Genomic DNA, 72,089 nt, shown 5'->3' with positions numbered 1-72,089 from the left:
AATCAGAATCTTCTGAATCAGTGAGGATGAGAATAGTTTCTTCAGTCATCTCTTCTTGCTCTGAAAGAACAGATTCTGCATCTGCATCTAGTTCTTCATTCTGTAACTGTTGGGCAAGCTTTGCAGATTTTGTCCTGTTCATCGGGCATTGCTTTGCATAGTGGCCTTTTTTCTTGCAAATGAAACATCGAGGAGATTTTTCATGTCCTCGTCGGTTCTTCTTTTTAAAGAATCCGAACTTCTTTTTCTTTCTGTGATCTTTCTTGGAAAGTTTGTCAGAACCATAATCTTTGAAATGCTTCTTCTTTTTGGGACTACAGATGCAATCCTTTTCTTTGCATTTGATCTACAAGTAGGGCTTCTTGCATTGCTTTGTGAACTTATGATTCTGCTTGATCATCTTTGAAAATAGCTGATGAGTATCGTATAACTTTTCAAGAGCAGTAAGTGCTAGTTGATGAATTTCTCCTAACGAAATTTCTTTGAGTGGTCAGGAGAGAGAAGCAATCTTTCTCTGTAAGTCTGGCTGAATATCTTCTGGTAATGAATTAATGTAAACTTGTCTGAGATTATCATCATGAAATCCACCAAGAAGATAATACCGCTTGGACATCCTTTGATAATGAAAATCAAAATCCTTTCTTTTTAAAGAACAACATCTCATTTCAAAATATTTTTTCGAACAACATTGGCATGAATGTCTGGATCACCGACGAATTCTCTGTAGAGTGTTCCCAAAGAAAAGGAGGGAATCTGAGATTGAATGAACGTAACTTGTCTGAATTTACCAAGACTTTGAAACTAGTCTCTCAATGTTCCAGTAAATCTGGATGTGAATTCAACGAGAACTGATTGTAAAGTGTTCCCGGGCTTTGAGAGTTGGAGGTCAATCCATGCACCAAATTCACCAATTCGATCTCTCCACTTAGTTGGAGGTAATCCATCAAAAGAGAACCATGAATTATTGTTTGAATGATGGGGAACCGATTGAGGAGTAGCCGAAGTGGCTTCAGAAGGTTCTTCCACAATAGGAACTGTGGTATCGGTCTCTTCATGGAATTCTTGAGTTCTGGATGATCCTGGTTCTGTGGGAGATGTTATCATCATATTCGTGAGATCAGTAATTTCTTGATCTGAGGAAGAGGATGATGTTTCAATTTCAGTGGAAACATCACTATTGTCTTCAATGGGTATTTCAGGAACAGGGTCAGCAAGGAAAGATGGAGATTGATCAGGTGATGCAAATGGGCTTTTGAGTTTTTGATCAATAGGTTCAGGGGGCAAAGGTTTTGCTGGAATTGGAGATCTGCGAGTAATGGGAGCTGATGGAATAAGGGAATGCTTCTTAAGGATTTCAGCAGTGGATTTGAAATGTTTGGAATAGTCTGGTTGTTGGTAGGATGGAGCCGGTGGTGAATGAGGAATGAAAGAGTATGATGGAGTATATGGAAAGGCTTTAGGTATGTAGGTTGGTGAGGGAGTTGGACGATATTCTCGTTCAATTTGTGATACTTCATCTTTGAGCCTTCTGATTTCTGCTTCTTTTTCATTAAACATTGGTCCAAAGTATCCTACAGAAATGAATTGTCTGAGTTCAGTATCAAGACAATCAATCCTTCTTTTGAGATCAACATATAAGGCTTCAATTCTGGAATCAAGGGTATCAAAACGTTGGTTCATCTGAGCGCTATGATGGATGAGTTTGTCAACTTTGTGCTCAATGGCAGTCAACGTTGTATTCTGGGTTCGAGCATTCTGAGTTTGCCAATTCAGAACTTGTTCAGCTTGTGATGGAAGCTTTCTAGAACCGTCTGGTTGGATTTCAGAGGGTTGGATGAAGGGCCTGGTATGAAGGTTAGAGTCTGTGTATGATCTTGGTTCCAAGGGTGGAAACTGTTTGTCATAAGGAGAAGCCATGAAACAGGGAATTGGCTGAGATTGTGGTAGTTTGGAAGCTGGAGTTTGGTAGGGTTCTGGTTCAGGTTCTTCTGGAGGAAGGAGTCCTTCTTCGCGAAGAATTTCAAGGGCTCTATCGTAGATCCACAAAGGCTTTGGTTTTGGATCTGGGCGTCGGATGCCTATCGATGGGCTGGATGGGTCATCAGGTTTTCTGTGAGGAGAAAAAGGTTTACAAGATGGTTTAGTTTCTCTTTTTTGTGATTGGCGACAAGTGCAATCTGGATCGCACATAGCTGGATCAACATCCCATATAAAATGTCCTTCAATTTTGTCGGTATAGATGGGGGATCCGTCTGCTTCAACATAGTTCGATTTTAATCGAACTATAATTTATAAAATATATAATATATATATAATATAATATATATAATTTTAATTTATATAATATATAAAATTATTAATTATTAGTATATACTATTTGGTTAATTTGGTTAACCAAAACATTAGTTCCTAAAGATGAAAAAAAATCGAGAACTGAAAAGTAAAAATTGAACCGAACCAAATAAATTTTTAATCAAACCAAACCAACCAAATCTATTCGGTTAATTTGGTTTTGGTCAAATTATGCTCACCCCTACTGAGCAAGTTGTCTTCGAGTCATTTTAGCTTATTTGAGCTATCTGAACAGCAATCGAATCTCTTGAGTTGTTGAATTTTCAACCATGACGTTTTTGTCTCAATTGAGGCTCATTTGGCTCGTTCAATCTATTTGACCCTGAACTGAGTGGTTCTTGGATCTCCTACCGAGCCAAAAGAACAATTCGAAGCCATTTTTGACTCTTTGGTCGAGATTTGTTTGGCTTCAATCGAGCCATTCTTGACTCTTCTGTGAAGCCAACAAAACATTTTCCAAGCCATTTTTTACTATTTGGCAAAGTCAATATTTTGTCGTCTCATCCATGTTCAACTTCTATCGATTCAATCGTAGCTCTTTTGTGAAGCCGACACAATATCAACCAAGCTGAATTCATCTATTATTGAGCCGACCTTAACTTTGTTAGGCCTCATAGAACTCATCTTTGGACTTTTACAAGCATAGCTTATATGTTCATGTCTTATAAACATATCTTATCTTTTGGGTTTTCAATTAGTAGAGCTCATCTTTTGAGCTTTTGATAAGCAGAGTCTATATGTTCATGCCTCATGACCAGAGCTTATCTTTTGGGCTTTTATAAGCAGAGTCCATCTATTCATGTCTCATAAATAAAGCTCATCTTTTGGGCTCCTATAAGTAAGCTCATCTTTTGGGCTTCCTATAAGTAGAGCTCATATACTCGTGCCTTATTAGCAAAGCTCATCTTTTGAGCTTTTAAGAGTAGAGCTCGCTGTTTGTGCCTCATTAACAGAGCTCATCTTCTAAGTTTTTATAAGCAGAGCTCATTTTTCCATGCCTCATGAGTAGAGCTCATCTTTTGGACTTTTGATGAGTAGATCTCATTAGTTTGTGTCTCATAATCAAAGCTCATTTTTGGACTTTTATGAGTAGAGCTTATATGTTGTGATTATATAGGCATTAGCCACTTGCCTTTGGTTGTTTCAATAAGTGGGAATATCTTACCTTTTGAATTAGTTTTGCAGCCTTTTCTAGGCTACTTTTTGAAATATCTTTCCCTACATTCCAATATTACTTTAAAAAAAAAAAAAGAATATCTCATCATATTATCATCAACATACACTTGTCAATGATTTTTTGTATTCTCAAGTATGACCATGTTACCATGTCTATTCAATTTGTCCTACGTGGTCAAATTTAAAATATAAGTTCTATCTCTAGAATGCTAAAAAGAAATCATCCAATGTTGAGGTTTTTGATTGATTTCTTTGAAACTGAGATATTTCTGGCTGATTTAGGGTTGATCAAGTTGCCCTCTATTTTCTATAATACTTTTTTACCATCTCTAAGATCTTTGAGGTTTTTCCTTGAAGCATTGATGCTTTTTTTTTTTTTTTTTTTTGGTGATGTATCCAAAGGATGCATTTCCAAATTTTATTTTTAATGGTCGGTTTTTTTTTTTTTTTTTTTTTTGTGGTTGTAAAAGCACTCCAAACATCTCTTCTTTTCTTTTCTAGAAAGCCAGAAATTGCTCTATCAATACCATTTGTTCTCGTGATAAGACATCAAGTTGGGGTGAATGAATTGATAAAGATGAACTTTCGGAAGTATGACTGGAACCAAAATTATGAGTGGTCGTGATCAAAATCAATTAAAATTTTCAAATTCCCACAAGCGGTGTCAAATTATTTTCGTGAATGAAATTTGTTTGCTTGATCAAACCTCAACCACGTGGAAAAAGAAGAAAGAAAGGTTTGGAGGATCTAAGATGTACATCGAGGAATCACTCCAATGCCTAAGTCAAGAAAATGGAATGATATGAATTGAATGACAACAAAAAATGAAAATGGATTGTTGTAAGATACTTTACCTCTTTCAGGAATGTTTCTTTCATAATCACCCAAACCTTCTGTTAACTTTTTGAGTTTGATCCCTGTTTTGATGCTGACAAAGTACATGTTTCTTATGTGTGTATTTAGTTCATGAACAGGTTATGTTTCAACTCACACATAAGGACAAGGGACATGGAAGCCAGGAGGAACCTAAGGACTATACACTTGACGCATTCCATGAAAGATAGAAGAGCAAAAGAAGAAGAAGAAGAAGAAGACATATTTATGTTTATTGTATTGGCATTTAGTTTTCATATCTGGTCTGTAATAATGCATACATCTTGCATGATATGTTTTGAATGCTCAGACAGCATCATAGACTGACCATAGGGAATCAAAAGTCGTAGATAGACCCTAAGGACCAACACTTTTCATAGAAAAACTTTTTCTTAATTGGTTTGGGTAAAAAATTAGGGCTAAAATGAATTTGACAAAGACTTTGTTGACCTTATAGGTCACGCCCTGGTTTTGATAATGACAAATACTCTTGTATTTAATAAATATCTAGTTCATGTGCAGGTTCATATTAGTATATCATCAATGGTACATGAAAGCTTAAAAGCTTGAAGACAAACTCTTGATCTTAATTGTAATAATCTTAGTGAAATTTGTCTGTAATCGTAATTAGGGTATTCGGTTTGTAATAAGCACACACATCACATGCATGATTTATTTTGTAAGCTCAAATCAAAACATGAATGAGAAAGGACTTTAGAAAGACCTTAGGGTGTACCCTTCGGTCGACCGACACCGGACTTTCTCGGTATCTTCAATTTGGACCCCAAGTGCCCATAGGAAAGACACACTTACACATATATTTGTTAGGCACTTGAATAGGACTTGTTTGGTTCAATACGTGATCGAAATGCACACTTGGTGCACTTTCGGTCGACCAGCCAACACAGTTCACTTTGGCCTGGTTGACCGAACAGGCCCTAGGTCAACAGTTTGACCAAGTCCCAGTCGACCGAACTTCACAGTTCATTTCTTGCCGGTCGACCAAACCACCTGAGAGTCAACATTTTGACCTCCCGGTCGACCGACCACTTTTGTACTCCAACTACCTAGTCGACTGGAGGGTCCTTGGGAGAATTCCCAGCGGTCTGGTCGACCGAACCATGTAGTTCAAAAAGGTCCGATCGACCGAACCTCGGAAGTTTGGGAAATCTCCCTCCCCGGTCGACCGAGCCTTCAGTTCAAAAGTCCCCTGATCGATCGAGCCATTTGAGTCCTGGTCGACCGAACCTTTTCTGGTCGACCGGACCTCTCGGGTTGTTCCTATTTTTTTACCGCGGTTAAATATTTTAAACAGGGTTAAATTGATTTAAATGTCATTAATCTTTTCTAACAATCTCTAATAGGTTCCCAACGGTCAAAATTTTCAGTATGTCTATATATACTCTTTCATTTGGTGGATTAAGCATCGATTAGCAAAAAGGATTAAGAAAATCTCTCTCAAGAAAAAAAATACTTTCTTTTGATTCCCATTTACTCATACCTTTCCTAAAAACACTCTAGCTTACTTCTTCAAGTTTAAAATCATTTGTAAGTGCTTTAAGTGTATATTCTAATAGGTTTTGCTCTCATTGTTTGAAGTGGTTGAATCGATTTTTCTCCCTAGAGCATAACCTAAGTTCTCTTATGAGGGTTTGCTAATAAGCCTACCCTAAGAAGACTTGTGGTAAACTTCCGAGTGCTGCATTATCATTGCAATATCTTTGGAAGTTTATATTTGTTTTTGGTTTGCAAAAACATATTTCAAGCTTACTCAAATATCTTGTGGAATTTATTGAACTATTTGTGAAAAGATATTTGTGCTTGTTACACTAATCTTTGTGGTAAAATTTATAGAAGTATTTATATCATTTACCGAAAACAAAGATTATCTATTTTGCAATCCAAGCATATACACATTTGTGTGATTGAGATATTCTCTGATGGATATTCTTGAGGCTTGCTTGGTGGTATGTGTAAACATGTTTGATTGAATATTTTGAGATACACAGATTATTATTGATACTCTCACTTACTCACTACATTGATAGAAAACATCTTTGAGAGTTAAACTATTTAGACCACATTGAGCTTACATTATTAAATCATCTGTGGTGTATGTGTTTGTGCGCATTTATGGTACAAATCTGCTTTACGTGAAAGCACTCATATATTGTACCGTTTGATTGTATACCTGAGAGATTCCAAGCGTGGTCTGAGGGGGCGGTAATCCAGCCCTGTAAGGATTGGTGTAAAAGTTGAGGTCAGCCCTGTGGTAATTTGACCTGGTTTGTATAGGTGCCGCTCCACCCATTTAAGTGAGCAAGTTATTGTGATAATCCTTGTGCTGGTTAGCCAAGGCGGGGACGTAGGCAGTTGGCCGAACCTCGATAACATATATGCGTGTCATCCTTTCTTTACTGCTTTCTGGTGCTTGTGTGATTATCTAAACTGCTTTATTTAATTTCTGGTATATTTACATCATTTGCACTAGATTGATCATAGGCTTGTGAACATATTGTTGTTAGGAGGAATACCTAGGAGATAAATTTTAAAAATACCAATTCACCCCCCCTCTTGGGATCACGGTAAAGCTAACAGACTTGGTCGACCGACGTTAGATTTTTTGATTAATTAAATAGCCCCAGTCGACCGACCCATTGACGTTTAAATTACCACGGTCGACCAACCCCTCTGTAGGCCAGAAGTCAAACAGTTGACTAAAGCCTTGGCCGACCGACCTTGATTTGAACATAACTTCTATGATCGACCGACCAATGAAGTTTGACCTCTCTACTTGCCTTGGCCGACTATCCTTTAAGCTCAAAAGCGCCTTAGGCGACCTACCCTCAAGAACCAGTAGACCAGCCTTAAGACCGAGCGACCGAACCTACGAAGGTTTGGAAAATCACCTTACTCAACCGACCAGTCATTCCCACGGCCAACCGAATCTATTTCAATACTCATAATGGTTATGTGTGTGTTCGGTCGATCGACCCTAAAGGTCAACCAACTGAACCTCTCAGATTCTGAATACATTAAGGACTTAAACGTAATTAATTTTTAATTAAACAAATTCTAAAATTTCCTTCGTGTCCCTCAACGGTCAAAATTTCAGAAATTCTATAAATACCCCCTCCATAACTCAGATTAGCAACTTTGATTAATGTTAAAATCCTTTCAAAATATTTTGTTAATCAAAGTTCCCTTAAACTATTTTTATTGCAAGAATCATTTCTTTGGGGCAAAATATTTCAATCTCTCCAACTCTCTTTCACTCTTTCTTTGAAAATCCTTTTAAGAGAGTATTTAATTTGGGCATTTATTTTTATGGTTAAAGCACATACTCTCACCATTTCTTCAGTTCTTGAAAATCATTTTGTGAGAGTTAGTTTAGAGTTTCTCCACATATTTCTTCTTCATAAATGTTTTTGAAGAAACTTATTTTGTGGATATTTTTGCACACTATTTTCAAAACAAAAATCATACACACTCATTTGTCCAAAAAACCTTTTGAGCTTAACTCTTAGTTTCTCCACACATTTTTTATTATTGCAAGATTTTTATTGGAGAACATATGTATCACATTCAGATCTTTGAAAACACTTACTGTGTATTTTATTTTTGAAAACAAAGATCATATAAATTTTTATGTGCAAAATTGTTTTTAAGAAAAAAACCCTTACTCTCTGAGCATATTTCATATCATCTAAGAGTGCATTTTTTAGAGCATCATTGTGTACATCTCTGCACGTATTTAAAAGCATGTATTTTGTATAAAAATGGTTTTAATGTACTGTTTGGGTTCAGCCCGTTAATTGAACTGAGGAATCCTGCCACGTTAGGGAGATCGGTTGGGATCAGCCCGTAATTGAACTATGTAGTCTCCACCTCGTAAGGGAGACCAGTTCGGCTCAGCCTAGTAATTGAGTTGAGATATTCCTCACCCCATAAGGAGAGGTGTGTAGGTTGGGGTCAGCCCTGTAATGTGGCCTGAGGTATTCCTCGCCCAATAAGCAAAGGAGATTGTAAACAATTTCTGTTCTACCTGTAAGTGAGCAGGATTAGTAAAATCCTTAAGGGGTATGCTCAAGGCAAGGACGTAGACTGGTTTGGTCAAACCTCGATAACAAATCTTTATCTCTCTCTCTCTCTCTCTCTCTCTCTCTCTCTCTCTCTCTCTCTCTCTCTCATTTAAATTTTTGCACTTTAATTTTCGCGCATGTATGCAAACTCATATATATTGTCAAAACTATTTGCATACACCCATTTAATTTAAATAAGATACTGCAAACGTGTATGCTTATTTTCATTGCCTAAATTATGTTACATATACGCTTGTACTTTGAATAAGATATGATTTGTGGTGAATCGACGAAATGTTTAAATTAGCAAAAAAAAAAATTAACACCCAATTTACCCCCTTCTTGGAAATATACCAATTCCAACACCTTCCTCACATTAATTCCCTCTTTGTGTACGACATATGCTAAGTCTGGCCTAGTGATGGTCAAATATATCAGCTTCCCAACCAATCGTCGGTATGAAGATGGATCTGAAAGTGGTTCTCCTTTAGTCTCACTAAGAGCTAGATTTGATTCCATGGGTAGATTTCTTAGTTTAGCACCAAGAAATCCAGTTTCCTCAAGTATCTCTGAGGCATATTTCCTTTGTGATAAAAGGATGCCAATTTTTAAGCAGGTCACTTCTATACCTAGAAAATATTTTAGAATGTTGTAAGTAGGTAGGTGGCTGAATCTGACGTTTGAGATTGGTCAAAGAAGTAAATAAGGGTTGATTTGTTAAGATTGATATTATTGATTGATTTGACTTGATTGTAGGTAATTGATTAGGCTAAATTGGTGTAATTTATCTGTAGAAAATGTGTATAAATATGAGCATCTCTATAGTGTAATCTTCACACTAAGAAATATACAATTCTCAATTCACTGGAGTTATATATTAATGAGTTATGGACCTTTAATTCTCTAACATTTATTGGGGGTCTATGAATGTTTTAGTACCCCTTTAATTGTCATTAACTACGCTTTTAAAAATTTTTTAGTACCTTTTAAATGTCATTAGCTACACTTTTAATATTCATTAACCTCATGCAATGACTTTGTTATTGGACGAATATTTTGTACCTTATCAGTTGCCCCCACTCTTAAACTTTACTAATTACTTTTCTTGGCTTAAGAGTAATTGCAAGCTCTTTTTTTTCTTTTTTCCTTTTATAAAATTTTTTTAACAACTTCCTTAACTCTTCTTGGAATGTCTCTCCTATAAATGTCTCACCTTTCCTTTCCTTTAATTAGTTTCCCCATTAAAAGAGTAATTACAAGAAATTACGGGCTTTTATGTCAGAGGTTACATTGCTTTTAATTTGAGTTTTATTGGAAGGCTATTAGGACTATATTGCTCTCCTTCTATCGTCTTTTTATGCCCGATTGACATTGTACATTGTCCTGTAATTTAATTTAGGTTGTGCACAAGGTCAAGGGGTATTAAGAGCATAGTTAAGGACAATTAAAAGGGTTTTAAAACATGTGTAACCCCTCCAATAAAGGTCATAGAATTGAAGGCACATAACTCTTCTAACTCCTCCTTAGTGGGGGAATTAATGAGAGGAAGGTCCAAATAATCAAGGGACACTCTAAAAAAAGACATTTTACAACAAACCAATTTAATATTCTTTTGTCATTTCATACCCTTCAATTTTCTTGACTTAAACCTGTGAGTAATCCTGGCGTACACCTTAGGTCTTCCAAGTCTTTCTTCTTTTTTCAAGTGGTGAAGGTCCTAATTAAGCCAACAAATATCGATCCAAATTTTATTAACAATAGTTTAGTGCTATCTATGGGAAGATTGAAAGGGTTGGACTGATAATGATTATAGTCGCCTCTCATATCCAATCATCCTTCCTAAGATAACTCACTTTATCAATTCAATCACCACAACTCAATGTCTCGCCTGGGATCAAATAGTATCCATGGAGCAATTTTTGGCCTTCTAGAAAATGATGTAGAAATGTTTGAAGTGCTTTTAGAATTAAAAAAGGGATCATCCAAAATAGAATGCGGGAATGCTTCCTTTGGGTATATCAACCTATGGTAAAATACCAATGCATTAAATATTGACTTTAAAGATTTTAGACCCAATAAAGAAGAACTAGATCCTAAGGATGCCAATAGTGTTGGAATTTATGAAGAACGAAAAATTCAAAAAGATCAATTAGTATGAAAAAATGATGAAGTGAGGTTCGCAATCAATCTATATCGGCCTACAAAGGCTGGAAGACTAATTCAATAGGCCAACTAGGCCCACTTGTTGAAAATCTCAAAAATAAGCTCCGCTCATAAAAGCCCAAAGGTTGAGTTTTGCTCATGAGACATGTAAAAGCCTAAAGGATGAGCTTTACTCATAAAGAATATAAAAGCCTAAAAGATAAAAGCCTAAAAGATGAGCTCTGCTCATAAGGCATGTAAAAATTCAAAGATGAGTTCTACTCATAAGGCACAAACAAAGCAAAAATTCACTCCATCAAAAAGGAAGCAAGATCTACTCGGCCAAATCTAGAGCATGCTTGGCCAAAAAGGAGGCCAGATTTGCTTGGCCAAGAGTGCTCAAGACTTCACAACCAATGTCTCATACAAAGGGACACACACCTTCACACTCATATGTATACTTCATCAAGTGTAACTTGAAACTAGGTACACCCAATAAGGTTATGGATAAAAGCTTAACTTAATCTGACACATTGCAATAAGCAGTATTTATATAATAGAACAAATAAAGATATAAATTTCACTGGTCACTTGACTTATTTTTACCCATTAAACCTAGATCATGAGATATTTATTTATTCTCATAAGTTGAGCTTCTATAACAAGTGGGTCATTTAATTTACTCAAGTCATACTCCCCTCAATGTATTTTCTATTAGATGTCTAGCTAATCCCTTTGTAAGAGGGTTCCCATTTAACCAATTGCTTCATAATCACTTAATTTTCATTTATTCAACTATGTAAGTACTAAATACCGCAATATTTTTCTGGTCACTCTCCAGTAATGTTAAATTTGACTACTCAACTAGTTGGGTAGGCCATGAATACACTAACTGGTGTCAATACTATGTCTATGCTTTTTATTTGTTTAGATAATGCACCACAAATTTTATGCATTTATGTCTATATACAATTAACATGCTCCAATTGTTTCCACACCATTCTATGGCTCATAGAATTGGATACTCCATGATCACACCATTACTCCAAATCATTATGCGTCTTGCACTTGTTAATTTACTTCCTAAAAGATAACAAAAAATTATTAATAATTGTGAAAGCATATATGTTTATTCTTATATTTATTCACAAGTGCATATGTAACAATACCAAGAGATCACATTGAATAATCCCCATAATCAAAGATAATAGATTGGTGCGGCTTATGAAGAATCTCTTCAACAAAATTTATAGAGGCTGAGCAGTATAAATGAACCTCAATAATACTTAATTGGTGAATGCAAAGAAGTTTAAAATCCAACTAAGAGGGCACCCGCCAAATACCATGGACCAAACATCAAGTCTGCTTAGAAAACTTTGAAGTTAACTGCATTTCCAACTACTCCTAGCTTAAAACCATCAAACAGCTACATGCACTTAATCGAACAAAAGGCTTCCTTGAATTAAAATCCAAATACAGAATCCACATGTTAGCGAAAACTAGGCGACGCATTTATTCTTGGGGGAAAGGGGCTGAGTTACACACTCTAAACTAACATTAGCCAGCGCCTAAATAAATAAATAAATAAAAACAGAAGCAATACCGACTACGACAAGGAAAATAAACAAAAAAAGAGTTATCACATAGAGATGAAGGGAGAATAGCATCTGCTATGCATGCAGGGAAGCAATTGTGGAATAAATATGATTATCAGCTATAACAGTTAGAAAATAAATCCTGTAATTAAAATCAAGCTATTACAGTCTATTACATGTACGATAAATTACACAACTAAATTTTAGTAACAAAATCATAAAACCAAACTTTATATCAAAACAAGTTTTTCCCCAAAATTTTGAATCATACTGTTGCATTTGTATCGCCACAACAGACCCCTCACATTCATACACTCACAAAATAAAACAAAGTGCACACAAAGCAAGATGCTAGCTAGTTTCATGCTTGTATACATCGTGCATTTCTTGATCAATATTAGGGTGAAGGATTCAACAAAATCAATACTACAACACCTCAAGCAACCACAACAACAAAACATTATGTAAACACATACAGATTCACAAGCACACAAGTAAAGGTTATGTATGTATACGGAACAGACATGTTGCAATTCCTTCGCATTTTACTCTTTCCCTCTCGCTGATGTACAAGCTCACAAACTATTGTCATTCCCAATCTTTTGTTCATAAACCCATAAAACTTCTAGTAGCTCACAAATTCAACCTATATTCTCACTCTCATTGCATCTTTCTAATTTTTTTTTTCAATACACAAGTAATCTTGCTTTGACTGCCCACGACACTAAATACATCGCCAAGAGTAAAATCTATTAACCAAATACCATAAAAATTTTAGCGATACGAATTTTGCACTAAAAGATTATTCAATTTCAGGAATGAATTCAACTAGGCAATCAAATCTTCAATATTCAATTTTTTGTTTAGTATTCAAATTAAAATTTCTAAATTCAAATTCATGCCAGAATAAACTAGTTAATCAAATTTAGAAATGTTGAGTTCATTATAAAAATTTTCATAAAACATAATCGTAAGTAATTTCATAACTACAATAACTTGAACATTCTTTTTGTAGTATTTTGGTAAAATAAAATAAAATCAAAATTCTCCAGATTGACAGCCACCATTAGCCAGCTGAATCCTAAATTGCTATAGTGTTTTACAAATCAACCATCATAACAAATGAACAAGCACCTCTGGGGAAAGTATACAAACTTTGTTAATATAACTTTGCCGTAAAATCATCTCTTAAAAAATTAGAAGAACAAGAAGAAGAAGGAATAAAAAATATTCAGACATGTCCTCAATTAGAGATACAGATGCACTCCCTCAAGTCTTACTTACAGCCATATCATACTGGAAGACAATTTGGCTATATACAAATGAACGCAGATCTCAGGCAGTAACCATGAGGAATTAAAACAGCAGTTAGTTTCAAGCACCCTGCTCACCACTATAGGCATCATTTTCTGCACTGCTCGGGATAGATAGAAGTTCCATGAGTTCCATTCGATACTCAAAACCTCTAAGGTAGTGTCCCAACAACATGCACCTTACAAAATAAGAAGTATAAGGCAGACAGTATCAGCCACCAAAAAATATGTATTCCTACACAAGTGTGTAAGTAATGTGCATGAATGACAGGCCTCTGAGTCAGTTTATCTTAGAAGATTTGAAAATCTATTTGGCTGCAATCAAAATTAGATAAAATTGCATTTAAATCATAGGGGAAAACACACTTACACCCCTTAAAGTATGGATCCATCATCAATGCACCCCCAAACATCTAAAAGCATCACTTGCACCCCCTAAACTATTAAATAAGGGTAATAGATTAAAGAAGGTTAAATATCTGTTTACTAAGATAATTAGAAGACTTTAATACCCTTCTATATTTAATTAATTTTCCTATGCAAATAGAAAGTAAAGTTTTATTTCAATCTTGGCCACCGCCCCCTGGCCCCAATAACTAAGCAAATGCAGTACCTTTTCTTTGTTGGCTCAAGTGTACTCACTTCCTTGGTATCATGACACCTCATAACCAAACTCACCAGGACCTTGCTATTGAAACAATAGCCTTGGGAATATGATCTAAGTTTCCATGATGTTCACGCCTTTTTTAAATCCAGTATATTTTATTTTATTTTATTGATAATAAAAGAAGGTACATTAGGTTAAGAGAGAGAAGTTACAAATTAAGGGGACAAGAAGTCTAACTGAAAAAGAAAAAAAAAAAAAAAAACAACAGAGAAAGCAAAGAAGAATAAAAAGTAAAACAAAAAAACAAAAAAAAGAAGAAGAAGAGCAATTAACCAAGGAAACCCCTTTTTCCAATCCCTTCCCATCGTAATTCACCAAACACTTCAGATTTGCTAGCACCCTTTGAACTTAACCCCATCAGACTATTTATCTTTTTTTATTATTTAATTAATAAAGGTTCAAAAAAGTTTAAATTATCATGTATTCGACTCAAAAAATATGACATGCACTGTTGCACATGAATTTCTAACGCTTTTAAGCTTGGAGAAAGTCATGGTAAGAAAAATATGATTGAGGCATTTCTTAAATTAAAAATAAATATTTAAATTGCCGTAATCAAGAATTATGGACTTATGATACACTTTTTATCAAAAGCCTTAATTTTCTACCTTGCTTTATTCACAAATTTCAATAGCTACCATTGAATTCAAGTACAAACTTTTTTATTTAAGCTAAACTGATTCAAATCTTAGATTTAGTCTAATCCTATAAATGATCTCTTTAAAGTGATATTTCCCTCTAATTATTTGTTCCTAAAAATTTTAATCCCTTACGCCTATTCTCAACTGCATTTTATAATTTCTAGTGATTTTTTTCCTTTGGCCAATTTGGAGGCTTCCAATAAGCATTAGGCTACAACGGTAGGTAGAACATCTCCCAAAGTCATTTGATTTGCAAACCAAATTTTGCTTGTTTTGGAATCGTGCCTTCTTTAGGGAATCCAGTGCAACAAGATTAGGATTTCTTAAGCAGATTGAAAAGGATTTCATTTCCTTTACTAATTAATTCCTTTAATTCCTAAATTTCTATAATCATATACAATATACAAAAATATAATATATATATATCTATATATAATTAAAGAGCTAACATTCTTGGGAAAGGTTATAAATACGAGGAAACCTGATAACATTAAGACATTACTTTCCTAAAAGACAAAATCCTAGAATCTACTAATTTAAGACCTGATAAAATGCTACTGAAAAAAATATTGCTAAAATTGAAAAGATGAAAACTATAATATCCAAAACTTTCAAATGCTTTTTCATTTGAATCTCTGAATTTATTATTCATGTGCTTTCAAAAAATAATAATAGTAAAATTTCAGATATGCAGTGCTAAATTTGGCTGGCTTACGTCTTGTCCCTATAAAGTTGCAAACTAGAATAGTCTCTATAAAGATTTCTATTTTTAGGGCTTAAATATGATGCTTAAAAAAATTGAATTGTTTTTGCCCCCCTAAATTCTCAGACACCAAACAGTATGCACCCTCTACGTTGGGGAGAGAGAGAGAGAGAGCGCCCAAAACAAAACGCACTTCTGTTCCTCCAGCATCACTCATTTTCAAATCCAAATTACCCAATATCTCTTGGGCTTCTAAACCCTTTCTAGAAATCACCTCCTTTAGTGTAGGTAAAATACCATCATTGCACTGCATTTTTCTATCCAACCCTTTTTTATCAAAAATAGAAACCCCCTCCAGTCCTTCCAACAGTGCTGGAAGAACATATGAAAGGTCCCCAAAATCATCACAGTATTGAAAAACATATCCATATCGTTCCCGGGTCTCATCCAACAGCGAACCCCCATCACACTCAAACTCAGTTATGTCATCACTGTCATTATCTGAAAAATCTCCCCATTTTTCCTCATTCCTCTGCTAACTCCGTTACTTCCTAAATCCTTCATCTTAGCAAGTGCATCTTCCACGATACTCAATTCACCAGCAGAATCCCTCCTTAAAAACTTTGGCCTTATCTCACCAGAATGCTCTCTCTTCACCTCAAATAAATTCCTCATTTCTGCACCCATCTGAGCAGCCTTCCAACAAGCATACACCTTTGGGCCCTTCGATTTTTCACAGTTAAAGCCTGAGACATCAGATTTTGTACCCAAACCAGCTTCTTGTTTTCTATTATTCCTGGATACACCAGCCTCTAACCCTTCTGCAAAACCAAAATCAACAACCGATCTGACGCTTTTGTTAATATCATCATTTTCTTCCTGAACTGTTTTTGAAACCAAGCTAAAGTCATCCTGATAACACACTGAATGTTTATCAGCTCTATGTTTGTCTTGTATAACTGAAGAGAGGACTTGGACTTCATTAACAACTGTCTGAATACCCTCGTCCCCCTTTTCTGGCTTCTGTGAATTTCGGCCAAGGGAATGGACCTGTTCACTAGTGGGATCGGATATGGGAGGGGCCTGGTCGCCCATACCCTCACAATGGGCCTTCTTAGAAGCAAGACCCAACCGAGAAAACCCCAGTGGAGGATGAACCTCTTTTGAACCCATGGAAAGGCCCAAAGAATTAATATTTAGACCTTGGGCCTGTTCTACTAAACGACCCAAATATGTCAAAAAAGAAAGCACCCCTTTCTCACATACCTGGCCCAAATCCAAGACAAGAACCAGCCCTCCCGCCCAGTTTTCATGGCCTCGACTTCTCCGATAGCAACCCTAGCCTCCTCTGAGACACTCGCAGTGACCACCAGAGCACTAGGCACTTCAACCTTATGGATGTTCTCCTCCAGACGACTTGTTATGTTATCTGGAACTGTCACTCCAGATTCCTTTAATCTCAAATCTCCCCAACACCAAAGACAGAAATGTTTTGATTCCATACAACTTACATCGCCTTCACCTAATTTCCCTTCCAGCACTATCTTACTCCACGACCTGGGAACTGAAGAGCTTGCTGCCCCTGCTTCTTTAAGATCAAGGCAAAACTCCTTTGCGAACTCACAGAACTCATTCATGAATCTTCACCATCCATCTCCAGGAATAAAAACTGAAAAGCTTTTCCCTTTCTCCCCCAACCCTAGCTCCAAAAACTTCCCCACCATTGTCCACCTAATCACCATCCAGCATAGAAGACTTCCCTTATGAATATTTCTGGATCCCCTTCCCAGCTGAACAAAGGTTGATAATCCATCGGCAACCAAAGAAGCTACCTCCTCCAAGAGTTTAACCAACCTATTTCGAGAGATGAACATAAACATGCACAATAAAGGGGTCTCCACCTCCTCTAAACTTGGATCAGAAGATTTACCTTCAATTTGCACTGAGCACCTTAAGATGTACTGTTCGCACAGCCATCATCGATTTTGAGTGAGGGTGAGACAGTTGTTTTGCAAGAGACAGAGAGACCCATTGCCAATTATTTCACTGCTTCAGAAGTCATTTGTACTTGTCTTCTCTTTCTAGTATATGATATCCAGCAATGAAGGCTGGAACTGGGCGGGAGGTACAAAGGATGTGAGCAAGGGCTAGGGTTCAGTTAAGAAAACTATCCTTATAGTTCTAGTATATTTTATTAGTTTATTGAATATCAATGTTTTAAAAGGCGTAGGCATAAGACGAGGCGTTTTAACCCTCAAAAGGCAAGGCGTAAGCCTTAAGGCGTTGGCGCGTAAGCCTTTTGAGAATTTGTTTTTTAAGATAAAATTTGTTAAATAAATTATATATATTTAAAATAAAGTAAAAATTTTTAAAATCACAAATATAACGTAAAAAAGAAAAACTAGATGTACTTCGCAAAATACTTATTGGCCATTCAAAAATTGCTAATTTGAATACATGACATAAATCATGACAAAAGATAGCTATACCATTACCAAGCTCAAACTATTTTCATGACTTAAGATACAAGTCCAGTTATTTTGGAAAGGTGAGGTTCAAGAGTTTTTGAAATAAACTCATATTATGACATTACTTTTGTACAAATATGTAGTTAAAATTTTCTAACCAATTCTAACTTGAGAATCACACACCCAAAATGCGTAAGCCTTAACTAAAAAGGCGCAAAAGGCGTGCTTTTTGTATAAATGTGTAAGCCTCAGCATGTAATGCGTTAGCCTTTTTGGAATTTGGTATTTTAGATTGAGCCTCAAAGCGTTTTATGTATGCCCTGCCTTGAGGCGAGCCTTGATTGAGCCTTTTAAAACACTGTTGAATATAAAATAAGTGATTTTGAATTCATTATAAAATGAAGTTTAATACAAGAATGAAAATTTTGTTGCAATATTCCCATTATCATTTATATGCACTACATATAAGTCTAAATTTTCATAAGGTCACAACATTAAGATAGGTATTTTGTGTAGTGATTTTTCATAATCAATGGTATCACCAGGTTCATTTTGAGGCCTAACTAATCCATGGGATGGTGACGCCTTCACTTAATTCCTATACTCCTCAAAATAAGAAGGTACAAGTACAATTTTAATTGACTAATTTCCTTCACTCCTATTTGTTATATTTTTTAAAATGTTAGTAATCAACATTATTTCCCCAATATGGATTTACAAAACTACAGTCATTGAAAATGAGCCATTTGTTAAACTACCTGAGAACAGACAGTGACACAAACCTTAGGAAAATTTATTAATGATAATATTTCTTAAGTTTATAAAGGCAATTTTGTCTAAAACAAGTATTAATCATTGTTGTGCCATGTATATTACACTAATCCATTAAATTTAACTACCATTTATTAAAGGAAGGGATCTTTTGCATAAATAAATATAGTTTAGGGGGTATTAATGTCACTGTTAGAAGTTTAGGGAGGCATTTGTAATGGATGGTATAGTTTAGGAGGTCTAAGTGTATTTTCCCCTAAATTATTTTATGTTTTGTATAGTAATAATAGTGTGTGTAAAACATTTTGAAGATAAAAATTTCCCTATCTCATAAGACAAATATCCCTAAAAAGAATAAGTTTAGCCAAATTAGATAAAGTTGCATCATAAGTACTTATATTCAACCCAAACACAAACTACAAGATTTTTTTCCCCGATTTCATTAAGATGGTATATTAACAATCACATATTTAAAAACAAATTTTCATAATTGAAAATGAGCAAAAGAAATTTTATAGTAACAATAAATTGAATAATAATAATAATAATAATAATAATAATAATAAAAGAATGGACTAGGTGTGAATTTGGGGAGCTACACAACAGCAAGAGGAGCAGGATAACAATTATGAGCCAAGACAGACCCTCCACTGGGACACACATGCTAAGGTTTATTCTTAAAAGACACTGCATTATTTGGATCAAGAGAAGGAAGGGAAAGAAATAGAAGAAATGAGAACGAGAAATAGGGGGAAAAAAGAAAGAACACAAGTGGAGGAAAGAAGAGAGGAGAAAAATAAGAAAGGGATGTTGGACAGAGTGGGAGTGGGAGAAAATAAGAAACATCAATTAATTAACGTTTTTAATTAACTATTTTACAAACATTTTAAATACTTTTTAATTATTAAATTACGTTAACAGTTTATATTAATATTTTCTAATTGATGTTTGTAGTTAGAATTTTTAGTATTTTCAATTAAAAATTATTTAATATTTAAGTTAATTAAAATTTTTAATGCAAAATTTTAATATTACAGAATTTTAAAATTAATAAACATTTTTAACAAAAATTTCAAATATTTTATAATTAAAATTTTCTAACTAATATTTTTAAAGTTAAATTTAAGTTAATTGACATTTTTAATGAAAATTATAATATTATTTAATTAAAAATTAATAAAAAAATTTTATTAAGACATTTAATAAACATTTTAAATATCGTCTAATTTAAAAAAAATAATTAAACTTTTCTAATTAATATTTTTGATTACCATTTTAATGTTTTAATAATTAAAAAATGAATTAATATGTACGCTAATAAACATATTTTAGTTGACTTTTCTATATTGTCCAATTAACAAATTAATTAACATTTTTAATTAAAATTTTAATATTGTTTAATAAAAAATTAATTAACTTTTAAATTAAAATTTTATCATTAATATCTTTAATTAACATTTAAAGATTATCTAGTTAAAAAATTAATCAAAATTTATGTTTTAACATTTTTAATTGACATTTTTAAAATTTTCTGTTAAATAAAACAATGTATGATTATTATTTTCTAAATAAAACTAATAATATTATTAATTTATATTTATAATACAATTAATTCAATAATTTTTATTCTTATGATTTTTCATTAATTTTTAATTAATAAAATGGCCCATAAATCATTTAAATTTACAAGTTTTTCACTGCCTATGAATAGTGGTTACTAGAAGTAGCCAGAAGTAGTCCCTGATTACTTCTCAAAAGCTACTTATTTTTGCTCCAAAAAAGTAGTTTTGAAAAAGAATTTTTTGCAATCAGTGCTATCCAAGTGCAAGCCAAATTTAATAAGTACTTATTTATAAGTACTTTTTGTAATAAGTACTTATTTTTTAAGTAGGTCCAAACAGGGGCTTTAAACTTCTAGGATAGCCAAAATTTTTAAACAAAAATAATAATCCTAATTTCTAAATCTATAGCTACAATAAAAGCACCTAAAATTCTCCTTTGGTGGTCCTCCATCAAACTACCCCTGTTGGAGGAAACCCAACCTCAAGTTCTAAATTAGCACAATAGCAACCAACTATAAATTGTATCAAAGTTCAACATACAGTAAATTCTCAAATGCTGGTAAGTTGGAGCTGATAAATTCTGTAATTCAAGGAGTTGAATGTTTTTGGCTCACTATTTTCCCTATTCCTATCTCAGTGTTGGAGCAGGTAGTGAAACTATGTAGAAAATTTTTGTGGGGAGGTAGGAAAAAACCACTTGTGGCTTGGAAGGAGATATGTTTACCAAAAACAGGAGGAGGGCTTGGGGTGTTTGATTTAAAAATCTGGAATAAGGCTTTATTATCAAGGGCCTTGTGGAATATTCATGAGAAAATGGATTCCCTTTGGTCTAAATGGGTAAATCAATTCTATTTGAAGGATGCTAGCATTTGGGATGTGGTTTCAAAACAAGATGACTCTCCTCTGTTTAAAAAGATCGCTGACATTAAAAACCAGCTCTTACAAGTTTGTGGGGGTCAAGATGTAGCAGTGAGGGTGATTAACCAATGAGTAGTTGAGGGACATATCTCCTCCTCAGATATCTACAATTTCTGGAGAAATAAAGGTAGCAGAGTTGTGAGGCATAAGGAGATTTGGAAGTGCGGGAGTTTACCTAAACATGCATTTACACTGTGGTTGGGTATAAAAGGGAAGCTGTTCACTCTTGATAAACTGGAAGGGGATGGAATAGATAAAAACTGTGTTTTCTGCAGTGCTGAAATTGAAACTTTAGACCACCTATTCTTTAAACACAGGATAACCAAACAAGTGTGGGACTCAATCAGATCTTGGCAGGGGATAACAAGGAATATGACTACATTAAAAGCAGCTCTGAAATGGCTACACAAGGAAGCAAAAGGCAAAGGTATAAATTCTAATGGTAAAAAGATTTGTGTGGCGGCTACTGTCTACCTCCTATGGCATTTCAGAAACAAAAAGAAGTTTGAGGGCAAAGGAATAGAACCAGATAGCTTGGTGAAGATAATCCAGACACAAACATATAGAATTGTACATGACAAATATGATCTGTTCTCAGATTTATGAGCTCTACTAGGCCTGTAGATTTGAGAATATCTTATGATATATGTTTCTAGTAAAAGTTTTTGTTTGAGGAAGCCATGTTGGCTTGCCTTTTGATTGTAATGCTTTGCATCTTAGATAGGGACTTGGTTTCCCACTCTCCTGGGTATGCCCAGTGTATACTGTACATATCCATTTGATCAATATATTTACCATTTACTGATCTAAAAAAAAGAGGTGGTACCAACTGCATTGCATCCTCCAAACAAGAAATTGATTGATATCCAAATCTTTTGGCATCTAAGAAGATATGCACTCAATCCATGATCTACAACGATGAAAGACGTTTCCCTAGATTTGGTAAAGGAACATGTGGAGGGAGAGGATGCAAGGGGCAGAGGCACATATTTAGTGGATAAAGAAGAAATTATTTCAAGGGTATTCTCAGCAACAGCTTCCATGACAAGGAATTTTCAACAAACTCTAAAACAGCTGCTTGCTGCTTATTCCTTGGTTTAGGAGGGGAAATTGAGATTGAAGAACTAAGTCATTAATGAACATATTTGTACCGGTAGTTGGCATCTCTCAACAACCAAGGATGGTGACAAGTTAAAGTCCATCTCTAGCCTAGAAGCATCAACATTTTCCAAGTTCACTAAAAAGATAAGTCCGAGGCCCTCTCTTAATAAGAAGGTTCATGACCCAATGAAGCATCATAAATTGTGTGCTAACAATGTACAAATCTTTTATGTAGTCATGAGACTTGCAATAGTTTCCGTGAGCACTACTAGTAGTTGATTGTTTATCCTCAACAATTTTGAGTTTTTTTAATAATGGGTGGGGTTCTGTGTACCTCCTAACCACTTAGAAATTGGTCCAGGCTGATGAAACTCTTTTTAACATAAGAAGTCGTGTCATGGCTGGCTAGCTGGAGAATTTTTCAACTTCCAAGACCATGTGGTAGGCCTCAATAGAGTCGTGGGATGTTTTAAATTTCACAAAATAATCTGCTTTCTTTCATATCTCAAACCCTTTTTTGAACATAATCACCACTCTAGGATCTTCAATAAGACACAACTACACAGGTCTTTTAAATTCAAGGTAATAGTCAGACACTAGAAGAAAATTGCCAAACATTACATGGTTGCTCTAATAAGAATGAGAATCATATTTCTATCCAAAAATATTTTTCATTTGAGATCAAGTGGTAACATGCGGTTCTCCAACATATATTTTGTCTCTTTCAACTTTTTCTCAATATTGCTTTGTGAAGCCAAGGAATTGATTAAGCAAAATTGATGCTTTGGTGGTCAACAATCTATACCAACTAAAATAATTCTCCATGTCAATAAAACAATCCCAGAAATAATTAGGGCTTCAACAACCATCAAAATCAGAAGGGCACATAAATTTAATCAATTGTTGAGAGTTGCCAATTAGTTAGGAGTTAAGAGTGTGAAATTGACTCCTCTTTTTTATAATATGAGAGCAAATATAAAGAGCACTAACATAGTGGCCAAAGAAAATTCACACGCGTACCAATCAATGAGAAGCATTAAACCAATTTCTTGGAATTGATAGCAAAATTATCACCGGTTGGTGCAAATTTTTTTAGAGAAACATTCTTAAACAAAGGAGCACAATCACAGTTTTATCTTCTAGAAAAAAATTCCTAAACAAACCATTTGCCAAGGACTTCATTTTTTATGCAAGTCATTAGCATTGATTTTCTTAAGGATCACAGTCCACGTTAAAAAAAAAAAAATCTCTTCGAAGGAATTTTAGCTATCCAAATAAAAGAATCAAGAAAAAAAATATATTAGCCTCAAGAGGCATGAATGGAATGAGAAAAGGAAGACAAGCAAGATTAATCCCCAAAAAATATACGACCATAATATTCAATCACTCCCCAAGTGATTATGAAAAGAAACACAAATATTAACCGAAAAAAGCAAAATCATTCATCTCCATCATTTAAGTCCCATACAAAATAAAAATTCCAAGACTAACTACCCTCACATGAGAGAATAATAGCAAAAATAGGAGTATCATGAAGAGCAAAAAACTGAAAATGATGGAGCATACCTCCAAGCCAAAAGAGCTCCTCAATGCGATGATCCTCCCGAAAATGAATTTTGTCCCATTACCAACTCTACAATTATTTTGAGAAGAAAATATTCTGTGACACAAATTTTAAATGGACTCAAGAAACTGATGTTAGCTCCAACTTTAGCATCCCTCCATTCTATTGAAGTCCAAATTTACCATGAATTATCTTCTGTCAAAGAGCATAGTTTTGAAAACCGGACCAGACCAGCTCGGTCCAACCGAGTTGGACCAGAACCAGTCAACAGTCCGGCTATAGGGCTTGAACCGTCAATTTACTGAACATCAACCCAGTCAGACTCAGGTGACTCAGTGCAACCCGGTCAGACTCGATGAGTCAACTGGGTTGACCTAGTTTCCATTAAAAAAAAAATATTGCTGCAATTCCTGGACTAGAACCCAGAACCTACCCTCTGTGAAGCGCCCCGCTTGCCACAAGAACCAAATGAATTGTGTTAACACTAATGGTAATATATATATATATATATATATATATATATATATATATATATATATATAATTCTACCTTAACAATTGTTTGAAAGTTGAAAAAATTAAATAAAATTAAATTTTAAAATAGAAAAATGGAAAAAAAAAATGTTATAAATAAATTAACAAAATTTTGATTTTGTACATTATTAACATTTATTTTTAATTTTTTTTTAATCGTACTAGAATATATTTATTTTTAAATGATATTTAATATAGAAAGAAAATATAATAGAAGTAAGTTTTCTATTTATTTTCTTTTCATATTCTTTGTTTAAATAAAATTCCTACTCCAAACAAAACAAATAAATTTTAACTAAATAAAAGTCTATATGAATATTATTTAATATTTACTAATTTAATCAAAAAGTTTTACTCTTTTGAATAAATTCAATTTATTAATCCACTCTCACTACTATTTAATATTTATTTTATTATTAACGTAAAAATCATCATCCAACCCTCTTTGTAAAACATACACATACACATATACATACATACACACATAATATATCATATTTTATAAAATATAACATCACCCGTTCAACCACTGGTTCAACCTACCAGTTCGACCGGTCAAATAGACCCGGTGACCTAACCGGGTCTGGAGTCACTGGTCTGGGTTTTAAAACCATGCCTAAGAGTTATGTTCATAGGAAAAAGCCATAACCACTTCTTTATCAAGGAAATGTTTTTGAACACCAAATTACATAGACCCAAATCTCCCTCCTAGATCTGCTCAGTCTCCCAAGTCCACCCTACAAGGTGATCTCTACCCCTTTCACAAACTCCGAACCACGAGAATTCCCTCAATTTCTCTAATCGCTGCACGACCCTGACAAGAAGTTCAAAAAGGAACATATAATACAATGAAACAGAGGAGAAACAAGCTTGGATAAGAGTAATGCAACCACCTAAGGCAAAGACAGCCCCTTTCCACTCATCTAGTCTCCTATGGTCTCATAGAGGAGATCTAAAAAATAATCTATAGTGGGTACCACCTAAATAGGTAGTTGGACTTCTCAAAACATGACAATTTCATATCCTAGCAAAGGAATAAAAAGTACTCGACTCAATGCCAATTCCCACAATACCACTCTTGAAAAAATTAATTCTAAATTTCAACACCTTTTCAAACACTTGCAAGATGGTTAAAATATAATAGAAATTGCACACATCCTTCAATAGAAAGAGAATGGTATCATTTGCAAACTATAAATGTGAAACAAACAAATCCTCATATTCCACTTTGATCCCTCCACCAAATCTGTATCAACACTTCTTTTAATCATTCTACTCGACATTTCTACCACAATGGTAAATGAAAAGGGGATAGAGGATCACCCTGTCAAAGACTCCTAGAAGCTCTAAGCCATGATTTGGCCTTTCCTTTCACAAAAACACAAAAGAGAGACACCCTCCAATCATTTCCTCCATTTTTTAAAATCTAATCTCAAAACTAGACCCATTTTTCTTCTTTTAACAATGCCTTCAACCAGCTCATTCACCACTAAAGCTGCAAATAAAATATGATGATCATCAATAAAAGCACTCTAATTATGGGAAAGAGTTATTAGTCCCAAGGTTTCATCAATCTGGTTTCGATGGTAACAAACTATTTTATACGAGTGGCTTTGTGTTTTAGTTGTGTTTACGAGTTTAAGCCATCAGAGTTGAAGATTTGAGAGAAGAATTATTTCTCGTACATTTGTATTTATTTCTCTCAAATTGTATTGAGTTATAAATTGTATATCGCTAAGAATATGAAGGACACGGCACAAATGAACTTAAACTGAAAAATACACAAAACCGAGAGACTATTCAAAGTTATTTCCAAGGGTGGTCAACCGGCCAAAAGGGGCAGTTGATCAACCTAGGTAGAAATCTCAAACGGTCAAGACCAACTCAAGAGAGCAGTTGACCGGTCTTACTTTTCAGAGACTAATGGTCAATTTTTTACTCTAACAACTAGTACCCAATTGACCTGTCTAAGCAGCAGGCTAACTCTAACGGGCATAAAATAGCTAGTTGACACCAAATTCTATAAATACGCCCTCTAAAGCCCAAGATACACTAGAGAAGCTTTCTATAATGAATTTTCTAGTGCCCAAACTCTCTCCTCTCTCATTTAATCTTTTAGTTCTTAAACTAGCTCCTGAGAAAACTCTCCAAAAACTCTTGTGCCATCTCTTGCATAATTTTTTGAGAGTTAATTTTTGTGCCTTAACTAGTAAATCATTTATTGCGAGTAAAATCCATTTGTATTCAAACCTCTTGTAAATTGGTGTCCTTGTCCATGTCAAAGCAAGGGTGCAACTGGCATCCTTGTTGTCGTTAAAGTAAAGGGAGTATTGGAACCTCAAGGTGGTTGGCCTGGAGAGAGTGGACATAGGTGGGGGTAGCCCAACCACTATATAAGTGTTTGCATTTCTTTATCTCTACACTCTTTATTTTAATTGTTTAGTATTTATGTATTTTCTTGAGTTTATTTTATTTTCTTTAAATTTGAAACCAAGCATTTAATTTTTAAACCCCCCCCCCCCCCCCCTTCTCCTGGGTTGCCACTTGGGCCAACAAGAGTATCCATTAGAACTCCGGCAAGTGGCTTATAAGAATTTAGTCAAGATCTTATAAAAACTAGTCACCAAATGATAAGCTGAAAATCCCCGACTTTAATGGCATCATATTTCAATAAGAGCGGATAAAAGCATTTAGGAGGATGATTCCTCAAGTGTCTTTCTACTAATTTTCTTTATCTTAACCTCTTAAAAACTCCTTAAGTGTAAAAGCATGGAAATAATTGACCCAATGATTAGAATAAAAATTAATGTAAAATGCTTTCAAGAAACCAAGTGGGTAGGAGAGAAAGGAAGAGAATTTGAAAAATCAAGATTTGGGATCACTAGAAAAGAAAAATATAAGAATGAGGTAGGAATCATTATAGACAAAGACTTGAAAGATAGTGTTGTAGATGTGCAAAGAGTAGGGGATATAATCTTAAAAGTCAAGATGGTCTTAGGTCAAGGGATAATAAATTCCATTAATGCTTATGCTCCTAAAGTAAACTTAGCAAAAAATCTTAAAAGACAATTTTGGAAAGATATGGATATATACAAGGGATATCAGGGACTTAAAAATATATACATATAAGCTAATTTGATTGGACACATAGAAAGGACAATAAAGATTATAAGAGGATAAATGGAGGCCATGGATATGAGGATAAAAATGAGTCTAATGTGACTGTAGACTTCATCATGTCATCTTATTTCAATGAATACATTTTTTAAGAAGAGAGAAGAACACTTAATAACCTTAAAGAGTAGACAAAATAAAAGTGTTTTAAGAGACTGTCACTTTAAAAATTAGGTTGTGTTAATGGGGGTATTTCTGTCCTTTAAGGCTTTATTATTATTAACAATATATAAGAGGGCAGACCTGGAGCTGTACATAGACTCTAGGAAACTGACGTCCAGTTTTCCCTCTCTTTTTCTCTTTTTCTATTCTTCTCTTCTCTTCTCTCCTTCTCTTCTTCTCTCCTCCATCTCTAACTTCACAATATAGTATCAGAGCATTGATCTCCTTCAAATCTGATTTATCTGAAATGGTTTTGATACTCTATTTTTCGTTTTTCTCCTTATCCTTCCTAATCAATCCTCAAATTGGATTTTATGGTTGGTTTGAGTGTCATTTAAGGACACCTTCCCTCTGGGTTAGGTTGTGCAGCATCTTTGGCAGGAAGCTGAGTGCTTTTATGGTGATTTGCTGATGTGAACTCGGTTTATACAGTGTTTTTAGTATGCTCTGCTGCTGCTGTTCCTTGGTCACTTTGTCTGTGGTTTACTGATGATGCTGTTTTGATGATGTGTATTCGTGATTGTTTTCTGGCACTCTTTTACCAATTGATGGTCAGTTTCGATTGGTGTTCAAATATTTATTTCCTGTTCTTCTCTGCATTCGTTTCCAGTTGCTGCTAGCCGTAATGCCTAGAGCTGCTGCCCGGTTGTTTATTAAATGCCTGCAGTACTTTGCTGTGGTCTTCCCTGTTCTTGCTGGTTAAGTAATTCCTCCTATGATATTGTAAGCTCAGTTCTGTAGTCATATCTGCCTACTGAAATTCTGTATTTTGGAGAGTTTGAAGCGTTGAAGTTCTGGCTTTTTGTAGTCCTGAAAGTGCTGTTTGTGTTGTGTGCAACCCAACTTCTCAAGCTCTTTATTACGATAAGTCAGCCATGGAGACTACCTCTAACTGTAGTAGGGGAAGTTTTGGAGGACGAGGATGAGGTTCGGATTGTGGTTGTGGCAGTGGTTGTGTAATATGACGAGGAGTTCGTCATGGCAATTCTTACATTTGCACACATTGTGGCAAGGAAAAGCATACCATTAATCGTTGTTGGAATCTCCTTGGGAAACCAGCTTGGGCCAATAAGTCTCTTGCGAAGGGCGATTCTACTACTGACACTTCAAACGCACCTAATTAAGTACATCATCCACCATGTCCCGAGAGGAGTTTAACAATATTTTTGGCATGGTTCAACAACTCCAAGCTTGGTCTTTTAAATCTAGTGCTACTCTGGCCCATTCAGGTACAACCGGGCTTCTTGCCTCTTCATCCTCCTCGCTTTGGGTTATAGACTTTGGTGCCTCCTCGCATATGACAGGTAGTCCTAATTTGCTTGAGTCCTTGAATTCACACTTCTTTAGACTCAAAGGTTACTCTTGCTAATGGTTTGGTTATACCAGTTCCTGATTTTGGCAATATTCTCTCAATTCCTTCTATTCCTCTTTTGCCAGTGTTATATGTGTTACAGAGATAATTTAGGATAGTTAGGCTGTAAATAATTTAGTTGAAATATTTTAGTTTCTATTTAGATTGTACATAGCAGAAAATTAGGCTGCAAATAATGCTGAAAATCTGGCAGCATTTAAGCACTGAAAATGTGCTGAAAGCAGAAAGTTACGCTGTAAATAATGCTGAAAATCTGGCAGCATTTAAGCGCTGAAAATCGGTCAACAACTATGTAAATCTCTTCTATATATAACGAACGCAAACCCGATGGAAAGGGCATTCAGACCAAAATTAACATGGTATCAGAGCCTGTCTTCTAATTTCATCGTTTTGGTCTTAATCACTGGGTGCGATTCTCACAGCTGTTTTCAAAAAAAAAAAAAAAAACAATTTCTCACAGTTTCAGCAAGTTCTTTCTTGCTTTTTGTGGGCGTCGGCCTTCTCTGTGGTGTCCACTTTGGTGGTTTTGAGTTTTGTTGGGGGCTGCCGGAATTTATTTTTTTTTAGTTGCGCAAGCTGTCCTGGGTTGCGGGCTACTCATCCCGGTGTTTTTCTCATGGTGGCTGGGCATCTTTGTGGCTGTCGACGATTTCTGTGGTGGTCAGAAGCTTCAACTCCTCCTGGTGTGATCGACAAAGGTGCAGTGTTTCTTCCTCTGCTGTGTCGTTTTTCACACAGGGCAGGTTATTTCGAGTTAGGCATCCGTGTTTGATCTGGGTTTTTTATTTCTTCTGGGCTTTTGTAATTTGGTTATCCGTGGACCTCTTATTATTTGGATTTGGACCTGATTTGAGTTAGGCTTGCTGTTTATTTGGTTGACTTTTGCTTGGGAATTTTTTTTTTTTGTGCCTTTCATCATGTCTATTGAGAAGACTATTGTTCGATTTACTGGAAATAATTTCCCTACGTGGGAATTCCAATTTAAAATGTTCTTTAAAGGGAACAAATTATCAAATCATATTGATAGTTCTTCTCAAGTTCCCACTGATGAAAAGGAATTTGCACAATTTACTACGGCTTAGGCTATGTGGGATTATCTCCACCGTATTTGCCACCAAGATCACAGTGCTTGGAAGTTCCAAATTGGAGTTGAAAATTAGTAATTACAGTCAAGGTAATTTACCCATTGAACAATTTTATTCTGGTTTTATTAATCTTTGGAGTGAGTATTTTGCTATTGTTCATGTTAAGGTTCCCCTTACAACACTTGCAGCTCTTCAAGTGGTTCATGCTGAGAGTCAGTGCGATCAGTTTTTTATGAAACTTCAACCTGAATTTGAGCCTGTTCGGGCCTGTTTATTGAACCATAATCCGGTTCCTTTTTAGGATATATGTTTGGGAAATTTATTGCGTGAAGAATAGCGGTTTCCACTCGGATGGGTATGACTTCTGAGAAGGTATTTTTTGAGGCTATGAATGTAGCATATGCAGCACAAGGGAGAGGGAGGAACAAGTTGCAGTGTTTCAGTTGCAAGGAGTTTGGTCATATTGCTCGCAATTGTCCTAAGAAAGTTTGTAACTACTGCAAGAAAGAAGGCCATATCATCAAAGACTATCGAGTGTGGCCTCAAAATCGCCAATCCCAAACTTTTTAGGCTGCTGTTCAGTCTTCTTCTTCTTCTTCTTCTGCGCCACCCACTGTAAGCTCTGATTCATTTGTTCTCACACCAACAATGGCCCAACAAAAGATTGTGTCTGCTTTTATGGCCTTAGGCCTACAAGGTACAGCTACTAACTCAACTTCTTGGATTGTTGATTCGGGCGCTTCTAATCATATGACTCGTGGTCTCCATGATGTTCGTAAGTATAGAGGCACGCAAAATATTCAGATTGTTCATGACCGTACTCTTCCAATTACTGCTGTTGGCAATTTGGGCTCTTCATTTCGTGTTGTTTTTGTCTCTCCTAGATTGTCTACCAATTTGATTTCTGTTGGACAATTGGTAGAAAATAACTATGATGTTCATTTTTCTCGTGGTGGTTGTCTTGTGCAGGATCAGGTGTTGGGGACGGTCATCGCGAAGGGGCCTAAAGTGGGACTTTTATTTCCTTTACAGTTTTCTATTCCTAGTGTTGTTTCCCTTGCTTGTACAACTACTGCCAATAATAATGAAGTTTGGCATAAGAAATTGGGTCATCCTTATTCCGTTGTCTTGGCTCATCTTATGAAAAATGGCTTTTTGGGCAATAAAGATTCCTTTTCTTCTTCTCATGTATCTTTTGATTGTGCTACTTGTCGTCTTGGTAAAAGCAAAACTTTACCTTTTCCTGCGCATGGTAGTTGTGCTTCTAATTGCTTTGAGATTGTGCATACTAATGTTTGGGGTGTGTCTTGTTATTTTTCATGGTCAGTATCAATATTTTGTAATGTTTATTGATGATTATAGTCGATTCACTTGGATATATTTTCTCTACTCTAAAGTTGACGTGTTTTCTGTCTTTCAAAAATTTGTTGCGTTTGTTGAGACACAGTTCAGTACTTGTATCAAAACTTTACGCTCCAACTCAGGGGGTGAGTACATATTTTTATTCTTTTCATACTTTTATTCAGCAAAAGGGGATCATTTCCTAGCGTTTTTGTCCTTATACCCCTCAACAAAATGGAGTCGTTGAGCGTAAGAATCGTCATCTCTTAGATGTTGTTCGTACTTTGTTGATGATTCTTCTGTACCTTCTAAGTTATGGGTAGAAGTTTTATCTACTGCTATCTATTTGATCAATCGTTTGCCTACTGCCACTCTAAATTATGATTCTCCCTATTTTCAATTATTTGGCATATCTCCTAAGTATCAATCCTTTCATACTTTTGGGTGTGTTTGTTTTGTTCATCTACCACATGTTGAGCGTCACAAGCTTGCTGCCAATCTGTCGCGTGTGCCTTTATGGGATATAGTCCTACTCAGAAAGGATTTGTTTGTTATGATGCTCATGCAAACAAATTCTTGATCTCCCGGAATGTGATTTTCTTAGAAAATCAATATTTCTTTCAGTCTTAGGTTATTTCTGATACTCCTATTACTCTTCTTCCCGCTTTTGATGACATGTCTTCTTCTATTAAGCGATTTAAACCAAGTGTGGTGTATCATTGACGTCCTCCTCCTTCAACGCCCCATCCAGACACTGATTCATCATTTGATTCTGCAGTTCCTTGGTGCTCCACCCGAGTTACACATCCACCGGATAGGTATGGTTTTTCTCATACCTTGCTTACTGCCACTCTCGACACTGTTTCTGTTCCTCACTCATATACCCAGGCAGCCACCAAAGCATGTTGGTAGCATGCCATGCAAGAAGAAATCCAAGCTCTTCAAGATAATGACACTTGGGATCTTGTGACTTGTCCCTCTTGTGTCAAACCTATTGGTTGTAAATGGGTGTACTCAGGCAAGTTTCGGTCTAATGGGTCACTAGATAGATATAAGGCCCATCTCGTGGGTCTTGGGAACCGGCAAAAGTATGGTATTGATTATGAAGAGACCTTTGCACCTGTTGCCAAAATGACTACTATGCGGACTATATTGGCACTTGCAGCGTCGCACGGGTGGTCGCTCTCGCAGATGGATGTGAAGAATGCTTTTCTACAAGGAGATTTGAAGGAAGAAATCTATGTCTCCACCTCCCGGCATGTTTGCTACACCTTCCTCAAAGGTTTGTCAGCTACGCCGATCCTTGTATGGACTGCAACAAGCTCCACATGCATGGTTTGATAAATTTCGCTCTACCTTACTTGCTTTTCATTTTACTTAGAGTCAGTCTGATTCCTCTCTTTTTCTTCGCAAAACTTCTGGAGGGATTGTATTGCTTCTGGTATATGTTGATGACATTGCGATTACTGGCTCTAATACTGAGTTAATTAAGCAATTACAAAAGCATCTCAAGGCCTCTTTTCACAAGAAAGATCTTGGTCCCCTGCAGTACTTTCGTGGCCTTGAGGTGCAGCTTACTCCGACTGGTATGTTGTTACACCAGCACAAATACACGTAGGAAGTGATTTCATTGGCTGGTCTCCAATCGGGTAACTCTGTTCTTACTCCCTTGGAGGTAAATCTTAAGCTTCGTCAAGAGGAAGGCGAGCTTCTATCAGATCCATCCTTGTATCGGCAACTTGTTGGGAGTTTGAACTACTTAACGATTACTCATCCTGATATTTCCTTTTCTGTGCAGCAAGTCAGTCAATTTATGTAGGCTCCCCAACATCTTCATTTAGCCTCTGTCCCCCGCATTATCTGATATCTAAAGGGCACCTCTACACGCGGGTTATTCTTTCATAAGGAATCTTCCTTAGAGTTGGTGGGGTATAGTGATGTCGATTGGACCGGATGTGCGAATACTCATCGCTCTGTTACTGGCAGGTGCATGTTCTTAGGCAAAGCACTCATTTCTTGGAAGAGTAAGAAACAAGACAGAGTTTCCAAGTCCTCCACTAAGTCCGAGCATCGTGCTATGTCTTCCGCATGCTCTAAGATCACATGGCTTTGTTGGTTATTGGGTGAACTTGGTTTTTCTCAGCTTCATTCCACTCCTCTTCATGCTATCAATACCAGGGCTATTCAGATCGCCGCTAATCCTGTCTTCCATGAGCATACGAAACAAATCGAAGTCGATTGCCATTCCATAAGTGAATCCTTTGACAAACAAGCGATTACTCTTCCTCACATTTCCACTAAACGTCAAACTACAGACATATTTACTAAATCTCTTTCTCGGCACCAGCATCAGTTCTTGGTTGACAAATTAATGCTTCTTGATCTACCAGCATCAATATGAGGGGGTTGTTACGGAGATAATTTAGGATAATTAGGCTGTAAATAATGCTGAAAATCTAGCAGCATCAAGTGCTGAAAATGTGCTGAGAGCAGAAAATTAGGCTGTAAATAAAGTTGAAAATCTGGCAGCATTTAAGTGCTGAAAATGTGCTGAAAATCAGGCAACAACTATGTAAATCTCTTCTATATATAATGAAAGCAAACCCAATGGAAAGGGCATTCAGACCAAAATTAACAATATGTTCCAAAATTTCCCTTGAACCTACGATCAGTTAGTCAATTGACTAAGTCTCATAACTATGACCTTCTTTCCTTCTCATTGTCTCATTCAAGATCTTCGGCCGAAGAAAAGAATTGGAGGGCTTGAGAAGGATTGTCTGTACTATTTCGATAGCAGTTATGGTGGGTCTAATTCTTGTCATACGACTTCCTCAATTTCCTACTCAAATTGTTTTTCTTGATCAGTGACATGCTCATTTGGGTCATCCATCCCCTCAAAAACTACAAGAAGTTTTTCCTATGTTCACATTTGTTTCTCCTTTTGAGTGTTTTGCTTGTTAGTTGGGAAAGCATATTAGGACATCTTTTCGTCTAAAGTCGAGTCTCATAGTAAATCATTGTTTACTCTTATTCATTCAGATATTTGGGGTCCGTTCAGAGTCAAGAATTTCACTGGTCATCAATATATTGTGTCCTTTTTGGATTATTTTTCACGTATGACCTATATCTATTTGTTAAAAGATAAGTCTGTATTTTTTAATGTATTTACTCAATTCTACCAGGAAATAAAAACTAAGAGTGGCATTGGTACTCAAAATTTTCGATCTAATGATGCACTTGAATTTGTTCAAAATGAGCTTTAGTCTTTTTGCTTGGTCAAAGGAATTCTTCATCAAACATCATGTATGCATACCCCTTAACAGAATGGAGTAGCTGAACGAAAAAATAGACATTTACTTGACATAACACGGTCTCTACTCCTTCATATGCATGGCAAAGACCTTTTGGATCGATGCTCTTCAAACAGCCTATTTTCTACTCAACAGGATTCCCTTAAATGTTCTAGGGGGACAATTCCCCTTCTCAATCATGTACCTAGAAAAATTCGTGTCTTTGAGTGCACATGTTTTGTTCATGTTCCATATAGTGATCAAGACAAGTTCTCTCCTCAAGCTGTTAAATGTGTCATTGTTGGGTACTCGAGAAAAATCAAAAAGGATAGATATGTTATGATCCCCACGCTTGTAGGAAACATGTTAGTGTTGATGTCACCTTTTTTAAGGGGATGCCCTATTTTCCAATGTCGAGTCCTCGTTGGATGAATAGATTTTGATTCCATCAACGATTTATGGTCCCCCCCCTCTTGTGTTGATCCTCCTGTCCTTACCATTATCTCTCTCGAGAAATCTTCTACCCCTCTTCCAAATAAATTAGTTACTAATCCAAAGAAACAATTGAAGGTTTATGAATGATGCAAAGCAAGCATAAACATCACTAGCACCATGCAAGCGCCTCCTCTACCCATCACTATTTTGACTTCTAGTTCGAGAGATCCATCTCAATGTGACTTGGATTTGCCCATTGCTCACCGAAAAGGTACTCAAACATGTGATCAGCAATCCTTAGTTGCTTATCCTATAGCTCATTATGTTTTAGTTCTTCACTTTCCTAGTCCCATGCGTTCTTTTGCCTTGTCTTTTTCTTCAATTTCTGCCCTTTCCTCACATATTGAAGCATTGGCTAATCCTAGGTGGAAGCATGCAACGGATGTAGAAATGGATGCCTTAACCACTCAAAGGACATAGGACTTTGTGGATCTTCCTCTTGGTAAACAGTTGGTTAGGTGTCGTTCGGTCTACAACATCAAATATCTTCCCGATGGCTCAATTGAATGGCGTAAGGCTACGTTAGTTTCCAAGGGGTACACACAAACATATGGTATTGATTACTGATTAGTACATAATACTGCATATTTATGAACATTTATACGCCATCTTAGTGCACATAAATAAGTTAAATCATCTACGTAACATGCATATAGAACTTATTGTGTAATTTTTGTGATTTGAAGGTAAATTGCAATAAATAATTGATTAGCCCTTGTGTGGAGTATGGAATGGCTGCAAAGACTTTAAAGATTTAAAGTACTAATTTGTGAAGTGACGAAGGATGTTTGGAAGAATTGAATAACATCCAAGAGTGCTTTAATTCGGGCCAATTAAAGTAATGTAGCAGTTTTGCGCAGCTTTGGTAAATCAGTCATAACTTTTGACTCGGTTATCCAATTTATGCAAACTTGGTCTCATTTCAAAGAAGACTTCAAGCCCTACAAATTTACATTTCACGAGAAAGTCCAAATTACAATGTTTAGCCGGCCAAACTTGAGCTGGAAAAAAGGTGACGGGATTAAACAATAAATTTCAACAACACGAGGAATGCAACTACCATTTTGGTTGGTGAAGAAGTGCAACTACCATTTTGGTAGGTGGAGGTGTTTGTGGTAGGTATAGGAGTGTAACTAATAAATTTTGTTAGGTTTAGGAGTGGAGGTAGTAGTTTTTGTACCTATAAATAAGAGGCTTGTGTTAGCCTTAAAGGGTGTGGAAGAGCTACCTCATTTTCTTGTATTCTCTCTCGCATTTCCTTGTAAACATTCAGAAAGTATTTCTTCTTTTCATTCTAATGGCCAACTAAATTTCAAGTTAGGCTAAGGGTGGAGTCCTACATCCCATTATTGGTAATTCTCATCTTAGTCTTCAAGTATTTTATGTTTAAAATTGATTAATGTTCAATGATCTTTTTCTAAAAACTTTTGGTTTTGTAAACTTCCTGATTGATTGTAGACAAGTTAAATCTTGCCACAACCAATGCTTTTTGTTCTTACATTCTAAAAGTTTGCTAAAATATTTTCATTTGAAATTAATCAACAATTCTTGTCAAACCTATGCATTTCAAGCGATATATCTTCCGATCAAGTTCAATAGGTATATTGATGTTGGTTGAGTTATAAAGATGAGATTTGATTACCATTGATGAGATTAGGATGAAATCTAAAGCCTAGCCCTTTAATTAAATTGTTATAATCAAGTGATATTTGTATTCATTAAAATCATTCCCACACATCTCACTCTGAATTATTTTGTGATGTATGAACTCTTAAACTTCCCAATTGAATCCCTGTGGAAATGACCTTGGGACTCCAAGATTGACTATGCTTGACAATGGAATTTTCCTACGCTTGGGAATCGGACAATGATGAACAAAATAAAATGACAAGCAAGTCCTTTGAGACCTCTTCGGCTGCTCTATTAAATTATGTTTGTGCATGATATCATTGGTCGTTAATTTTGATTGACCCTTATATCAATTGGATGTGAAGAATGCCTTCTTTTTGGAGATTTGCATGAGGTATACATGAAGCAACCTCTTGGGCATGTTGCTTAGGGGGAGGATGCTAAAGTATGCAGGTTGCATAAAGCCATTTATGGTCTTAAACAATCTCCTCAAGCCTGGTTTGACAAATTTAGTGTGGTAGTTTCTATATTTGGCTTTATAGTGCTACTTTGATCACTCAGTTTTTGTTTGCAAAACAGAGACAAGTGTGGTACTTCTAGTAGTTTATGTTGATGACATCATCATCACTAGCAGCAACCATAGTGGGATTGCATATGTTAACTAGTGGTTTCAAACAAAGTTTCAAATCAAGGATTTGGGTATTTTGCGTTACTTTCTTGGTATTAAGATTGTACAACGTAGGAAAGACTTGTTTCAATCTCATCGAAAATATACATCAAACTTGCTAAGTGAGACTAGTTTGTTGGGAGCTAAACCAGTTGATACTCCTATGGATCAACATATGAAGTTGTCTAGGGCTGTTGGATCGGACTTTGAAGACAAATGTCAATATAGGCAATTGGTTGGCAAGTTAATCTAATTGATTGTCACTAGACATAACATATCTTTTGCAATGAGGGCGGTGAGTCAAGTATATGAAAAATCCCAAACAACCATATTGGGATGTTGTTTGTAGGATTTTGCACTATCTCAAAGGTGCTCCCGGCGAAGGCTTGATATATAAATATAATAGAAATTGTGAGATTGTGGGATACCCTAATTCAAATTGGGTTGGATCAATTGATGATCGAAGGTCTACTATTGGATATTGTACATTTGTCCCCGCGCCCCCCGGGGGGGGGGTAGGGGTAAATCTTGCTACTTGGCATAACCAGAAACAACCTGCTGTAGCAAGATCTAGTGCTGAAGCAGAATATCAAGCTATGGCTCATACTGTGAGTGAGCTTATATGGCTGAAATCTCTTATGCCAGAGATGGGATTCTTTGCAATGATGCCAATAGATGTGCTTTGTGATAATCAAGCTGCAATTTATATTGCTAGCAATCGAGTGTTTCATGAGAGGACAAAGCACTAAGAAGTTAGGCTATAATTTTTGTCAGGGATGCTTTGTTGAAGAATATCGTGCGGACTCCCCTTGTGAAATTTCGATCAATTAGGTGATGTTTTTTCTAAGCCTTTAGTCAAGCCCACCATGTCTAATGTTTGTTACAAGTTGGGGTTAGGTGATATTTATACACCTCTAGGTTGAGGGGGAGTGTCAGAAACTTAGAAGAGAATATGTTATGTAAATAATTAGGTTGTGTTAATGGGGATATTTTTTTCAATGTTTAAAAGGCTCAATCAAGGCTCGCCTTAAGGCTCACCTCAAGGCAAGGCAGGCCTAAAATGCCTCGAGTCTCAAACCAAAATGCCAAATCCCTAAAAGGCTAACACACTACACGCTAAAGCTTACGTATTAGTACAAAGGGCACGCTTTTTGCGCCTTTTTAGTTGAGGCTTACGCATTTTGGGTGTGTGAATCTCAAGTTAGATTTGGCTAGAAAATTTTAACTCCATGTATGTATAAAAGGAATATCATAAGATGAGTTGATTACTAAAACTTTTGAATCTTAACCATTCCAAAATAATAGAGTTGTATCTTAGATCTTGAAATAATTTGAAACTTTGTAATGTTATAAGTATCTCTTGTCATGATTTATGTAAATGAAATCAAGGTAGAAATTTTTAAATGCCCAACCAGGAGTTTGCAAATTATATTTTATCTTTTTTTTTAACATTATATTTGTGATTTTCTTAATTTTTCTTTTTTTCTAAAATATATATAATTTATTTACATATTTTTATTCAATTAAAATTCTCAGAAGGCTTATGCCCCAATGCTTTAAGGCATATGCCTCGCCTCTTAGGGCTTAGAATGCCTCACTTTATGCCTTCGCCTTTTAAAACATTGTTTTTGTCCTTAAGACTTCATTATCAATAATTATATAAAAGGGCAGCCTTGGAGATGTACGTAGACTCCAAGAAACTACCGCTTAGTTTTTTCTCTCTTTTTCTCTTCTCCTCCTCCTCTCTTCTCTCCTTCTCTTCTTCTCACCAACTTTACAACAAAAAGTCAAATAGATTTTTTTCTTAAATAGGAGGGTATCTCGTTTATCACAAGTGAAAGTTTAATTAACCAACATTGAGTTCTAGTGTTGGATGCATGTATTAAAAAATGGAACATAAATGGTAACAGAAGTTGATGCAAGAAAATTAGGTGGTGGAACATAAAGGGAGAAAATATAATAAATTTAAAGATATAATTATCCAAGAGGATAATTGGACAATAGGGGATAATGTAGACGCAAACACTCTTTGGAGTAGAATAACTAGCTTTATTAAAAAAAGATAACAAAAGAGATTTTAGGTGAATTTAGAGGAAAATTCTTAGATAGTAAGAAAGTTGTCGTGGGATCAAGATGTCCAAAAAGCAACAAATGGAATAAAAAATGAAAAACATTATAGAAACATAGAAAACTTTGAAAAGTATAAAGAAGCAAGAAAAGATGCAAAAATAAATAAATAAATAAATAAATAAATAATAAAACGCTATTACTAAAGCGAAACATAGAGCGTATAATAATTTATATTCTAGATTAGATACAAAAGACGGGGAAAAAGACACATTTAAACTTGCTAAAGCTAGAGAAAGAAAGAGCAAGAACTTCAATAAAGAGGGAGCAGTTCCTTTAATAAGCTATTTAATGAAAAACCAAGTAGATCACTTAAACTTAATTCATAAATGAGGAAAAAGCCAAAATTTTGAGATTTATTCACAAAATTAGAGTTAATAAAGTTAAGTTTGCATTAAAAAAGATGAAATATGGAAAAGTGACTAGATAACGTCCCAATTGAAGTTTGGAAATGCCTAAGTGATAACGGAATACATGGTTAACTAATTTATTTAACAAAATTATAAAAACTAAGAAAGTGGGAGTTAAGACTTTCTATTATTGTGGTATAAAAACTAAAAAAGTGCCAGATGAGTGGAGGAAAGGACTTCAATTCCTATATACAAAAATAAATGAGATATTCAAAATTGCAATAACAATAGTGGAATTAAACTTGTCATACAATGAAATTATGGGAAAGGGTAATTGAACGATTACCAAGGTTAGAAACCAAAGTCACAAAAAACCAATTTGATTTTGTGCCTAGGACATCAATTAAAAAGGCTGCATATTTTTTGAAAAGATCACTAGAAAAAGTTCAGGGAAAAATCAAGGGCTTGCATATGGTTTTTCTTGACTTGGAGAAAGCCTCTGATAAGGTACTAGTGAAGTTCAACGGTGGGTTTTAGAAAAAAAGGGAGCAAGTAGTAGATATATTGATATAATTATGGATATGTATGATAGAGTAATGACTACCATTAGGACTACAAGTGGAGATTCTAGGAACTTCCGATCACAATAGAAGAACATCAAAATTCTGATTTAAGCCCTTATCTTTTTGCAGTACTAATAGATGAACTTACTAGGAGTAGCCAAAATGAGGTTCCATAGTGCATGTTGTTTGCAAATGATATTGTATTTAATGAAACTAGGGATGAAGTAGAATCAAAATTAGAATTATAGAGAAAAGCTTTAGAAATTAGAGGTTTTAGGATACGTAGAAATAAGACAAAATGTAAGAAATGTAATTTCAATCATTGTAGAAGGATATTGGAAAAAAAGATGAAATTTGATGGTCAAGAAATTAATAGTACTACTAGAATTCAATACCTTGGATCTATTATGCAAGCTAAAGGAGAAAATGAAGAAAATGTTATACATAGAGTTAAAGCAGGAGAAGTGCTTCGAGCGTGCTGTGTGATTGTACAATACCCTTTAAATTATAGGGCAGTTATAGGACCAGCTATGCTATGGATTAGGATGTTGAGTAACCCAGAAACAATATATCCAAGATGTAAAAGCTGCTGAAAAATGAGAATGCTAATATGGATAAATGATACAACGAGAAAAGATTAAGGAATGAACATATTGCAGTAAGTTAAGCACAAAACCTATAGAACATAAGATAAAAGAGCAGCATCTATGGTTTGGGTGTCTGCAATGTAGGCCAAGCACTTCATCAGTTAGGAAGAGTGAGCTAGTTACTATAAGTAACAATAGAAAGAGTAGGGGTAGACTTTAAATAACTTGGAATGAGATAGTAAGTAATTATTTAATAGCTCTTAAATTGTCGAAGGAAATTGCCCACAATTGTGTAAATTCACAAAAGATTCATCTAGTCAACCCACTAGTGGGAAATAAGGCTTGGTACAACAACAACAACAATAACAAGAAGCCTTAAGTCCCACTAGGTGGGAACAGCTACATGAATCCTTTTCCATCAATTCACCCGATCCAGAGCATTTCCTCTATTAGATTAAGGCCTATTAAATCCTTCCTCACTACCTCCTTCCAAGTTATTTTAGGTCCACCCATATCTCTTCTTATGCCAGAAACCATAACTAATTCACTCCTCCTCGCCTATATTCTACTAGGCCTGCGTTTCAAGTGCCCAAACCATCTAAGTCGCCCCTCCCTTATCTTGTTTTCAACCGGTGCTATGCCTAAATTATTACATATATGTTCATTTCTTACTTTATCTTTTAAAGTGAAACCACTCATCCACCTTAACATATGCATCTCAGCAACTTTCATTTTTTGTACATGTTGTTTCTTAGTTGCCCAACATTCTGAACCATAAAACATAGCCGGTCTTATAGTCATCTTATAAAACTATCATTTTAATTTTAAAGGTATTCTACAATCACACAACACACCTGACGCACTCCTTCATTTTACCCAACCTGTCTTAATTCTATGTACTACATCTACTTCAATTTCCCCTTCACCTTGCATAATAGATCCAAGATATCTAAATCTATCAGTTATATTAATCTCTTGATTATCTAGTTTAATCTTCTCTGTGTTGCTACTCCTTACATTACTAAAATTAAATTTCATATATTCTATCTTATTCCTACTTATACTAAACCCTTTAGACTCTAATGTGGCTCCCCAAAGTTCTAACTTCGATTCCACTCCACTCCTACTATCATCAATCAACATGATCTCATATGCAAACTACATACTCCAAGGGATCTCATTTTGGATATTTCTAGTAATTTCATCAATTACTAAAATAAAAAGATAAGGACTAGAACCTTGATGTACACCTATTGTGATTGAAAACTCTTTGGAATCTCCTCCAACAATCCTAATGTTAGTCACCACTATATCATACATATCCTTAATGACTTTTGTATATCTACTGCAAACTCCTTCTTTTCTAATACCCACCAAAGCACTTCCCTAAGAACTTTATCATAAGCTTTATCTAGGTCAATAAAAACCATATACAAGCCCTTCTTTCACTAAACTTTTCCATTAAACTTCTTAAACAATAAATAACTTCTATTGTTGATCTCCCAGGCATAAAACCAAATTGATTTTCTGAAATTTTCGTTTCTAATCTTATTCTACGTTCAATAACCCTTTCCCATAATTTCATCGTATGACTCATAATCTTAATTCCACGATAGTTATTACAATTTTGAGTATCACCTTTGTTATTATACAAAGGTACTAACGAACTTTTCCTCCATCATTCTAGCATTTTCTTGGTTTTTATAAAATTATTGAATAGATTAGCTAACCAAATAATTCCTTCATCCCCTAAGCATTTCCAAACTTCAATTGGTATTTTATCTGGTCCTATAGATTTCCTACTTTTCATCTTTTTAAATGTCATCTTAACTTCAAGGATTCTAATTTTGCAAATAAATCTCCTATTTTTAATTTTTCTCTACATTTGTCACTTTCAAGTTCAATCTTTCATTTTGGTTTTCATTAAACAACTTATCAAAGTATCTCTACCACCTCTCTTTTATGCCTTCTTCTCTAAATAATACATAAGCATTCTCATCCTTTATACATTTTACATCACCTAAATCATTGCATTTTTTTCTCTAGCTCTAGCAAGTCCATAAATGTCTTTTTCTCCTTCTTTTATATCTAGTTTAGTATACAAAGCATCATAAGCTCTATGTTCAGCTTCATTGATAGTATTTTCTGTTTTTTTCTCGCCTTCTTTATATTTTTCAAGGTTTTCTATATTTTTATAATTTTTCCATATTTTATACCAAATTATTTTTGTCTTAATGACTTCTAGGACTTCTTGACCCTTTGGACTCACCTAAAACCTCTTTTGTTATCCATACGACATAGTTTGTCATTTTATTCCAAACAATATTTGCATTAACCTTATCCCCTACTGTCCAATCACACTCTTTATTCATTTTATCTTTGAATTTTACTATATTATCTACCTTCAAGTTCCACCATCTAGTCCTCTTGTGTTGATTTATGCTACTCTTTCTCTTCCATTTTTTAATATGATTATCTAATACTAAGACTCTATGTTGTGTAATCAAACTTTCACCTAGAATAACTTTACAATCCTTACAAGATAGATGGTCCATGTTCTTAGTTAAGAAAAAATTTATTTGGCTTTTATTGTACCCACTCTTGAATGTTCTTAAGTGTTCTTCTCTTTTTATAAAGCAAGTATTCAATAAAACCAAATCGTAAAGCCATGGCAAAATCTAATATTGTATCACCAGCCTCATTTTTATGTCTATATCCAAGACCTCCATGTATCCACTCATGTCCTATATTATCCTTGCCAATGTGACCATTAAAATCAACTCCTATAAATGTCTTTTCAGACCTTGATATTTCTTGTAAAATATTATCCATATCTTCCCAAAACTGTCTTTTAAGATTTTCTGCTAAGCCTATTCGGGGAGCATACACACTAATGACTTTCATTATCTCCAAGACTCAAGGCTTGGTCTATTGTTGTTATAAAATTATTGATTCGAAGTGGAACAAAATCCCTTTTTTTTTTTTTTTGGCATTGTTACAGGTTTTCTCTTCTGGATGTTTTCAGGTGCTATGGTTTCTCTAGTTTCCAGAGAAATTGGATGGTGTTGTTGGCTAGATTTTTTTTTTTTTTTTATTAGCATAGAGAGATTTCATAAATATGGCACCAAAGGGGTGCCAACATACAAGCAAAGAAAGGAGAAGGAAAAAAAAAAAAAGTAAAATTAGCTATGCGGTAGGGTATTCAAGAAGTCAGGAGTTGTATATGTGTGCATGTCCAGCAAGTGCTGCTCACTAAACCAATTCAAAGAGTTGTAGGCCATCTATCCTTGAGGATTGTAGGAGAAATAGATGTTCCTTCAAAAACTCTACTAGTACTCTCTCTCTCCACATTATTTATTTTTCTTTCGATCTAAGCTTTCCATAATGTTTTGAAGCATTTCTTGGGATTAACAACAGTATCCTAGGCATTTTTGCCCAGACTAATCTGTTGCCTATGCCAGCCATGCCCACAACCAACACGCAGGAGGTAAAATCCTCTTTTTATATTCTCTTCTCTATAAATATAATTTTTTTTTTCTATCAAAAAATAAATAAATAAATTTTACGTACAAATATTGGAAAATTGAAAAATCATATGGTATTTTTGTAATTATTTAGAAAACCCATAAATAGAAAGTAAAAACAATTTTCTATAACTAAAGAAGCTCTTAGTGCCTCAAACATGAAATTAGCTAAAGTTTAGCCCCCACAAGAAAATCCACCCATCAAAATTTAAGAATATACCCAAGACTAGAATACACTATGACAGGGAACATATAAAATAGAAGAAAATTACCACTGGAAGTTTGGCTCCTACTCGAAAGTTATAACAAAAAATTGAAGAAAAAATAGGAAAAGAAGGCCAACAATAGTCAAAATATTTATTACTCAAATTTCAAAGAAAATCACAAAATTTCATTCCTAACATAGGCATGCTATTTTTAATAAAGAAAATAATTAGGGATCAAATTGGAAAAAAAAATTGCAAATTAAAAGTCATGATTCACATAATTAGGATAAAGCTCACTATTGGGCCATCCTAATTCGCCGATTACCCAAATCATGACACAATAAAAAAGATGACAGATGAAGGAAGAGGGGGCCTAACCAGAACAGCAAACGTGCGAGATAGTCCCGAGTTAGAGAGATAAGGGGCTGGAACTGAAGAGATGCATTCTCAACAAATTCAGCACAATCTTCATTTTCAAAATTTATGGCCCCAGTCAAGGTGTTCTCTGATAGAGGAGCTTTAGAATGCATCTTTGGTGAAAGGGTTGCAAGAAGACCATAGACAACACAGTGGATTGTTTCCTTCATTTCAATGGATGTTGGTTCTGACAGTTCAGCCACCTGCAATAGAACAAATTACATCAGTTGCAGAAGGGAATTAAAAGAATTTGTAAATTAAATGACATATAAGTGCAACAAAGTTGCAGGTAGAGAATTCTCCTAAAATTTGTTGCTTAAGAAAGATTTGGTTAAGGACAAAAACAGCCATGACGAGGGTGCCTGACATGTCTCCCATGAATTACCCCTTAATCCATGCATCTAAAGAAATTTATGGTTATATTTCTAGTGAACAAGTTTTTTGATAAACTGGTCCCACAAAAATAAATTCAGTTGCTAAAGCCCTGGCATGTTGTTGTTTGCACATCAAAAATTCACTTCTCTCAATAAATCTAACAAATATTTCCTTTTAAAAATTTTCATTTGCACTTATGTCCATATTATAACAAACAACAAACCAAGTCTTTAAGTCCCACTAGGTGGTATCGGTTACATGAATCCTTTTTCACCAATTTACGCAATCATGGCCGTTTCCCCCGACAAATTCAAGGCTATTAAATCCTTACTATCTCATTCCAAGTTATTTTAAGTTTACCCCTACCCCTTCTACTGCCCCTCGCAATAACTAACTCACTCCTCCTCACTGGCACACTATTTGGACTATGTTGTAGATTCTCAAACCATCTAAGTCGTCCTTCGCTTATCTTCTACAAGAGCTACGCCTAACTTACCAAGAATATGTTCATCCTTAATTTATCTTCTAATGTTATACCAGTCATCCACCTTATCATTCTAATCTTGGCAAGTTTTACTTTTCGGATATGTTGTTTCCTAGTTGCACAACATTTTGATATTAGCATAGTTGGTCTTACAGCCATTCTATAGAACTTCCCTTTAATTTTAAGGGTATTCTACGATCACACAACTTTCGAAGCACTTCTCCATTTTACCCAACCTGCTTTAACTCTATACACTACATCTTCTTCAAATTTCTCCTCCAACATGCATAATAGATCCAAGGTATTGAAATCTACTAGTGTTATTGATTTCTTGACCATCAAGTTTAACCTTTTCTCCACTATTCCTCCTATTATAACTAAAATTACATTTCATATATTCTGTTTTATTTCTACTTATCCTAAAACCTTTAGATTCTAAAACTTCTCTCTATAATTCTAACTTAGATTCTACTCCACCCCTAGTTTCATCAATCAAGACAATATCATTTACAAACAACATGCACTATGGAGCCTCATTTTGGATACAACTAATAAGTTCATCCATCACTGGAGCAAAAAGATAAGGGCAGATTCTTAATGTACACCTACTATGGCTGGAAATTTCATGGCCTCTCCACCTATAGTCCTAACGCTAGTCATTACTCCATCATACTTATCTTTAATGACATCAATATTCTAACTACTAAGGCTCTTTTTTCTATAACCCAGCATAGAACTTCCCTAGGTACCCTATCATATGCTTCCTCTAAGTCAATAAAAATCATATGCAAGTCCTTTTTTTCCCTAAAATTTTCCATTAATCTTCTTAAAAGATACATAGCTTTTGCAATAGATCTCCCAAGCAAAAAAACCAAATTGATTTTTTGAGACCCTCGTTTCTAACCTTAATCTTTGTCCAACTACCCTTTCCTATAATTTCATTGTATGGCTCGTAAGTTTAATTCCACAATAGTTATTACAATTTTGAATATCTTTTTTTATTTTTGTATATAGGTCAAAGTGCCATTCCTCCATCCATTTGGCATCCATTTGGCATTTTCTTAGTTTCTATAATTGTGTTAGATAAATTAGTTAACCATATAATTCCCTTATCACCTAGGCATTTCAAAAATTCAATTGGGATGTTATCCGGTCCTATAGCTTTTCCATTTTTCTTCTTCTTTAAAGCAAACTTAACTTCATTAACTCTAAATTTGCGAATAAATCTCATATTTTTATCCTTTCCCTCATGTGTCAATTCTAAATTTAAGTCTTCTACTTGGTTTTCATTAAATAGCTTACTATAGTAACTTCGCCACCTTTCTTTTATATATTCTTCCTTAACCAAGACAATATCATCCTCACTTTTTATATATTTCATATTACCTAAGTCCTTGTTCTTTCTTTCTCTAGCTCTAGCAAGTTTAAATTTCTTTTTCCTCTTCTTTTGTACATAATTTAGCATATAAATTATTAAATGATCTATGTTTAGCTTTACTAACGACATTTTTCACATCTTTTCTTGCCTCGTTATACTTTTCAAAGTCTTCCATGTTTCTACATTTTTGCCATGTTTTTATGCCAAATTCTTTTTGTCTTTACAGTTTTTTGGACATCTTGATCCCACCATCAACTTTCTTTGCTATTCAAGAATCTGCCCATTGATTCCCTTAAATCTCTTTTTCTATCTTTGTAATAGAGCTAACAATCCTACTCCAAAGAGTATTTGTGTCTACATTTATTGACCAATCACCATCTTTGATCATTTTATCTCACACTTTAGGTTCCACAGACTAGTCCTTATCCTACTCCAAACCAAAGAGTGTTTGCGTCTATATTATCCCCAATTGACCAATCACCATCTTTGATCATTTTATCTTTCTCACTTTAGGTTCCACAACCTAGTTCTTTTGTACTCATTTATATTATCATTTCGCTTCCATTTTTTAATACATACATCTAACACTAAAACTGGATGTTGTGTAGTTAAGCTTTCACCTGGGATAACTTTACAATTCTTCTATGACAAAATATCTACCCTCCTAGTTAAGAAAAAATCTATTTGACTTTTATTTGCCCACTCTTGAAAGTTATTAAGTGCTCTTCTCTCTTCTTAAAGCAAGTATTCATTGTAATAAAATCATGTGACATGGCGAAGTCTAAGATCATATCCCTATACTCATTTGTATCTCCATATCCATGTCCTCCATATCCTCTCATAACCTTTATTATCCTTTCCAATGTGTCCATTCAAATCAACTCCAGTAAATATTTTCTCAGTCCCTAATATCTCTTGTATAATACAATCCATATCTTCCCAAAATTGTCTCTTAAGATTTTTTGCTAAACCTATTTGAGGAGCATAAGCACTTATGACATTTATTATCCCTTGGCCTAAGACTATCTAGACTCTTATGATTCTATCCCTAACTCTTTTGACATCTACAACACTATCTTTTATGCCTTTGTCTACAATGACTTCTACTCCATTTATATGTTTCCTTTTCTAGCATACAAAGTTCGAATCCTGATTTTTAAATTTCTCTAGCTTTCTCACCTACCCACTTATGTCCATATTATAATGCATTTTAATTATCTGAAATATGATTTTGGCATTAGCACCCATAGATAGGCCACCAAACATGCAACGCACATACAAGTTAACAAGAATCCTTAAGTGCCTCTTGGTAGTCATGAACGTGAGAATGATAACATTTTCTTTTATAAATAGCTTTCTTACAGAAGGAAATATATTGTAGTAATGAAATGTCAAGGCAATCTCTTGATATGCACAAAAAAAGAGAGATGAAACAATTTTGCCCCAAAAAAGAAGTATGAAAATAAATAGCAAGAAATGGCATAGGAGGGCAAATTTGCACATACAAAAGTTTAATATATGACAATACAGAAGCTTTTAAGATGCTTCAATCAAATAAAAACAACTAGAAATTATAGAAAAGTTAATGTAAATAGTGTCGTTACAACCTGATATTTGGCACTAGGCAAGTCCAACAGTTTAACTAAAAACCATGGAAGTGAAACATAGATTATGGTTTTAAATGGGCTAGTCCTCAAAAGCATTTTCATTCACTCATTTAGAAACCTAATCCCTCCCAAAGTCAAAACTTTTGCCTAGTCTACAATTCTTAATGAAAATTAATTACAAGATTTGTCACAAAAATAACATCTAATAAAGTTTTATCACCATATGTGTGCATTCTATGCTACAAGAGTACTGAAAGAAAAGCTCATATGTTCCCGCATTGTCCCTTTTCTGTGTGTAGGAGAGTTTCTTTCTTCAAAAATTCAGGGGCTTTTACTATGATAATGAACGGAAGTATCTTTGAATATGCATTTTGCAGTTAGTGGGGGATGTAGTTAGAGTGTACTGTTGGAGAAGGCCAGAAGGGTTAATTTTTTTTTATAAGAAACTCATCAATGAAAGAGAAGGGAAAAAAAAACACAACAGTTGGAGAACAAGGCATCCTCCTACCAAAAAAAAACTAAAGGAACAACTACAATAGAGCAGCCCTCCAATCCCATTCCAAACCAAACAAATACCCAAAAATACTCCCACAGGGCACTATTGGAAGTGCTCCTTTATTGACTTCTTCCGTCTACCCTGAATGTCCGTACTCGTCACCCGAAGGACCAGACTTGATTGTTGGTTGGCTGGAACGAGTGCTGGAATAGTCCCTTTTCCCCCCTTTCCTACCAAAACCGTAGTTAGTTGGAAGACTTTTCTGGCAAGTGCTACTTTGGCTGAAACTGAACTCGGGAATTCTGTACACCCAATCGACACTAACCGACCGCCTGTCAAAAGCCAAGAAAAAACTACATCCCATATCAAATATGACGGCAGTGCCTTGTCTTTGAAAATCCTAGCATCTATTTCAATCCACAAAGTCCAAAAGTAGCATGTGTAGTGTTACGATCCCACATTAGATGTGTACTAGGGGGAGATCTTGGGTTTATAAGGATGGTTCAAGCTCCAACTATATAAGGTGCCTTTTATAAGACAAAAAACCATAAGGCTGGCGGGCAGAAGCAGACATAACTCATCAGAGTTGGGCCCGAGTGTACATTTGGTATTAGAGCCACCCTTGAGGTACTATCATGTAGGTGGATCCTACACAGAGGTGTGAGCCACTCTAATGAGAGCATCAAAGCTCGGACGAGGGAGAATGTCGTGGTCTCACATTGGATGTGTACTAGGGAGATCTTGGGTTTGTAAGGATGGTTTGAGCTCCAACTATGTGAGGCGCCTTTTATAGGACAAAATAGTGAGGCTGGCAAGCCAACGCGGACAATACCTTACCAGAGTCGGGCCCAAGACCATTACACACAGCATAACTCCACAAAATTCTTCCTTTCCCACTTCTTCCAAACCTTCAAAACTTCTTCACCAACATGATGTCATCTACTGCTTGTGAAGTCGCCCCTGCCTCACCAAGAAAACTAATAAAAAGGATTACCGACGTCCCAAGCTTCTTAGCCACCCAACAATGTAGAAAAAGATTGTCTCATTTGACTACAAACACATGCAAGAAACTGATCACCTTATTGGATGGATCTTAGTCCTATTGAGAGCCAAAGTCTAAGTAAATGCCTTGATCTTACAAAGGATCCTCTCCAAGGGGAAAGGACAGGGTTTAGACAATTTCAGTAAGTTGAGGATTTGCACGAGAAGTAAGCTGAAAATTTAGACCACTCTGCAAGCCAGGTAAAACAAACCAGTCAAGAAGAGAGCTCATCAAACTAGGCTAAATTTAATTTTTTCATAATTGAATGTACTTTGGGCCCATCAGACTAAAGTACCAACAGATTTGGTAATAGCCTTTTGACCTCATGATTGAACCCTAAACTTAGCAAAACAAGACACATTTCCTTTCAAATTTGAGATAGCATTTGAGAGAGATGTGGGATGAAAACTTAGACCATATCCTTGATCATTATCCTTCCTTTCCTATTCTGACTGCTGGAATTTCATAATGGCCAGCAAATGGAAACTTTAACCTTAAAAAAACAGAGGCTTTATTGCCTTGCTCATCTTTCACCTACCACATAGCCCCATAATGATACACAACCCATGCATCAAAGTTCATCATTCTGCTTGCTTGCACTGTCCCTCAACTTGATTTCAGATGAACTGCACCATGCTTCTGTTCAACCCAGAGCCTCATTCTGATGAACAAAGCCACAACCACAAAAATGTCTCCATCCCAAAGCCTCTACAGAGTCCACAATGTACAGCATCTAGATTGCACCTTTTTTGTGTCACACAGAATCTTTTCTATTGACACAAAAAACATCCATAGCCATCAACTCTCAAACAAAACAGTAAGGGATGATTACGATCCTTGAGCTAGTTCATCTGCATTTCTAACCAGCGACTTTGGACAATTGTTAAATCCGCAGAGTAGGCCTTTTGATCACTTCTTCCTGTAATGATCAGAGATCTACTTTTTCCACCAACAAAAATTGTGTCTTGTTTATTACAATTCCAGACTTCCCCCGTAATCCAATCAGTTGATTAACTAAGTTCTAATGAAAGGACAGCAACGAGGGGGAAGACCTTTTCCAGTCAGTTATTCCACACAAATTGGAAACCACGTCTGTGAGGGAGATGAGAATTGCAGGCACTAATTGATGTCAAACTAGCACCACCCACAGAAAGATATTGCAACAGCCAAGCAATGGGAAAGGCCTAAAATTATTATATTAACCTAAATAACCACCAAATTATACAATACCAGAATAAATAAATAAATTTATAAAATAGGCCATTGTCCATAGTTAAAAATAATAATAATAATATTACCCATGTTAGGGATGGAAGAGAACTGTCAAAAATAATAGCTAGAACAGAATGAATTATGTCATGAAAACAAAGCACAGAACACAAAGAACCTAGATAACAAAGTTGTGGTACTTGAAAGAAACTGGACAGAAGTATTTGAGAGTGCAAGATGTAGCTTTTCTTTTCCTTGATTGGATTGAAAGCAAATTTACAAGCTATGATACAAAGTACACTTTGCTTGTTCCAAACAGCAATTGCATTCATTGCAAGTCATCTACTATTTCCACTCTCTTGTTCCTTCATCCCCCCACCCCCTTCTGTTAAAATTAAGTGTGAAGTTCCGAACTCTGATTCTGAGAACAAATTCCAAATTTTTAACTTCAAACTGGTTACTGAATTATTTAAAACTGTTTGGTATCTAACATAATTCTAAAACCTGACCTAGACCAGCCAGTCCAACCAGGCTCAACCAGGACGGTCATCAGGCCAGTCCAGCCAAGCCCACGAACCCGGATTTGGTGTGAATTGGACTAGACCTGTCACAACCGGACTGACCTTGCCTGAACCGCGCCAGCTGCAGGTCAACCGGCACCTCATCAGTGGGAAAAATAAAATGTGAACAGCTGCGGCCTGCCTGACTTGAACCTAGGACAATTCATGTTCCTAAGTGAGTCACTACTATGCCAACTTGGCTTTGCCGCTAATTTACCAAATATTATATATATATATATATATAAGTATATAATATGCACACCAAATTAGGCAAAGTATATGAAATTATTGAACCAAACATATTCTATAACTCTTTCAATACTTTTGTTTGTATTCCTAATAATAGCAGCAGCAACAACAACAACAACATAATAATAATAATTATAATAGTAATAATAATAAGTTTCAAGAATATTGTTAAAAAAGAAAAACTACAACTATTTCTTACCTAAAGCATGCTACTAATTATTTTTTTTACTCTAATTAGCTAATAGTTGATCACGGCCATTATTTTTGTAATATTATCTTACAATTAGTATAATAATAATAATAGTAATAATAATAATAAGTTTCAAGAACATTATTTTTTAAAAACTACCACTTTTACCTAAAATGAGTTACCAATTATTTTTTAACTCTAATTAGCTAAAGGGTGGTCATGGCCATTATTTTTGTAACATTATCTTACACTAACATTATAATTATATATATAAATATATATATATATATATAATGTCACGTTGACATCATCAGTCCAACTGACCCGGTGCCTTTTCCGAGTCGAACACTGGTCCGGATTTCAAAATCATGGTCTCTAATATCTACATACGGTGTTGTTTTTCAATTTCAACCTTCTAAAGTATCTAGAGCAAAATTATGTAGAATTAAGAGAAAATTGCATAAATCAAAATTTTAATTTAACATAAATAATATTTTTCTAGCCCTATATTTATAATAATTATTGTTAATGGTTATTTTAGTCAATTAGCATTATTAGTATGTTAATGCTATGTTATTTAGTGAGAGTTAGTATGGGTATTATGGTCATTAGATTGTACTTGATATATAATATAAACAGAGGGAGAGACCTATCATTGTATTTGGTCTTCTGTTTTACCAAGAATTTCAACATTGTATCATAGCAAGTGCCTCCACCTCGGTACGGGTGGTCTCAAGTTCGAGATTTGGGAGCGACCTCTCCAAAAATGAGGGTAAGGCTTGCCGACATCCACCTCTCCCAGACCCCACTCAAAGTGGGAGCCTAGTGCACTGGGTACGGCCTTTCTTTATCATAGCAAGATCCAACCTAAAGCTTATCACCACCACCAAACCAAACACTAAACCCAGCCACCAAACCAAACCCTAGACCTAGTCATCCTACACAAATCAGCCAGAATAGGAGGATCAATCACACTCCTACAGCCTAGAAACCTGTCCAGGGATTGCTGGAAAACTCAGCCGTCGCCAGAACATACCCTGGCTGTCGCTTCCCTTCTCAGAACCATCAAAACCTTCCATATTTGACAAACAAACCAAATAATTAACAACAAAACCCTCCAATTTGTAGCCCTGTAAAATCCCATCACCATAAACCAACCCACACACGCCCACGCATTGGCCGACTGCCGACAGTCCTGACCCCACATGTCAACGCGTGAGAGACTTTCCAGCCAGTTTTTGCTGCATTTTTCCTCCAGAATGTCGACTTCTTCCATAGACCATAATACCAGGCTGTTGGGCATGTTTCTTGTTCAAAGATCCAACCTTTTTCGACCATGCACTCTTGGCAATCCGTTAGTTGTTGTTTGGTGTTAGCAAAGGCAATTGATGAGTCTCTTGGAGCAGTGACAGCATTCACATATTGATTTTGTGCAGCTGTGGCTGCGTTATATTAGTTTGTTTAGGGGTGGCAAAACGAGTCGAAACCCAACGGGTGATCCATAACCCGCCCGTTTAAAACAGGTTCGGGTTTTATACAAGTCAACCCGTTTATAAACGGGTCAATCTGGGTTTGGGTCTTGGCTCCTATTCCTATATATAAACGCCTTAAACCCACCAACCCTACTTCGAATCTGCGATTGCGATAAAACCCTAAATCCATACCTACGGGTCACAGCTGCCTCCCGCTATCCTATTCACATTTCCACTTCAGCGGTCCTCCACAGGCCCCAGATTCGAGAACTATCAACTATCAGTAACCAGGAACAGAGCTTCTTGTCCAAGATTGTGACCAGCAATGGGCATGGCGAAGACTTTGCTTACTTTGATGGGTGGAAGGCTTATGAAAATGACCCATTTCATGTTTCTGGGAATCCTCACGGCGTCATCCAGATGGGTTTGGCTGAAAATGAGGTAAAAATCATAATACGATAACATTTCCGATCAAAAAGAATTCAAGAGGGTGCTCTGTTCCCACTCTCAAGAAATGGGTTCATAATTTTTTTTCTTTTTTAATATCTTTTGCAGCTTTGCTTTGATCTGATTGAAGATTGGATTATGAAGAACCCAGGAGCCTCCATCTGCACGACAGTATAATTCAGTAGATTTGTCAAAAACAGAAACAAAACTGAAATTAATTTATAGATCCAAAAGAGTAGATGACTACGATCTACTAGAAAACGAAGATAGATTACTCTGCTCCATTAATAAATAAAATGAAGTGTTTTTAAAAAAATTTAAAATAGATAAATTATATTTTTTAAACCGGTAACACGTGACCCATCCGTTTAATAAATGGGCGGGTTAGGGTTGGCATGGTTGTGACCCCTTTAATCTTGACCCGTTTATGACCCGGTCCGTTTACGACCCGCCCGGACCTGACCCATGAACCCATTTTGCCACCCCTAAGTTTGTTGGCGACTTGTCCATAGTTGTTTCAGTAGTTCACCTTATTCGTGGTTGTTCTAGGTAGTCTAATTGTTCCTCTTGTTTGACATTGGTCTAGTTTGTGAGTGTTGAGATGGGATCTATGAATCCCAAAAATATGTTCCCTTCATCGCTGCCACAAATAAGAACCAAAAAGTAAGATGGAAAGAATTATGTTCGGTGGTCTAAGGTTGTTAATGTCTATTAAAAAGGATTGGGAAAATTTAACCACTTGTTCCAATATGGGTCCTTTGTTGAGAAGAGAGAAAAGTGTGGAATCAAGAAGATGATTTAATTGTTTCCCTCTGGTGGAACTTGATAGAACCCCAAACTGCACGGATGTGCAGATTTGGGATTATGTCTAGCTTTTGTATTCCAGTAACATTAAACATATGTACGATTTATCACTTGAGTACTTTTAGTTACAATTAGGAGATAGGAGTGTTACAATGTATTTTGCAAAGATGTAGCATACTCATGAGGTTCTTAACATCATGCATCCTATAACCGCCAATGTCTGTGAGATGTAGAAGCAAGGGAGCAGATGAAAGTTCTTCAGGTCCTAGCGAGTTTGAAACTCGAGTTTGAGGCAATCCGGTCCCAAATACTTGGTAGTGTAAAGTTGCCATCATTTGCTAATGTTTATTCTCACATCCTTCATACTTCCTTCAGCACACATTTCCCTACCTTTGCATCAAGTGTTTCAAACTCTGGGCTCTGAAAGGACAGCCTTTGCCTTGCAGGGTAATTCTAGTTTTCAGCCAAGCAGCCGCAGAAGTTATCAAGGTGGTTTGAGTGGCCATGGTAGAAGAGATGGACAAGGAAGAGGCACTCCTCACAAGTGCACCCATTGTGGACAAGGTGGTCATATTATTGAACAGTGATGGAATCTCCTCGCTAATTTTCTTGCCAATGTAGCCACCATATACTCCACACCTTCTAGCCCTAGTGGGGAGTAGCAAATTTTATCTATGTCAAGGAAGAGTCTTCCAAATTCCAACAAAATCAAACATCCCAAGAAGCTTCTCTTCCCATTGCATCCCTTGCCCAAACAAGTTCCCTAGGTTATAGATTCCACTAGCACTGATCATATCACGAGTATACCTAATTTCTTCTCTATTCTCTAGTATCTAGAAAACTTACCTCGTGTTATTCTTACTAATGGATCCACCACTGCCGTTAAGGGAATAGAGACTGTAAATCCCACTTCCTATATTTCTCTTCCTTCGGTTTTGTATATTCCCAAGTTTCCTTGCAATCTTATAATAATTAGCAAGATTACCAAATCCATGAATTGTTTAAATAACATTCTTACCCAATTCTTTGATCATTTAGGATTTGAAAACTAGGAAGATGATTGGCGAAGGGCGTGAAGCTAGGGGACTTCATCACTTTGAGCCAATATTTCCTTCTACCGCCAGCATTATTGCTGCCACATCACTCCAAATCCATTGTCACCTTGGTCATCCTTCATTGGAGAAGTTAAAACTACTAGTTCCTAATTTGAGTCATATGTCTAGTCTTGAGTGTGAGTCTTGTCAGTTAGGAAAGCATCATCGTGTCTCTTTTGCTTCCTGAGTCAATAAACAGGTAGCAAACCCTTTCATGTTAGTCCATTCTAATGTTCGTGTCCTAGTCAGGTTGTGTCTATGTTGGGTTTCCGATACTTTGTATCCTTTGAAGATGATTATTCAAGGATGACTTGCCTTTATATAATAAAATGTCATTCTAAGTTATTTCATATATTATGTGCCTTTTATTCTAAAATAAAGATAATTTGGTTTGCCAGTTCGGATAATTTAGGGTGATAATGTTAAAAGAGTATTTCAATACTCAATTCATTACTTATACGACTCAGTTTGTATTGTTTATCAATCATCCTATGCCCACACTCCTCAACAAAATGGGATTGTAGAGAGGAAAAAATAGGCATATCCTTGAAGTCACTCACACCTTACTATATCAAGCATGTTCCTATAGTGTTTTGGAGTGATGTTGTACTTATTGTTTGCTATCTATTCAAGAAGATGTAGTCCTCTATTCTTAATACTCTGTTTTCTTTCCTAATTCACCTCTATTCTCTATACGTCCTCACATATTTGGGTGTGTGTCCTTTGTCTATTAGCTAACCCTCAAGATGAATAGGTTGGATCCTCGTGCTATAAAAAGTATCTTTCTAGGCTACTCATGAAATCAAAAGGGATATCGTTGCAATAGTCCTACTTTGCATTGGATTTTAGTTTTGCAAATGTTACCTTCTTTGAGTTTACACCATACTACTCTTAGTATCAAAGTGCTTCTAACCTCAATGAGTCTCTTCTGTTACCTAATCTTCCAAATTCCAGTTTGTTGTCCTTACCCAGTCATCCACAGTGTCTCAATGTAGTTTGAGTCCTCATCATCTTAATCATTCTAATTTGCAAATTCATGACGAAGGCTCCAAGGATGAGAGTCCCCTCTAGCTACTATTGCAATGCCTTTGGTTTCCTTGCTTGACGATCACATTTACCACAATGTTGATCCTCCTATAGCTATCATGGTCTTAAATTTCCACTCAATTGTCGAAATTTTTGATTTCCGTCACCCTCAAAATCGAAATGGCAGTTGATTTCTATCTTGCATAATTTCCGTCGAAATCTCAATGAATCATCTGAAATTTATCGAAATCTCGAAATTTTAACTATACGATGAAATTTTGTCAGAATCAAATGAGAAATTTAGGAGTGAAGTGAAATTTTTATCTTAACTAATTTTATTTATTTTATCGAAACAAAACATTATTACAAGTGCTTCAGAAATTATATGAAAAAATAAACATTTTATTTAACCATTCATGTCTAAATTATCATCATTTGAACCGGTCCCAAGCCCGGGTTAAGGAGGAGGGTTGCGTTAGGTAGCTGACAGCCAGCGTAAAATTTGTCAGATCACTATGATATGAATCCTTATCGAATATTTGCTGGGGCGTCCCCTACGAGCGACACATTGCACTTGAACCACCCGGGTGTAGCGAAAAGTGGGCGAGGGTGGGCTAGGTCGTCGCCCCGAAGCGACCCGCCGTGTCGGCGCCCGAGTACGGTGTCAAATATGCGAGGGTTCCTGCATCATTCTGGACGTGGGCAGGTAAAGACGTTAGTTCAGGAAACTAGGATTAGATTAGCAACTTGGAATATAGGGACACTTACGGGTAAAAACATGGAAATTGTGGATACAATGATTAGAAGAAGAATTAATATAATTTGCCTTCAAGAAACTAAGTGGGTGGGGGAGAAAGCTAGAGAAATCGATAAATCAGGTTTTAAACTTTGGTACACTGGAAAAGAAAAACATAAGAATGGAGTAGGCATTATTATAGACAAAAACTTAAAAGATAGCGTTGTGGATGTAATTAGAGTAAGGGATAGAATTATAAAAATTAAAATGGTATTAGGACAAGAGATAATAAATATCATTAGTGCTTATGCTCCTCAAGTTGGCTTAACAGAAAATCTTAAGAGACAATTTTGGGAAGATATGGATAGTATTATACAAGGCATACCAGGGACTGAGAAAATATTTATAGGAGGAGATCTGAATGGACATGTTCGAAGAGATAATAAAAATTATGAAAGGATACATAGAGGATATGGATATGGAGACAAAAATGAGTCTGGGGAGATGATCTTAGACTTTGCTATGTCATATGATTTTAGTATAATGAATAATTGCTTTAACAAGAGAGAAGAACACTTAATAACCTTTAAAAGTGGACAATATAGAAGTCAAATAGATTTTTTTTTAACTAGGAGGGTAGATCGTGTATCATGCAAGGATTGTAAAGTTATTCCAGGTGAAAGTCTAACCACACAACATAGAATCTTAGTGCTAGATATATGCATTAAAAAATGGAAGAAAAAGGATAAAATAAACCAGTGTAGGAGAACTAGATGGTGGAACCTAAAAGGAGAAAATATAATAAAATTTAAAGATAAAATGATCAAAGATGGGGATTGGACCTTAGAGGATGGGATAGATTCAAATACTCTTTGGAATAGATTAGCTAACTCTATTAAAAAGATAGCAAAAGAGATTTTAGGCGAATCAAGGGGAAGATTCTCAAATAGCAAAGAAAGTTGGTGGTGGGATAATGATGTACAAAAAATCATAAAGACAAAAAGAATTTGGTATAAAACGTGGCAAAAATGTAAAAACAACGATAACTTTGAAAAATATAAGGAGGCAAGAAAAGATGCAAAAAAGGCCGTTAGTGAAGCTAAATATAGATCATTTAATAGTTTGTATGATAGATTAGGTACAAAAGAAGGGGAAAGAGATATATTTAAACTTGCTAAAGCTAGAGAAAGGAAGAACAAGGACTTACGAAATGTAAAATGTATAAAAAGTGAGGATGATATTGTCTTGGTTAAGGACGAAGATATTAAAGAAAGATGGCGAAGTTACTTTAGTAAGTTGTTTAATGAAAACCAAATAGAAGGCTTAAATTTAGAATTGTCAAATGAGGAAAAGACTAAAAATATAAGATTTATTCGAAAAATTAGAGTTAACGAAGTTAAGTTTGCACTAAAAAAGATGAAAAATGGGAAAGCTATGGGACCAGATAACATCCCAATTGAAGTTTGAAAATGCTTGGGTGATAACGGAATTATATGGTTAACTAATTTATTTAATACAATTGTAAAAACTAAGAAAATGCCAAATGAATGGAGGAAAAGCACTTTAATACCTATATACAAAAATAAAGGAGATATTCAAAATTGTAATAACTATCGTGGAATTAAACTTATGAGTCATACGATGAAACTATGGGAAAGAGTAGTTGAACAAAGATTAAGGTTAGAAACGAAGATCTCAGAAAATCAATTTGGTTTTATGCCTGGGAGATCTACCACAGAAGCTATTTATCTTTTAAGAAGATTAATGGAAAAGTTTAGGGAAAAGAAGAGGGACTTGCATATGATATTTATTGACCTTGAGAAAGCATATGATAGGATACCTAGGGAAGTTTTATGGTGGGTTTTAGAAAAAAAGGGTGTATGTTGTAAGTATACCGATGTCATTAAGGATATGTACGATGGAGTAATGACTAGTATAAAGACTATAGATGGAGAAACTAGAGAATTTCCAATTACCATAGGTGTACATCAAGGATCTGCTTTGAGTCCTTATCTTTTTGCTTTAGTGATGGACCAATTGACTAAGAGTATTCAAAAGGAGGTTCCATGGTGTATGTTGTTTGCAGATGATATTGTATTAATTGACGAAACTAGGGATGGAGAAGAGGCTGAGTTAGAATTATGGAGAGAAGCTTTAGAATCTAGAGGCTTTAAGATAAGTAGAAATAAAACAGAATATATGAAATGTAATTTTAGTAATGATAGGAGGAATATTGGAGACAAAGTTAAACTTGATGATGAAGAAATAAATAGTACTTGTAGATTTCGATACCTTGGATCTATTATGCAAGCTGAAGGAGAAATTGAAGATGATGTAATGTATAGAGTTAAAGCAGGTTGGGTAAAATGGAGAAGTTCTTCAAGTGTTCTATGTGATCGTAGCATACCCTTAAAATTGAAAGGGAAGTTTTATAGGACAGCTATAAGACCAGCTATGCTATATGGATCAGAATGTTGGGCGACAAAGAAACATAATATCCAAAAAGTAAAAGTTGCCGAGATGAGGATGCTAAGATGGATGAGTGGTATAACATTAAAAGATAAATTAAGAAATGAACATATTCGTGGTAAGTTAGGTGTAGCTCCTATAGAAGATAAGATAAGGGAAGGACGACTCAGATGGTATGGACACTTGCAACGTAGGCCTTATAGTGCACCTGTGAGGAAGAGTGACTTAGTTACTGTGGGAGGCAGTAGAAGGGATAGAGGTAGACCTAAAATAACTTGGGAGGAGATAGTGAGTAAGGATTTAATGTCTTTGAATCTATCAAAAGAAATGGTCCATGATCGCATAAATTGGCGGAAAAGGATTCATATAGCCGACCCCACTTAGTGGGACTAAGGCTTGGTTTTGTTGTTGTTGAATAATAAATAATATTTAAATGATTCATGAATTTCATTTGTATTAACTAAATATGTTTAATGTACATTATCTTACAAATATGTGTGATACACATACTATTTTACAACTTTTACACCTCATACAAAACATAGATGAATTTAATTTGTAATATATTAATCATAAAACTTATATTATTATGTTTCTTAACCATTTCTAAAATTTCACAAAGAATTCCATGCTTTACTACTAATTTCCATTATTTTTTCAAATCGAAATCGAAATTAACATCGAAATTGAAACTTCCGTCGAAATTTCTGTACTTTTGGAGCTTCGAAATTTGAGTTGAAATTGAAATTTAAGACCTTGATTGCTATTCACAATAAACGCACATGTACACAACATCCCATCTCAAACTTTGTTTGCTATGAATTCCTATCACCCTCCGATTATTATTTTGTTACTACTCTATCCACTGTTGTGCTACCTAAATCTGTTTCTAAAGCCTTAGCACACTTTGGGTTAAGGGATGCAATGGCTGAAAAAAGAGTGCATTACAGGACAATGATACTTGGGAATTCGTATTTCTTCCTCCTGATAAATCGATGGTTGATTGTTGTTGGGTATGTACTGAAAGTCTGATGGTTCTATGGCTCATCTAAAGACACATCTTGTTGCTAAGGGGTATACTCAAGCATACGATTTGGACTAGTCGAGCACTTTTTCCCCGATTACAAACTTAACTTAGTAAACATTCATCTCCTTGGCCACCACTTTTCACTAACCTCTACATTAGTTAGATGTGAAAATGCCTTCTTGCATTGTGATCGTGAGGAAGGTCTATATGTAGCAACCACCTAGGTTTGTTGCTCAGGGCAAGTCAGGTTTAGTGTGTTCAGCTCAAGAAGGCACTATATGATTTAAAACAATCTCTCAGAACATGGTTTGGTCGATTCAATGTTGTGGTGCTTGAGTTTGGCCTCTGATAGTGTGCAATGGATCATTTTGTGTTTTATCATCATAACTCCTCGAGTAAGATTCTTCTTATTGCGTATTTGGATGATATTGTAATTACTAGTGAGATGATCAAGATATTCAGGGCCTAAAACATTTTCTACAAACTAAGTTTCAAACAAAGATTCGGGCCCATTGAAATACTGCTCGGATATAGAAGTATCCAAATCTCATATGGGAATTGTTTTGTTACAACAAAACTATGCTCTTGATCTGTTTGGATGAGACTGGGTAGTTAGGATCCAAACTTGTTGATACACCCATGGATCCTAACGACAAGTTAGTGTCAAATATGGATGATTTGTTGCCTAATCCAAGACGATACTAGAGATTTGTTGGAAAGTTGAACTATCTCACAGTCCTTCGACCAGATATATCTTTCGCAATAAGTGTTATGAGTCAATTTCTGGATTCTCTAAGCACAAGTCAATGGGATGCAATAATACGCGTCTTGACAATATCTCAAAGGTGCACCTATGAGATGTCTCTTCTATCGAGATCAAGATCACACTTATATTCAAGAATACATTGTTGCAAATTGGGTCGAATCACCTTCAGACAAAAGATCCACAACTAGGTAATGTATCTCTGTTGGTCGCAATTTGGTTTCTTAGAAAAGTAAGAAACAAACTATAGTGGCCAAGTCAAGTGTTGAGTTAGAGTACAGGGCCACGACTCACACTACATGTGTGAGAGCTTATTTGCTGAAAAACATGTTGGAAGAATTGGGTTTTCCACATTCTTAGTCTATGGAGTTGACGTGCAATAACCAAGCTACTCTTCATATTGCCTCCAACCCGGTCTTCCATGAGCTAACAAAACATAATGAATTTGATTGCCACTTTGTTCGTGAGAAACTAATACAAAAGCTCATTACAATCACTTATGTCCAACATGTAGCTTGTTGATTTTTTTACCAAAGCTTTGGGGGGTGCTCGTGTTAAATTCATTTGTAACAAGCTAGGAGCATATGATATCTATGCTCTAGCTTGAGGTGGAGTGTCAATGATTATTTTAGTCATTTAGCATTATTAGTGTGTTAGTGTTATGTTAATAAGTGAAAGCTAGTAAGAGTATTGTGGTCATTAGAATATACGTAATATATATTATAAACAGAGGGAGAGACCTATCATTTTGTTAGGCCTTCCGTTTTACCGCTAATTTCAACAATTGTAAATAAAAATAATATAGTTAATAAAGAAGTCAAAGTATATAGAAGACATGAAAGAGGTTGGCAAAGGTGATAGCAACCAACCGTGCAGGCAGTGTCAATGACAACGTGGGTGGTGAGGGCTTTGAAGAAAGGCTCTTTGACAAAGTTGTTGCATGGCGGCATGAAAAGCAATGTAGGTAAGAGAGAGAAACAAGTTTCATTTGAGTGTTGGGATTTTGTCATTTTTATTTTTCATAAGGATAAATATCCAAAAGAGATTTTTTTGAATTTTTTGTCTGGCTGATGGAACATATCTAATTCAGTTAGATCAATTTTAGGAAAATTATGAGTAGCCATCAAACAGTCGAATGTCTTGCACTTATTAGAGAAACGATTCAGACATAGATCAAACAAACACCCCCTAAATAAATAAATGAAAGAGCATTACACAGGCATGTGACTGATTTCAAGCATTATAATCAATGTTAGCTTTCAGTGTGCACATCAGTAAAAACCAATATGCACCTGAGAATAAAAAAGAGTAGATACTCTTCCATGAGAACAAAAACTGAAAGCAAATAATAATAAAAATTAAACTACCAATGGATAGAACTCCCTAGTCCCTCTGTATATCAAACAAAGTAACTCCTTTAAACAGGTCATTCATAGAAATATCAATACAAGACCAGAAGGTGTAAAAAAATGTTAGAAGTTCTAGCATTGCACTTGAACCAAATACACCAGAACACTGCAAAAAGAGCACATTTAAACATGGCTTTCCTTTCCTTCACCTTACCAAAGCCCCTGCAGATGTGAAAAGTAAAGTACACTCCCAAAACAAAGGAGCTAATATGATGTCAAATGCTGAATCTTTGAAAAGCCTCAAACATGTAAGAAACTATATTTTTGGCAAGATGATACTCGTATGAGCATGAAAACCTATATTTCCAAAAATAAGAAGTGAGATCTGCATCTGATGCTAGATACATCTTCAGATAAAAAATTAGCAACAGTAGCACAGAACTAATTATCAGATGCTGCTGCAAAATCAGCATAGGAATATTTTAGAAAAATCAGGCAAACCTTTTCTGGCTGTAGAGATCTTAAGTAATCCAGCAAATCATTTTTTTCTTCACCAACAAACTGCTGCATTTGAAGAGCCACACTTTTCCTCTTAACTTCACGAAGTTCCTTAGTGGAACAAAGGAAAATATGAGATTGCATTACAACAAAAATGACAAATAGCACATAAAATTAATTGGACAAAAAAAAAAAAACATCTAAAAATGTAGTCAAAACAAATGAATGTTAAATAAAGAACCAAAAGGCTTGACATTTCTTACAGCCAACCATACAGAAAAGGGCTGCCGATCAACGTACTAAGGAACTAAAACACAAACGCTGGTTACAGACTAACTGAATAATTTTTAAAGTAGATGATATATTACTTTGTTTCTAGCAGAATTAAGTCCAATGATCTTGCATGTGCAAAATAAATCTTTCAAGCGTTTGGAATTTGTAAACACTATAATTTTTCAGATAACAGAATCTGTAAACACCATAATTAAAAACTACATTGTGCCAAACAAATCAAAAAATTACACTTAAACAAGCTTTTTATTTCCTTAGTGCCAATATAGAGTAATGCAATGTCAAAGAGAAAAAAAAAAAAAGCTGAAATCTTCAACCCAAGAAACCCAAGGAAAAAAGGAGAAATGCACTAGGAATAAAAGAGAGATGCAAAAGAAGATGAAATGCACTAGATGGGGGTGAGAAGGGAGTGTTAAATGCACTAGGAATAACAGAGAAAGCCCCCTAGAAAAATTGTTATTAACAGAAGTGCTTTTCATAGATATGATGTCACACTCATATATCTTCCAAAATCAGAAGATGCATATTTTGACATTCTCGGTAAAACAGAGTGCATAGGTGCCTAATTTGGATTGTTTCCAGTCCTACTAAAATTAAGGTAGAAACTCATGCCCAAATTTTTTAGCGTTTGTATTCCTACTCCTGTGTACTCACAAAAGTGGGGAGGTTTAGCACATACGAGCAGAGGGATGTTTAAACTTGTAAGATAGGCAATAACTAAATTGGTTAGTAACAAGCACAAAATCAGTGAGAAGGAGTTTAAATTCGTTGGGTCATTTCTCTAGTGAAAAATAAATAATAAATAAAATCAGTCAGCATGCAACTAGATTGATTAGTAACAAGCACAAAAATCAATAAGAATTATTTTAACTTTGTTGGGTCATTTCTCCAGTGAATAACTAATAAATAAAATTTATCAGCCCGCAACTAAATTTTAACATGGGGGGGGGGGGGAGAGAGAGAGAGAGAGATAGAGAGAGGGTTAAATTCCCACATGGTGCAACAAAGCCACATATACAGCATGCATTGCACCCATGGTCTTAAATTTCCACGAAATTGTTGAAATTTCCGTCGAAATTTCCTATTTTCCATCACCCTCGAAATCAAAATGGCAGTCAATTTCCATCTTGCATAATTTTCATCGAAAAGTCAACAAATCACCCAAAATTTCGAAATCTCAAAATTTTAGCGAAACTTGTCCAAATTTTAACCATACAATGAAATTTCGTCAGAATTCAAATGAGAAAATTAGGAGTGAAAGTGAAATTTCTATCTTAATTTATTTTATTTATTTTATCCAAACAAAAGATTATTACAAGTGCTTTTGAAATTATATGAAAAACTAAACTTACAGTAACATTTTATTTAACCATTCATGTCTAAATTATCATTATTTATATAATAAATAATATTTAAATGATTTATGAATTTCATTTGTATTAACTGAATATGTTTAACGTACATTATCTTACAAATATGTTTGATACACATACTATTTTACAACTTTTCCACTCATACAAAACATAGATGTATTTGATTTGTAATATACTAGTCCTAAAACTTATATTATTATGTTTGTTAACCATTTCTAAAGTTTCACAAAGAATTACATGCTTTACTACTAATTTCCATTATTTTTTCAAATTGAAATTGAAATTTCCATCGAAATTTCCGTACTTTTGGATCTGCGAAATTTGTCTCGAAATTGAAATTTAAGACCTTGATTACACCCTAGATACTGTGCTTGATACTGTGCTTCTAAAAGATATCCATAAGCGCCAACAGAATCCATGAACTAGGTCAAATTCAGGATGAATGACAGTATAGTAGCATCTAAGGTGAAGGCTTATGTTTGGTTAGCAGTCCTTAATAGGGTTAACTGTTCCAAAGTAGGAAGCATTATATGCCTTTATCTCCAGATGTCTATGTGATTTGACACTGATGAAATTCATACCTCTCTTTTTCTGCATTGCACTACGGCTTGGGGTTTGTAGAACAGGACACTTGGTTTCTTTCAAAAATTTTGGGTGTTTCTGGGTTCTTCGGAAGTTTTCTTCTGCATTTCAGGATTTAGAAGAAAGAAGGATGCAAAAAGGTTGTGGGGCTGAGCTGTTTTTGCAGTACTTCAGAGAGTATCTGGCAAGAGAGGAATCCTTGCATCTTTGAGAGCTGGTCTCGGCCTTTGCAACTGCTTTGGGATAAACTGGATTATAGTTTCTCTATGAGCCTTTTTCTTCTGGCCGCTTCAAAGGAATAAGCTTTTCAGACTTCTAGTCGGAGTGGATGGTGCTGTTAGCTAGATTTTAGCTATTATTTGTTGTTTCCTTTTGTTTTGGATTTTCTTATTTCTGTCTGAAGATATCCTTCTTTATCTATAAGAAATGACAGTGTAATGGCATCATACTAGCATTAGCTCTATGACCAAGTCATAACAACAAAATTCTGCAAGTAGATTTGCATCAGTTTCCATTAAATGAACACCAATCATGCCACACAAATAGGGGTATCTGACTAGATCAGGCAGGAGGGAAATTGACTGGAGAAATTTTGATTTCATTAAATTAAATTATCAAACAAGGTCCAATATAGGGCGTTATCAATCAATCACAGTTAGCCAATCATGAATTTCAACAATTCAATAAAAAAGAAATCAACTTTGTAGGCCTGTCAAAGAAGATTCTGTGAAATGATATTATATACCTTTTTTACAGAAGATAAACGAGAATGCAAATGAAGAATATATTGCTGAGCTTCAGGGGTCATTTCCTCAAAACCATGGATACCAATACCCTCACGCAGGATTTCAGGAATTTCCCCAAAGTTGGATGATGACTTTTTCTTTCCAGGGGTTTTGACTATTTTTGCACTGTCACGCAACAACTCAGGCGCATCAGGTTTAGTATGTTCTGAAGTTTGCTTTTCGACATTTCCATCATATGTATCAAGGTTCCTTTCGAGGCAATGCCGATATTCGGCATTCCACAGTGTATACCTGCAACACAAGGAAATGTGTGCCATTTATAGATCCACAAGATATTTAGAGACATCAAGTAATAATACTCTGTAGGATCAAAATATGAAGAAAAAGCAAATAACCAAACAACTTCAAACTCTCCTTGTCCTATCCTCCATAGTCCATACTATAGGCAAACAAATAGTTCATGAAAGCATAAATTATAGATATGAACATACCCAGTCATCATTGAAGAAACCAACAACTTGGAAAGAGGTTCCCACAAAGCCTCAATTAGAACTTGAAACTGAGCGGAAGGAAGTAAACCCAACATGCCTGAGATAGTCCTTTTCATGGCATCTACCGTGGTAGCTGGAACATCTTTCTGAATTAGGCTCACGTCCAATGGTTCAATCTCTCGGACCAGATTTAAGAGAATGGATTTCTGAAATACCAGGCACTCCAGTTTCAAATTCAGATTCTGAGCTAGTTTAAAATTTAGCATCATGATAATTTACTAATGATTATGAAGTACAAATATAAATAATTATTTTCTGAGATCATCTGCTAAGGTGGAAATGAGTTTGTAGACCAAAACACAAGGGAGGGTTTGGGTCTTCATAATGTGGTGTCCAAAAACAATGCTCTAATTGGGAAAATGGTGCAGCATTTCCCACTAGAGTATCATTCTCTTTAGCATAGCGTGATTGTTGATCGTGCAAGTCTTTGGAAATATATTTCCCAGAATTTCCATACCTTTTCTTAGTGGTTGAGACATATGATTGGTAATGAATAGGATTCTAGGAATGGTATTCCTCATCTTTTTAGAGTGTTTTCTTTTTGGTTCATAATGCCCCAATTAGTTCCTACTATTCTTTGCTGGAGGAAGGGGGTGCTTTCTTCAAAATTTCATTTTTTCAAAATCTCAATCAAAGAGAGGTAGTTGGGCTGACTGTTCTATTGACGGCTTTGGACTCTTTTGTTCCTCAAGTGAGTAATGACTTGATGCAAGTGAGTAATGACTTGATGATTTGGATTCGGAATGCTTCAATTTATTTCACTATGAATTCTTTCTAGTATCATTCACTGAAAACCTCAAGTTCTAACTCTTTCCCCTTGAATAACGCTAGTTGAAAGGCTAAGGTTCCTTTTAAGATCAGGGCATTCAAGTGGACTCTAGCTCTCAATAGGATTAATACTATGGCTTGTTGCATGTAAGGAGGCCCTATAAAGCTATGAGTCTAGATATATGCCTTATGTATTCAAAGTCTAGTGAAACTAGTGAGCATCTTTTTCTCCACTGGCGGGAGGCTAAGCAACTTTGGGATAATTGTTACTCCATTTTTTATAAGGCAATGATGTTGCCATAAACTGTCATTACTTTTTTGTTGGTGGGGTTTTGCTAGGAGTAAGAAAGTGATGGTTTTGTGGGAGCATGCCATGTTCACTCTTTTCTGGACTTTGCAGATCAAAAGAAATGCTCGAATTTTTTAATTACAAATCAACTCCTAGCCATCTATTATGGAATATAATTTTTTTGCTAGCTTCCTTTTAGGCACACTCTTTGGGATTTTTTTTGGGGAATTTTGTTGCATGATCTTCAAAGGGATTGAAGGAGAGCTTTATTGTAATTGTTCTTCTCATTGAGGATGTCTTATTTTCATTCTTTGTAATTTTCTTTCTTTTCTGTGAGTAAAAAGTTTGGCCTAAGTTTGCTTGGATGCAAACGAAACAATTACAAGTGAGACAGCAAAATTGCTGTGAGTTTCTCCTTCAATATCACACAGATTTCTTAGCCATGTAGTGGAGGTTTGGTTTACATGTATGCAGATCAAGAGTCAAAATGGACTCATGATTCACATTTAATAGTTATCCAAATCAAGGCATATCTCATCCCCTTGTGTACTTCGTGAAAAAGCACTTTGGTATCAAAGAGGAAAGCCATTAAACATTACAATGTAAAGTTGTAAACATAAGCTGCTGGCGTCTGTTTATGCTAACTGGCGATTATGAATCACATATCAAATATTTTAGCGTCTCTTTTTTTGAGGGACATATATATTATTTTACCTCCTACAGTGAACTATCATATGTAAAAAGATTTTGAAGGCATAATTAAAATATGTTTTCTTTTCAACTCTATTGTTTTTCCCTCTAAGAGCTCGTTTGCTCTGCCTACCCTCCCATGTACACAGTGTTCCAATTCAGTAAAAATAGTAAAACTATAAGAAAAAAGAAATCACCACTTCCGATCAACATCAACTCCCAGTTCAATCAGAATGCTAAATTCACGGTTCCTTCATTAAATAGCTTCAATAAACAGAATCCTAATTCAAAATCCAAGTCCATAAAACCAAATTGACAGGCAATACAAGTTTGAAAAGACAAAATCGAAGGCAGTTAAGGTGAAAAATGACCTTTGAGGACGACTCGGCAGAGTGCGGTTTTTCATTGGAATTAATATCATTTGCATCATCGAAAGAGGCGGCGGAAGAGGCAAAAACTAAGGCTCGCGTTTTTCTAGGGTTTCTGGTGGCGCAGAAGCGGGGGAGAGAGGTGGGGAATGACGATCGGTAGCGTCGCAGGGAGGAAAGAGACAGACGAGAGAACGAGAGGGATGTGAGGGCCTCCATGAGACGCAGACGCTGCCGTCGGTGGTGGCGCCACCCTCCCCGTTGTTTTTCTCTCTCTTCTCCTCCGCCTCCCCTGCCCCTACGCCATCGCAGAAACTTCAGCCACAACGAGCGAATGACAAAACAGAGTGAGCAAGAAGACGCTACGTATGCGCCATCTCAAGTAAGCTTAGCTAGCTGACCTGTTTGAGAGGTAACAGAGAAACGGTTACCCGTAGCCGAGGAAAATCCCTATTGGCTCACTTCCGAGTTACGCTGAATTGATAAGTTTTAAATAAGATCAAATTGAAGTAGCATCTTACATGTTTTTATTTTTTATTTTATTTTTTTATTATTTGATAATGTCGACTCTAGTCACTATCACGCCTTTTCGGAGACTATGGTGCGGCACCAAATCAGGAGGTAAAAGTCGTCCGTCCATTAACACACTCCTAACAATATATCGAGGTAAATTCTCAAGGAGAAATCGAACTCATAATTTTAGGGTTACCAAAATTACAAGTCGTCGTTATCACTTGCGTCAACCCAACTCGATCTACATGTTGATTTTATTAACACAAAATCCACTAAACCCTTGAACACCCTCCTCTCTTTTCCTTGCACGACGCCCATCCTACTCACGCAGCGCCAGACACCAATCTTCAGTAGAGTATAACACTAGTCCCATGCACAACTGTCGATCCTCTCCTCTCTTTTGCAAGCAGGTGCTTCTTCTTCTTCTTTTTCTTCTTCTTCTTCTTCTTCGTATTCTTCTTGTAGATTTTCGATGTGTTTGACTTCCTATTTTTTTATGTTCTGTTTTTTTAATATTATTTGGGTTGGTCATTAGATTGAGTCCTCTCCTCACTTTTGCAGTAAGCAAGTGTTCTTCTTCTTCTTCTTATTGTTGTAAATGCTTTTCTAGGATTGGCATGTTCTTTGACAACAAATAAGAATTTATTTCTTTATTTTTTTTATTAAAAAAAAAGGAAGGATAAGTTTATAAAGGAGCAAGGCCAGCCTAACCATAAGGCCGTTGAGGTGTTTGCCTAGGGCCCCCAATTTTTTTTTTTAATGTAATAATGTTAACATTATTTATAATGTTCTCTTCTCATATATTGACTTCCCAACTAACAAATAAAATGAAATTGTATTTTAAAATATAAAGTAAATGTAATTTAATTGTGTTGGCCTAACAAGACTTAACATCCTGTTTTGATGCTAACAAACAAGTGGAACTTAACATATTTGGTTAAATAATGTCATTTCAGGACTCAACTATGACAACGCAAGGTGAAGTGCTCGCAAAGCTTGTATTCCAAAGAAAGAAAATCAAATGAAGCTTAGTGCATTGATTACTTAAAGCATGAATTCAAAGATAAAGCTTGAAGATCATGAGAGTATTAATATTAAAGAAAAAACTTCAAGAATGAAAGTTCAAAGGATCATTGAAACTCAACAATAAAGAGAAATCAAAGAAATGAAGAGAGTCAATAGGAGATGTATTG

General features: G+C 35.4%; 1 protein-coding gene across 1 annotated transcript; it reads right to left on the bottom strand.

Moving 5' to 3' along the window:
* Positions 1-13,357: 13,357 nt before the first annotated feature.
* On the bottom strand, positions 13,358-70,884 carry LOC131154970 (uncharacterized). Its single transcript, XM_058107831.1, has 6 exons — positions 70,387-70,884; positions 68,209-68,414; positions 67,717-68,008; positions 64,729-64,836; positions 45,412-45,653; positions 13,358-13,712 (listed from the first exon to the last, which is right to left on the bottom strand). The coding sequence occupies exons 1-6, from the start codon at positions 70,600-70,602 to the stop codon at positions 13,595-13,597; spliced, it is 1,182 nt and encodes a 393-aa protein (XP_057963814.1). The 5' UTR covers positions 70,603-70,884; the 3' UTR covers positions 13,358-13,594.
* Positions 70,885-72,089: the final 1,205 nt, after the last annotated feature.

The sequence above is a fragment of the Malania oleifera genome, chromosome 5 (genome assembly GCF_029873635.1).
Source record: "Malania oleifera isolate guangnan ecotype guangnan chromosome 5, ASM2987363v1, whole genome shotgun sequence".
NCBI classification, from domain to species: Eukaryota; Viridiplantae; Streptophyta; class Magnoliopsida; order Santalales; family Ximeniaceae; genus Malania; species Malania oleifera.
The sequence above is the reverse complement of the archived record's forward strand: the minus strand, read 5'-3'. Positions and strand labels throughout refer to the sequence as shown.

What these genes read in the sequence shown, in the direction of transcription:
- LOC131154970 (XM_058107831.1), bottom strand. Translation starts at nt 70,602, where the DNA reads ATGGAGGCCCTCACATCCCTCTCGTTCTCTCGTCTGTCTCTTTCCTCC. An exon ending in GTTTATCTTCTGTAAAAAAG is followed by an intron (nt 64,837 to 67,716) that starts GTATATAATATC and finishes TGTTCCACTAAG; the next exon opens with GAACTTCGTGAAGTTAAGAG. An exon ending in GATCTCTACAGCCAGAAAAG is followed by an intron (nt 45,654 to 64,728) that starts GTTTGCCTGATT and finishes GTTCTATTGCAG; the next exon opens with GTGGCTGAACTGTCAGAACC.